This window comes from Adiantum capillus-veneris, chromosome 29 (genome assembly GCF_014529385.1).
Source record: "Adiantum capillus-veneris isolate H3 chromosome 29, ASM1452938v2, whole genome shotgun sequence".
In the NCBI taxonomy this organism is placed as follows: domain Eukaryota; kingdom Viridiplantae; phylum Streptophyta; class Polypodiopsida; order Polypodiales; family Pteridaceae; genus Adiantum; species Adiantum capillus-veneris.
In genome coordinates, this window is record NC_140959.1 from 40,027,033 (window position 1) to 40,099,121 (window position 72,089).

General features: G+C 42.5%; 1 protein-coding gene across 1 annotated transcript; it reads left to right on the forward strand.

Annotated features, from left to right (window-relative positions):
- The first annotated feature begins 17,248 nt into the window (after positions 1-17,248).
- On the forward strand, positions 17,249-26,350 carry LOC147419071 (homeobox-leucine zipper protein HDG2-like). The gene is made up of 11 exons (XM_086506102.1): positions 17,249-18,484; positions 18,987-19,183; positions 19,519-19,636; positions 19,733-19,921; positions 22,664-23,194; positions 23,368-23,469; positions 23,577-23,783; positions 23,873-24,047; positions 24,222-24,496; positions 24,629-24,724; positions 24,834-26,350. Exons 1-11 carry the CDS (start codon positions 18,287-18,289, stop codon positions 25,206-25,208), a joined length of 2,463 nt encoding a protein of 820 aa, XP_086362228.1. The 5' UTR covers positions 17,249-18,286; the 3' UTR covers positions 25,209-26,350.
- The last annotated feature ends 45,739 nt before the right edge of the window (positions 26,351-72,089 follow it).

Here is a 72,089-nt window from a genome sequence, read left to right on the forward strand (position 1 = left end):
AATATGCACCGTAGAGAGTCTTGCCTAGCTTGTGGAATACCTTACACTCAAACTCCATTAGGAACATCATTAATCTGATTAGTCTTTCCTAAATTATCACCTCATTAATAAGAATTAAGAGAGTCTGATGATCAACATACAAGTGAAACATCTCCCCTAGCAAGTAGTGTTTGAATATCATTGCGCTGAAAACCATTCCAAGTGCTTGACTTTTAGTCGTTGAGTATCCTTGTTCAGCTGAACTAAACTGGTAACTAGCGAAGTAGACTAGGTAGACCATCTTCCTATCAGACTGGGCCAATATTGCTTCCATCACACATGAAAAATTACCTCCTGTTGTGGTTAATGAAGGATTGTTATCCTGATGATAGCCTCCTTCAAGAACTAGAAGCTTGCCTCACACTCTTGGGTCCAAATGAACTTCGCTCCCTTCTGGGTTAGTTCATACAATGGGAGAGCCTTTGTTGCAAACATATGCACGAATCTATGATAAAAAAGTTGATATACCCAAGGAATGAACTAAGTTCAAACACATTCATTGGCACTCGGGATTGCTGGACACACATGACTTTGTCTTCCACCATTTCAATAAGATTCTATACACAATATGTCCTAAAAGTTTCATACAAATCCTTTTTTCCCTATATCTCTCAAAAGGCATTTCCAAAAATAGAAGACGCATTTTCTCCAAGAAAAGAGTATAAAGTCATCCACAAAAATACCTAGAAACTTGTGTAAAAACTCATCAAAAATCTCAATCATATAGCATTGAAATGTACTTGGAGCATTGCATAGCCCAAATGGTATTAGTAAGTACATGAATGCTCCCAATTCAGTGATGAAGGTTGTCTTTGCTTTGTCCTTTGGTTTGATTTGCAACTGATTAAAGCCACTATAGCCATCCATGAAGCTATACATTTCGTGATCCGCTATTTCATCTAACATCATATCTATGAATTTAAGTGGAAATGGATCCCTTGGTCGTCTAGGCATTTAGATTTCAATAGTTGACACACAATTTCAATTTCCCATTCTTCTATTGGGAATAGCTAGTCACTGCTTGCTACCTCTGTCATGAATCCCGCTTTCATAGGTTGTCAATCTCCTCCTTCACCTTCTTAGCATAGTTGGGATTCATTTTCTATCGTTGTAGCCTAGCTCGACTTGCATACAGATTGTTGTATCCTTTGCTAGCACACCCTTGGATCGATGCCTTTTAGATCTGTGTGCTCCCAAGCAAACACCTCTTTCTATTTCTGAAATTATTACTTAGCTTTTTCTTAATATTTGGTTTAGATGCTTGTTGATTTTGACCATTCTAGGGTTCTCCTCTAAATCGAGATTCTACTCTTTTATTTCTTGGTCGTCCGGCATAAACCAATTGGATCCACCTCCTTTTCTTTTTGCTAACGATTCTACCCATTTCACACTTTGATCATGGTTCTCTATGTTTGTTTGTCATTGACCCGCTTTTGATCTATAATCCTCCTTATCCTGAGCTGATTGATTTGGTCTTCTCCCATCCAGTGTTGCAGCCTCTCACCTAGATTGGACTCAATAAAATTGTTTGGGTATTATTGTCTTTGCCTCTTAGCTCAACCTCTATCCATTAGTACTGCATTTAGGTCAATCTTTGTGATGGAAAAGATACTCATAGATGTGAGCATACGCTCAATCTTCGTTGGCCCATATTTTCCTTGTTATGGCTTCTCACCTGGATTGGACTCAATAAAATTGTCACGGTATTGTTGTCTTTGCCTCTTAGCTCGATCCCTATCCATTAGTACTGCATTCAGGTCAATCTCTGTGATAAAAAAGATACTCATAGATGTGAGCATACGCTCGATCTTCTTTGTCCCATATTTTCTACAAAGTTCTTCTAGTCTCATGGCCTTTTTCCAACTCCTAGTGTTATCAGTCTTTACTTGGATCCTCTGATTGGGTCCTTGAATTGATTGTGTCTGACCTGTATAGTCATGAATGACTCCAACACTTTTGATCTAGGGTCTACCTAATAGTATACCATATGCACCTTTTACATCCATCACTAGAAAACTGGTTTAAAACTTTTCTCGTTTCACTATGATCTGCACTTTTTCTAACAAACTAATGGCCTAGACCACTTTTTGATCAGCCATTCATATCCTGAAAGGTGTTGGTTTCATGTCCTAAATATCGAACATGCTTCCCCGGGATGATCACTCTTGCCCCGCCATCCACTATCGCTCCTGATAAGAAATCCCATTGCTTTCTAATCTTATAATCAACTTGGATGACTGGCACCTCATCATCTTTGATGGCCGATAGATCCATGGCCATCACTTCCACTGCTTGCTTTGTCTTCTTTCTTATAAATTTCAAAACTTCTAGTGAAGTCCATATGCTATCATCTCATTCGATTGTGAGCTTCTGGATCCATTCGTTGACTTTGACATAAATTTCATCTTGCTCATTACCAAAAATGCTATCTGAAGAGGAAGACCTTCCTTCCAATTGACTATCCTCATAGTGCCACTTAGTTGGTCTCCTATGTCTGGTGGATGATTGATCCTTAGATGAGGATTCAGATTGCCCTTGAGCATTTTTTGTCCCAACCAAGTCTGTTTCGACTTATTGTTCTTCCTCAACTAGGTTTTCCATTGACGCTATTACCGACTCATCCAATCCTTACCAGCCTCTTTCATACCAAACACTCTTATAGGCTTATCTTTCAGAGCTACTAAAGACGTGGCGGCAATCTATGAATGGTTCTGGCCTTAGAGCAGTTAGGCTGCTCTAAAATCTTCTTAGCCAGATCCTCTGTAATCTTGGCTACCAAAGTCCTTTGCTCCTGCCATTCATCGATCACCTTTGGCTTGCCCTTTGCCTTCCAGGTAGGCCGATGTTGTTCCCATCTCCAAGCCTTTTCAGTCTGCTTTGTTTTTTTCTCAGGCTCATCTCATAGGTTCTTGATCACCACTCCCTTGCTTCTGGTAATGACTCAAATTGGTTTTGTTGGCTTTTGTTCAGCTCCTTCTGGGTTCACACTATCATGACACTAGGCTACAAAATGACCATATTTCTCACATGTGTAGCAATTGAATTTTCTCCGTCCAAAATCAACTCTATCTCGCCCTCATACATTAGCCTTCTAATATCTTCCTCTTCCAAGCCCAACGGTGGTAGTGGCCTCATTCTCTAGAACCAGATGCTCCATTTGTCTTTGCCACGTTCGGGTTTGTTAATGTAATCATAGACAGATCCTTCCCCTTCTTGAAATGATGCATCCTGATTTTTCAATTATTCCAAATATGCCCAAATGCCTTACAATATGTACATTGGGAGCGTTCAATAGACCTATGATCCTTGGATCTGCTGATAGCCGGCTTTCAAAGCCATACCCGTGAGAACCACACCCTAAGGAAGGGAGGGTTTGTTACCAAGAGAAAAAAAAAACAAAGAAAAGGCCTTTACCATTCACCTTCCCCCCCCCGCCCCCCCAAGGTTAACCACCAGTGGGGCGCCTCCAGATTGGCCACACCCCTCCAATATCACCACAAGACTCTCTCTCTCTCTCTCTCTCTCTCTCTCTCTCTCTCTCTCTCTCTCTCTCTCTCTCTCTCTCTCTCACTGCCCGGCCCCACCCATATTCTCTCTCTCCTACACACCCGCTACATCATTCGGCCCAATAGGCACCTTTGGTATCTCTGCCACCCCGGCGGGCCGCCATAGATAATATCCTCTCTCTCTCTTCCAAATATTCTCTCTCTCTCTCTACTTGTCCACACTCCAGCCACGGTGGGCCGCACCCCCACCTCCTCTCGTCCACACCCCCCCTTCGGCCTTAAGCACCCCCCCTCCCCCTTATCTACACCTAGCTCTCTCCCCCCCTCTCTCTTGGAAGTAGCCACGGCGGGCCTTAGGGCAAGTATCACCTCACCCTTCCTCCATCTCTCTCACCCTCTCTTCTCTCTCTCTCTCTCCTCTAACACCCCCCCACCATATCCTCCCTCTACCCCTATCTCCCAACCCCTCTCACTCTCTCTCCCTCTCCTCCCTTGGTGGGAACCACCCCCCTTACTTACTCCCTCTCCCTCTCTCGTTGACTAAAACCCCCCCCCCCTTCCTTGTCGCGCCCGTTGTCCACTACCCCCGCCCCCCCGGGCCTTGCGCTCATCCCCTCCTTGCCGCGCGCGTTTCCTGCCATACACCACACCCTCCCAACCCCTATCCCCTCTCCCCTCCCTCACCATCCCCCCCCCCCCCCCCCCCCACTCTCACTCTCTCTCGCACTCTGTCTCACCCGCTCACTGCCCGGCTCCACACCACCGCAAGCTCGCGCTCCCTGTACACTGCCACACCCGCACGCTATCCACACACACACACACACACACACACACACACACACACACACACACACACACACACCCCTTGTCACCATCCTCACCCCCCCCATCTTTGCATCGTCTGCACTGCCAAAAATCGGAAAAAAAATGATTCCACGACTACGACGACAACGAAAAGGAAGGAAGACCCAAAGCACGCGCCGCCAACAACAAAAAGGAGAAATGTGTTGAAGGCATGCCCCGGCCGACCTCGGAACGAAGTACATGCTACACCGACGCACCTGCATCACGCAACCATGACGCCATTTTCAGTAATTTATAGGTTATGTTCATCATTTCTTCAGTTTTCACCCAAGCCATTGTAAAATTCCCACTCTCTAGGTGATGGTCACAAAGGCCCACCTAGAGATTCTCATCTTTTAATAACTTCCCAAAACAAAGCAAGGGTCAACCACACCGGGCCCATCGCTTGCTTTGTCTCCCCGATTAGCTTACCCTAATCACACCGGGATTACCATAATCCAAGCAGCCAACACCTATAAATTGGCATTGAGAGGTCACTATCGGGGGGGGGGGGGGAAATAGTTCATGAGAGGTTAGCACTTGGTAGATTGTAGTGGGAGGAGTTGGCACTATTGGCATCATGGGGAAGGGGGCTTGTGTGATGGTTTGCCTTGGGATTTGCACCATGTAAAGGGAGCCACGTCCACCTCTCGACTCCAATGGTCGATGCACACACGTATACACGCTCTTGGTAGCAAGATTCACAATCATTGAGTCGTCTTAGAGAACGCACCAAATAGTTTGCACCATCTTTTCTCCCTACCTCTCTATCACCACGGTGTGCTGCCTCGCTGGAAGAAGGTCATTTGTAAATACTGCATGAATAATTCTTCTTCACACCCCCGAGGGTTTTCATCTCTCTCTCTCTCTCTCTCTCTCTCTCTCTCTCTCTCTCTCTCTCTCTCTCTCTCTCACTGTGTGTAAGTTTGCGGTGTTCATATCATCGTGGTCTGCGTCCTAGCCGCTCAAAGCTAGGTGGTGCCCCCTGTTCGCTTTACCGTGGACAGGTTCGAGGCGCGCCATTCGGTCCCAGGAGTTTTAGAGGCCGTCGGGGCTCGGGGTTCGCTTTGCTCCCGTCATTTTGGTGCCCCCACTGAGGAGGGCTTTCTAAGACACTTCAGTTTACAATGCTGAAAGTGATGCACGCCATCAATCATGGACGAATGGCTAAAGGAATTTTCTAACTGGAGGACGGAAGAAGAGGAGACGAAGGAGGCACTAGCGGCCTTCATTGAAGTACTACTGCCAGGCTGCAGTGTCGTCAGTATTCAAGAAGTAAATTCTCCATCTTGTGTTGCTCGTTCTAACCACAAATTGAGAGCATCAGGTGGGAGGTTGGTGAAGTGTCATCATTGTTGTCAACCAAGACACACTGTCAATGAGTGCCAGCAACAAAGGTAGCGAAAGGGCTAAAATCGTTTACATCGACATTCATCGCGAAGAAGTCATTCACATCAAAGAAGGAAAGAAAACGGTAATGAGGAGCTCAGCCAGTCCTAAAACACATGACCCCGAAGGAAGAAGCATCTGGCCAAGCAAGTGCTTCAAGCTCAAAAAGCCAGGTGGTACCCAGGTCGCCTATCGATTTGCACGACGCATGCGAGTGCTACCAATCCGCTTCGACAATCCTGAAGAAGAAGTGGTAAGGAGATTCCCATGTCCTAGGGAAGAGTGGTTCGGCTACTGCTCTCGCTGTTTTGGAAAACGGGTAGAAGATCTTCCTCCTCTCCCTGTACAACTTATCCTGAAGAAGCTTTCCACCACGATGAAACCTAGTGGGCTGGGGACGAATTGCAATTGAATGGAGTAGAATTCATGCAACACCTCGACTACGGAAATTACCTGCAATTGCTACTAGCCAAGAGGCTGGGAGCGGTCAGACGCGTCGCCATCACCCCGTACGTGCTGAGCGACGAAGGAAAGGTAGAGCCCATGAAAGGCGACGACCTCCTGTGGATGTGCCGACTCATCAACAATGGCACGGTAAGAGTATAAGTAAGTATTCCACCCTCTGTGCATAATGGAAAATGGGCCGACAGCATTCCCGTTCAGATTCCTACAGCATATGCATGTGAATATCTATGTAGATAGGAAAGTCTTCTACCAACAGAAGATCGTATACCTATTCGGTGCAGCGGTACTAGGAGAAATCCTCAATTTCCCAAACCCTATCATTCTCCCCATCTTGGATTACCATCATTCCTTTAATGTTTCTATCTTTATCCTGTTTTAACCTATCCACCCAACCCTGTAAAAAGCCGCTATGAGCCGCTATTGCTGTTAATGCAAAAAAAATAAAATAAATAAATAATAATAATAATATATATATATATATATATATATATATATGAGTCACTACCATGGCAAGTGTTTCTTTCTCCACGTTCAGTGGAAAGAAGGGAGAGGATCTCACCACTGACTTTTTGGATGATTTTGACATTGCTTGTGTCGTTTCCAACAAAAACGACGACGCTTCACGACTTGGAATTTTTTCTCTACTGATGAAAGTAGAGGCCAAGTCCTGGTATAATGCATTGTCCTAGGCTACCAAGAATGCATGGGATGTGTTAAGAGCTGCTTTTGTAAAAGAGGTTTGGTGGAGGCACAACCTCGGAGAAGCTATGGCAGCTACTGACAGAATTGAAGCAGGGAGGTCTGTTAGAGTATGCCACCTACGAGTCCAAATTTGTGGACTTATGGGAGAGATGGGTTTCCTAAAGAAGGACCATTTCATTGTTGGTCTATGGTCGCCGCTTAAAGAGAAGGCGAAGGGAAGGTTTCCTGCAACATATGAGTTGGCAGTCAAAGTAGCCCGCCTTAAAAGCAAGAAGCTGCGCATGCAAGCAAGAGTAAACGAGTAAGAGGAAACAAGCTCGGCCCGACCAACCCCAGTGGCTGCAATCCAATCATAGAACCCAACAGCAAGAGGCATCATAAGAGCAGCAAGACCTGCTGAGTTGCATCACCACCCCACTAGAGAGTTTATATGTGCATCGGGTGCAGCAAGGGCATGCACCTGTCAAGAATCCAGAACAAGGAAGAGGACAACGAAGGCAGAACCAGAGTACCACTATTACAACTGTGGGGAAGACGGCCATGGAATGTACTACTGCCCACACCCAAGGAGGCAGAATTTCAATAGAGGGGGGAGACAGAATCAGATCTCTCCGCCAAGAGCAAGACCACCACCACCTAGGCAACCAAGGCCGATCCCACCCGTCCAAATCCTTCGACCACCCGTACAACAACAACCACCACCCCAACCTCTCATTCCACCACTACCCCCACCACCTGCTGTGAACTAAGCGGTGAGTGTTATTAGCTTGGAGTCTAAAGGGAAGGCAAGGGTAGAAGAATCAGTTCGAGAGAAGCACAAAGGAAAAGCAAAGATAGAATAAGTGGATGCTATGGGAGTGAAGCGTGCCAGGCACAAGGAAGCCTCTCAGAGAGAAGAGAAAACGAAAGGGAAGGCCGCGTCTAGCAAGCAAGCATCTAAACCACGACGGAAGATAAACATCGTGGACTTCTCACTAGGTGAGTATGCAAAACCCTATGACTTAGTTCAGGATGTGTTAATGCAGGGCCCGAAGATAACTTGACCCCAATTACTCCACCTTGCACCAAGAATTAGGAGGCAATGGACAAAGATGGTAAGTACCAGGAAATCAAGACCCAGGATAGCTAAAGCTATCTCTGGAAGGGATCTCAACGACATCCTACCGACCATGGATGCTCACATCAAGGGGCAACGAATCTCAAACGTCTACATAGATGGTGGCACGCAAATATGCGTCATGAGTGAAAAGATGATGCACCATCTAGGTCTAGAGGTAAGTAGTCCGGCACCCTACCGAGCCAAGATGGCAAACAATGTAAGAGTAAAATGCGTAGGCATTGTGAATGCGGTCAAAGTAAAAGCATTCAATACAGAAGTGGAGGTAGACATCTTTGTCATGCCACACAAAGTGGAGGGCTACCCCATCATTCTTGGGAGGCCTTGGCTTATGGCTATGGAGGCTAAACAAGATTGGAGCATCGGAATGATCTAGATGAAATACGCTAAAGGGAAGTCCATATTCTACGACATGAAGACTGGGAAGAAGCGGAACATGATCTTGGAGGCTTCAGAAGATGAGTCCACTAGCGACTATTCGTCTACCTCAGGAGAAGAGACAACCACCACAGACGGAAGTGACAGTAGCATTGAAGTGATGGGGGTCATTCTTAAAGACCCAAAAAGATTGACACAATCTGAAACACCCCTGGCAAACCAAGAGGGATCATCAGGTACGCAGTCCTTGGAGGATGCACGTAAGTTACAAAAAATGCTCTCAAAGGAGTTAACATATGAAGAAAGGAAGGAATATGTCTCCATGCTAGGTAACTTCACTCCTTTGTTCATTGGTAGCTATGATAAGATCACAGGAATTACAGTAGTGCAACACCACATAAAACTCAAGGAAGGCAGTAAACCCGTGGTGCAGAAGCTCAGAAGACTTGGAGTAATCCAACAAGAGGCACTGCTTAAGGAAGTGAGAAGTTTGCTATAAGCAGGTTTCATCTACCCTGTCGAAGATTCAGAGTGGGTCTCCCAAGTAGTAGTCACAAAAAAAAAAAGGGTAAGTGGAGAGTCTGTGTGGACTATAAACCTCTCAATGCAGCCATGAAGAGGGATCACTTTCCCCTCCCATTCCAGGATGAAATACTCAATGAAGTGGCAGGTCACGAACGATACACAGTGTGTGACGGCTACTCATGATACTTCCAGATTAGCATTGCGGGAGAAGATCAAAAGAAGACAACCTTCATCACACCTTGGGGATGCTTTACCTACAGAGTTATGCCGTTTGGCCTCACTAACGCCCCGACCACATTTCAACGCTATGTGACCTTTGTTTTTCATCCCTACTTTGGAACATCAATCCGAGTATTCATAGATGATTTTTGCATCTATAGTTCACGAGCCCTTCATTTAAGCAAAGTCTATGATGGCTTAACCAGGCTGCAAACCTTGGGTGGCCAGCTCAACGTGGATAAGTGTCACATTGGTGAAAGCAAAGTCACTCTCCTTGGCCATGTAATTTCAGCAACAAAGATTGAGGCTGACCCTAGCAAGATCCAGGCCCTGGTATCTTTGTCGTCACCCACCACCGCTAAACAACTGGTTTCTTTCTTTCAGAAGGTAAGATACTTAAGCAGGTTCATTCACTTGCTATCCCAAGTGGTCCTTCCCCTACAACAACTCACCCAGAGGGATGTCTTATCATGGAGTGAAGAGAATGAGCAGCAATTTACTGAGGTACAACAAATCCTAGCTAAGCTTCCCACTATTTCACCTCCTAAGTGGGACGAGCCATTTTATGTGAACCCTAGTGTAGGAAGTGATACACTCGGAGCCGTGCTAATGCAAAAGGATCCCCAAACTTCTTTCATGCGTCCTATTTACTTCTCTAGTCGTGTCATGATCCTGTCAGAAAAGGGATTTACCGAAGTAGAACACATGGTTATGGCACTAATGTTTGCTACCACTAAGTTCCGCTCCTATCTCCTGCCTAGACCCTTCGTAATCCTGACAATGGAAGAGGTTCTCCCATATGTAATGCGACACATGGATATCTTATCCAGGATCTCAAAGTGGTTAATTAGATTACAAGAGTTTGACTACACCATGCAAGTAGAAAACTCCACCAGGACTAGTTTAGCGGGAATTCTCACTCATCGCCATTATGAGAAGAAGCTGAAGTTCAACACGGAAGGGAAGGAAGAAACACCAATGGTAGAGAGTCCAAGGCTAGAAAGATCTCACTCTCTTTTCTTTGACAGAGCATACAAGAGAACAATGGACCAGTCTGCAGGCTGGCGTAGTTATTTTTAATGAGCAACAAGAAAGAGTATTCTCCATCGGGCAGTTATTACACTCCCACTCCAACAATGAAGCAGAATATGCAGCCCTAATTCTTGGGTTGGAACAATGTATTTCACAAGGAATTCAACGCCTAAATGTGTTTGGCAATGCTTTGCTTTTGATAAGGCAGATAAATGGCACTTGGGTTTGTAAGAATCAGGTTTTACTTGGTCAACTATGCCAAGTTAAGGATCTTCTAAGGAAGTTTGAAGCAATGAGACTATTTCACGTCCCCATAGCAGAAAATCAGGAGGCAGATGCTCTAGCCAAGGAAAGAATACAAGACGTTTCCGTAGGAGCCATCAAATTGAAGCTACCCCTCTTCCAAGGTAGGGATGCTATGCCTGACATCATCAGCTTTCTAGATACAGGAGAATGTCTGGGAGAATACACCAAAGGCCAGAAACAGTGGCTGGTGAGGAAGGCTACCAGATACCGCCTTGTAAACAACCACTTGTACTGTAAGGGCAAGGATCAGATACTCAGGCGTGTGCCAGCCTCCAGTGAGATCACAGAGGTAATTTCAAGTTGCCATGATGGCGTCTGCGGTGGTCATTTTGCTCTAGATATCACCAGTAGGAAGATTCTATAGGCAGGATACTCTTGGCCTAGTTTGAACAGGGATGTACACCATTGGTGTAAAACATGTAAGGCTTGTCAAGTGGCCAGTGATCACATCTTAATCTACGAGCCACAAACTCCTATCATTTCATATGGTCCATTTGAGAAATGGGGAATAGATGCAATCGGTCCTTTACCAAGGGCCCAATCTGGTAAATTGTATATCATAGTAGGTGTAGACTACATGACTCGATGGGCAGAAGCAATAGCCACCACCCGCATTACAGCCCATGAGGTAGCAAAGTTCATTTTTGAGCACATCTGTTGCCATTTTGGCACTCCTCTTAAGATAATATCGGATAGAGGACCGGGATTCAAAGGTGATTTGGTGGGTGAACTGATGAAGAAGTTAGGCATCACACGCCGACATTCCACGCCATACTATCCACAATGCAATGGTCTGGTAGAAAAGGTAAATGGAATGATTTGTAAAATCATCACAAAGCAGGTGAACAATCACACAGGGGACTGGGATAAACATCTCATGGCAGCTCTTTGGGCCTACCGAACAACGTTCCGAACATCACTAGGTTTCACCCCTTTCCATCTAGTTTATGGGAAGGAGGCAATTCTACCCATCGAGGTACAGATAGCCAGCTTAAGAGTTTTGGCCAGCCAGATACAATGTCCAATTGTAAATCTCAGAAACCATATCCTCGATCTGGAGAGACTCCAACTAGATAGGGAAGAAGCAATCAGTCACATGCAACGCAGGCAGAACGACGCCGGCTCACTTTCAACCAAGGACTTAAAGAAAAGGGACTGGAAAAAGGTATGTTACTGCTAAGATATGACAACAGATTTGACACCAGAAAGACAAGAAATTTCAACCCAGATGGAAAGGACCATTCATCATCAAGAAACGCTATGACAACGGCAGCTATAACCTGATGGAAGCAGATGGGAGAATTCACAAGACTAGGGTCAATGGATGGAGACTGAAAATGTATTTTCTTAGGTTTGATCCAGAATTCACGCTAGACATCCCAGAAGAGGGAGAACCCTCTAAGTCCACAACTAAAGATGTAGAGGAAGGGCTAGAAGCATGAATGCCTCTAGCTAGAAGGGAGGGCTAATGATAGCCGGCTTTCGAAGCCATACCCGTGAGAACCACACCCTAAGGAAGGGAGGGTTTGTTACCAAGAGAAAAAAAAAACAAAGAAAAGGCCTTTACCATTCACCATACCCCCCGCCCCTCCCCAAGGTTAACCACCGATGGGGCGCCGCTAGATTGACCACACCCCTCCAATATCACCACAAGACGATCTCTCTCTCTCTCTCTCTCTCTCTCTCTCTCTCTCTCTCTCTCTCTCTCTCACTCACTCACTGTCCGGCCCCGCCCATATTCTCTCTCTCCTACACACCCGTTGCATCATCCGGCCCGGTAGGCACCTTTGGTATCTCTGCCACCCCGACGGGCCGCCATAGATAATATCCTCTCTCTCTCTTCCAAATATTCTTTCTCTCTCTCTCCTCTCTGCTTGTCCACACTCCAGCCACGGCGGGCCGCACCCCCACTTCCTCTCATCCACAGCCCCCCTTCGGCCTTAAGCACCCCCCCCCCCCCCCCCCCCCCCCCCCCCCCCCCCTTATCTACACCTAGCTCTCTCCCCACCCTCTCTCTTGGAAGTAGCCACGGCGGGCCTTAGGGCAAGTATCACCTCTCTCTTCTCTCTCTCCTCTAACACCCCCCCACCATATCCTCCCTCTACCCTATCTCCTCCCAACCCCTCTCACTCTCTCTCCCTCTCCTCCCTTGGTGGGAACCACCCCCCTTACTTCCTCTCCCTCTCTCGTTGACTAAAACACCCCCCCCCCTCCTTGTCGCGCCCGTTGTCCACTACCCCCGCCCCCCCGGGCCTTGCGCTCATCCCCTCCTTGCCGCGCGCATTTCCTACCATACACCACCCTCCCAACCCCTATCCCCTCTCCCCTCCCTCACCATCTCCCCCCCCACTCTCACTCTCTCTCGCGCTCTGTCTCGCCCGCTCACTGCCCGACTCCACACCACCGCAAGCTCGCGCTCCTTGTACACGGTCGCACCCGCACGCTATCCACTCACACACACACATACTCACCCGCTGCCCCCCCCCCCCCCCCCCCCCTTCCCTTGTCACCATCCTCACCCCCCCATCTCTGCGTCGTCTGCACTGCCAGAAACCGAAAAATAAATAAATATAGATATATATATATATATATATATATATATATATATATATATATATATATATATATATATATATTGCATACATTCCCCTGTTCCCACGAACGCTCGCGCACACACATTCGCTTACATATACACACACACACTCACGCTCGCATGCACATGTACAAATACCCGCACACACCCATACGTACACACACACACACACACACGCATATACACACCACAAATACAAAAAAAACCAAAGGATTCTACGACTACGACGACAACGAAAAGGAAGGAAGACCCAAAGCACGCGCCGCCAACAACAAAAAGGAGAAATGCATCGAAGGCATGCCCCGGCCGACCCTGGAACGAAGTACACGCTACACCGATGCACCGACAACACACCATTCGCCGACATCACGCAACCACGATGCCATTTTCAGTAATTTATAGGTTATGTTCATCATTTCTTCGGTTTTCACCCAAGTCATTGTAAAATTCCCACTTTTGTAAATTCCCTCTCTCTAGGTGATGGTCACAAAGGCCCACCTAGAGATTCTCATCTTTTAATAACTTCCCAAAACAAAGCAAGGGTCAACCACACCGGGCCCACCGCTTGCTTTGTCTCCCCGATTAGCTTACCCTAATCACACTAGGATTACCATAATCCAAGCAGCCAACACCTATAAATTGGCACTGAGAGGTCACTATCGGGGGGGGTTGGGGGGAATAGTTCATGAGAGGTTAGCACTTGGTAGAGTGTAGTGGGAGGAGTTGGCACTATTGGCATCACGGGGAGGGGGGCTTGTGTGATGGTTTGCCTTGGGATTTGCACCATGTAAAGGGAGCCACGTCCACCTCTCGACTCCAATGGTCGATGCACACACGTATACACGCTCTTGGTAGCAAGCTTCACAATCATTGAGTCGTCTTAGAGAACGCACCAAATAGTTTGCACCACCTTTTCTCCCTACCTCTCTATCACCACGGTGTGCCACCTCGCTGGAAGAAGGTCATTTGTAAATACTGTAGGAATAATTCTTCTTCACACCCCCGAGGGTTTTCATCATTTGTCATTCTGTGTGTGTGTGTGTGTGTGTAAGTTTGCGGTGTTCATATCATCGTGGTATGCGTCCTTGCCGCTCAAAGCTAGGTGGTGTCCCCTGTTGGCTTTATCGTTGACAGGTTCGAGGCGTGCCATTTGGTCCCCGGCGTTTTAGAGGCCGTCGGGGCTCGGGGTTCGCTTTGCTCCTGTCACTGCATTTGAAACACCATGTTTTGACCTTGCCGACCAAAGGTGTGGTCTTGGACATTTTTGCGATTTTCTTTGGCATTGCTACTATTTTTCTTGTCTAGGACCCTTTTTTCTTCCCTTTGACGTGATCATATGAGTCGCTATTAGATGAACTGGAATTGGGGCTAGACTTCAACTCCTAAGATCACATTTCACTGCTGTCACACAGAGTCTCATCTGCCCTTGTGACCCCTTTCTCTCCTTACCTGCTGCCCTAGCTTTAGTGCTCTTTGAATCAGATCGTTGATCTTCTTTGTTGGTGCTGGAACCTCCTATTCCCTAAGCTTTTCACTTTTAAAACCAAAGAGGAACCACACACGCATTTGTTTCTCTGAGGGAGGCTCATTCAACTGTCTAATTAGTTCCTTGATCTTCTCTACGTATCTCCTGATTGTAAGCTTCCCTTGCTTGATTTTATCCGGCTCACACAGGATGTCTTCATCACCTCTATTATCAGTATATTCCACACAAAAAGGTTTGATCAACTTGCTGTATGTTCTGAGCTTGCATGCTGGGTAGTGGTAATACCACTTCCTTACTGCATCCTTCAATGTTTGTGGGAAGTATTCTCCCCACTCATCTTCATCAATGTCTTTTAGTTAAGCATATTGCTCAAATGCCTAGATATAAACGTCAGGATCATCCTCCCCCCCCCCCCCTCTTGAAGATTGGAAAGGCGATCTTCAGATCAGTTAAACACTACAAGTGTCTGGTTTGGTAATGATGTGTGTCATGGTCCTCATCCCTAGATTTGTCCTTCGATGCTGACTTCCACTCTCTTGGCCAATGCTTGCTGTAATGGGGTCTATATCTGGATCCACTCATCCTTATCTTGTCAATTTTAGAAACTCTATCCGACTCATGCTTCCTTTTTGTTTTCTTGTGTGTTGATATGCGACTCTGTCTGCTCCCATCACTATCCTCAATCTAATCCCTACCTTAGCCCTTATTTGTCCTTTGAGATTCATGTGATCGAGAGTGTCTCTCTACTTGCTTTGAATGCCATCTCCTAGACTGAGCTGAATGCTGGGAACCCCCAAGTTCCTCATCTTCTTGGTGGTCAAGGTGCACAATCCATGTCATCTTTGGAATGAGGTATAGTGCGAGCCTTGCTCTGACTCTTCAACCATTGTGCTAACATGATCGTGCTCCTCCATGAACCTCGTGGTGGATCTCCTTCGATGTCCGATTTTTCTCGATGGAATTGTTGAACTAGCTCTAAACCCAAACTCCAACTAGGAGATAGGTCCTCTATCAAGAACTTTAGCTCACCACCATGATCGCCAAATCCTCGCCAAAAAGGAATGAGGTAGTCACTTCTGACAGCTATTCTAGGTTAGAGACTTTGAGTTAGTCAGATCATATTAGCTATGGAGACTTTGAGTTTATATTTCAGATAGCAGACAAACCAAACAAAGACTGAAATGGAAACATGAAGATAAGAGACTAGAATTGATATGCATTCAGATATTAGAAATTATGCAACTAGCACTAGACAGAGGCACAAAAGAGCTAATTGATGCTTAGAGCAAGTGCTCCGTAAGTACAAAATGGTAACTCTAGACTCCAGAATAAGTAGCCCATGAAATGAAGTAGTAAGTCCTATTTATAGGTACCAGAACTAAGCTTTGATTGACTGTACACTGTGCGGTTAATCTGGTAAATCTATCCGATAATTGCCAATTTCTAATGACTATATTGGTATCCGACTAGGGCCTGTTTCCACGGTCTATAATATTGCAAGGAATATTCTTTCAAATTTTTCCTCGCTCCTGGATTTGCTATGTGCCATCCACGATCACAAATAAAGACCTCATCAACGTGTAAGCTAGAATCCACCAAAAATATGTGCATTATTGGCTTCTCCTCATATGGGGGCCTTACAAATTGTGCAACATACATTATGGTGTACCAACACGAAGCAGACATAGGCAACATTATAGCAATAACACTAACACATCAAGCCCACATCAAGCAACAGGAGTTGGTGCAGTTGAAGCAAACAAATCAATTAAATAGCCATAACATTAACACGAAGCTCCAACCTCCCAAGGTAGGCAATAACAATTAGCTCGAACCTCCCAAGGCAAACACTAACAACAAAATAATCGCTAAAAAAAGTATACTTCAAGGCATACTCTTCTTCTTGCATCCAAGTGATAGAAAATGCAATGACAGTCAATCGACTCAAAAAAATATTTTAGCGTTGGATTTGGAACTCAATGATCATGACATAATTTAACACTCTAAATGACAAGGCAAGAATGAAGCAAGCTCCATCCTTTCATGCACAACAAAATAGTAGAAAGAAATATAAAGCAAAGGTAATCAAGACATGTCTTCAAGTACTCAAGTATGCACAAAATGAGGTAAAGATAAGCACGAGAACTCACCGTGATCCTTTTCTTGAACTCAAGAATTTTTAGGTTGCTGCAACGTTTTTAGCTTGCCTAGAGGTGGGAAGAAGGACAAAGTGGTGATGAGCGTAGAGGGAAAAAAGAAAGAAGCTCGCGAAGTCGAGAAACTTGCTGATAGTGTAGTTAACGCCAAGCCTTCTTTTTCGTCTTACCTGGATATGCGGCGTGTTGTTTTCTACGATTACCATTGCGCTCTACCCCCTAGGCCATGCGCGGGCTTGCAACCTGTTTGCAACAAGTGTGCAATATTTTTAAGAGCCGAGTCGCACCCAGGAAGAGCGAGGTGAGTGCCTTGCTTAAAATAAAAAAAGCCAGAAGCTCAGCCTTGAAAATCGGAAGAGGATTTTAGCACTGCTGGGACGCTAGCAAGATCTTCGTATGTTTGCGATGAGCTCTCATTACGAGTGAGCTTGGTGTTGAGTCTGAAATGTTTCCCCACGAGAACTACAAATGTGCGCAACCCATGACCCATGTGAACTTACTCTGAGTGCCTTTGGATTCTGTAGGGACATCTGGAAAATGGCAGCCACCTATTTAGGCGGGCCCACCCTCTTTGCTTAAAGTTAGGGGCTTCATTAGCAGGCCGCCGAAGGAGGGAAGGTTGGCTACACTCTGTGCCGTTGGATTACGTGGGGGCTGCATGGAATGATGGACGGTGAGGATGAGATCAAAGATGCTCTGAACGATGATGGGGAGCCCTCCACCCTTCCTTTATTACCCTTGTCTTCTCCAAGTCCCCGTGATCGCCATAACTCCTCTTCCTACCCTACTGTCTACCCCTCTCTTCTTTTCCTTGCATCTCTCTCTCCCTTCTCCCTCTTACACCCACACCCACACACGAACAGACCGACACACATCCATTCTCTCTTGGATCCCATTCTGCGAATCTGCTACTCGCTTCTGAGCGCGCGCTTGCATGTTTCCTCACATACGCACTCACCCCCAATACATCCGTCTCCTGCATCCACCTCACGGTCTGCAGTTTGAGAGAGACAGAACGAGAAAGAAGTGCTCAACTCCCCTGTGATTAATGCCTTCTTTCTCTTTCTTTCTTTCTCACAGAGGTCATCTCTGTGTGCGCATCTGTTCCTATCATTCTGCTTGCCCTAATTTCTGATTTTCTGCTCTCCTTAAACTTAGCTTGCACAGAAGAATTCAAATCTCTCTGCTCTATGTTACACGATGAGCTTCTGGTTGTTGTTTGCAGAGCTCTGCATGTTTCCTTCTTCATGGCAAGCAGTTGTAATGAGATAATATGTGGGCTGGTAATGGATGTTCTTGCAGGGTTTGCAGGTTTGAGGTCTCCATAGCTGTAACTGCTAGTCTTTGGCTTGTTGCAAAGCAGGGAGTTGTGGCTATGGAGTCTTCTTCCTCGTGTATATTGACCCTTAGCAGAGAGTGAAGACAGTGGGTGTTAGTTAGGAAGAAAAGAGTGTTAGAGAGAGAGAGAGAGAGAGAGAGAGAGGGTGAAGGGTTTCAAAGAGAGAATTAGAGAGGTAAAAGGGGGAAGGAATGAAGCTGGGAGGGGAGACTGTGACTTTACCAAGCAATTTTGGGGTGGGAGGAGCAGGTGGGGGTTATGGTGGCTATGGCAGCATGCTGGCAGGGGTGATGGCACCACAGAGAACTCTTATTCATCAGATTCCCATACCCGACATACAGCCCCCAAGCACCTTGTCTACCTCATGCCTCTCCCCTGGCCAGCTCGTTGTAAGTCATTGAACTTATTCCCTGCCACTAACATGGATCCTCTCTCTCTCTCTCTCTCTCGTGCAAACACAAAATAGACCCACCGTCTCCCTGCTGGCTGTCATTGTTTTGCCCATGTTAAGCGAAGCTGTTATTTTTATGTTCAAACAAAAAACATTTTTCATTTTTACCCACATACTCACATACACCCACTCACCACAGTCCACTAGTGACACTCACACACATTATTGAAGTTTTTCTTGCCATTACTTTCCTACCTTCAAAAAGGTCTTGCTACGAAAGTCACACTTTCCTACTGTGTTCTAATGTGGATTGAATGGGTCCTTCCCATCTACCAGATTATTATTTTTCTTATATTCAACCTGCTTTAGAGTACTGCCATTTTCATGTCAATTTTTAGCTAGAAGCCTGTCAATGATCTCTGAGCATTTAGACATGTAAGCAAGCTTTTACACATGAGAAACTATGTGTTTTTTCACTGATTTTCACCATACATTTTTAGGTCAAAGGTGATGAAATACCGAAAGATGCCATGAACATCACTGAGGTAGAGCAAGTGAAGTCCAAGGAAGATGAAACAGAGAGCAGTGAAAACTTGGAAGGTGCGTCCGGCGAGGATCATGAACCTGATGCTAATCCTAGGCCCAACAAGAAGCGATACCACCGCCACACTCTACATCAGATTTCTGAAATGGAGAGGTAATTCTTTTCAACCCCTGAAACTTTACAACCGGAGGCTAGGTTTGGGCTCATCACCACAGCTTAATTGTTGAAATGCAACGGTTCAAGGGTCTAGACGCTGTTGTTTTTAATCTTAAGGAGGTGTTATTTTTAGCGATTGCTCTAGGGTTGCAAGGCCATGGTTGTCGTCTACAGCAATAGCATTGCAGCAGTTTTAGGGAAGTGTAGGTGGCAACTACAAATGAAATTAGGGTTTGATACTGTAGTGTAGTAGCTCAATACAGCGTTGAGCTGAGCAGTTAGGGTTATTGTGCAAGTTTTAGGGTACGATGAAGGGTTTGTGTGCTGATTAGGGTTTTCAAGGAGTGTCCACATCCAGACGAGAAGCAGAGGCAAGAGCTGAGCAAGGAGCTCTTACTATCACCGCGTCAGATCAAGTTCTGGTTTCAGAACAAGAGGACCCAGATGAAGGTAAGTAAGGGCTACTAATTCAGTGTAGTCTACTATGTGTAGAGGTTCTGCCAAACGTAGAGAGTAATGCTCGTTTGTGTGTGTGTGTGTGTGCAGGCTCAGCATGAGCGGCAAGATAATAGTGTTCTGAGAGCGGAAAATGACAAGCTGAAGGCGGAGAACTACGCTCTGAGGGATGCAGTGAGGCACGTATCGTGCCCTAATTGTGGCGGTCCTGCTACTTTGGCGGAGATGTCGTTTGAAGAGCAGCAGCTGCGCATCGAGAACGTTAGGTTACGTGAGGAGGTAGACATCTAATTCGTATTTCCTGGCTTGCTTGCAAATTTTATTTTTATCGAAATAAAAGAAAGATATCTACAATTTAGCCGAGAAAATTTATGTTCTCTCATTTTAGGAATTTAGAAAAAAAAGATAACTGCCTTGATAGTACATCCTCGTGAGTCGTAGTGCCATGCAGACACAGGGCTGACGTCATGACCTCTCAACCTACCGCAGTAGCGTGGAACTGATTTATTTTCTGTGAATATTTAGAATGATTTTTATCTTAATGCTTATAACTGAAAGCACTTATTTTTGGTCTCTTGATTTCATCCTTGATTTCTTTTAATCTTTGAATAAATTATATGCAGAGGAGAGTGTCTAATTTACTGGATTAGACTATAATCAATGTTTAATACTGAAAAATCGCAGTGATTTTATTTAGAGACTATAGAATAATAATCTTGGTATTATAGAACCCTTAATTAACTAAGATAATGCTCCATTGGTCAGTTATAGATAATACATGCCAGTTTTCATTAATTTTCATTATTTTGAAAGCCTTGAGAGGGTACAACGTATAAGCCTGTTGCTCTTTTCGAGGAACTTTCGAAACATTTTTGGATAGAGAGCCCCCTCCCATAATTTCACGTAAGTTGTGGGCTTTCCCGTCAGTGGGGGGTTCATTTTTTAGAAGAGAGCGCCATTGCATGTGGGATTATTACTAGAAAGTTGACCTACCTACCCTCTTCCCTCATGGATACCCTACATTTGCAACCAAACAAAGAGGCATTCAGCCTCGTATCCCCATAGATTTGGTGCGCCTCTTTTTAGTAGTTCCATGCTAGTGTTGTGCCCACTTCTTCCCAACGACTAGTGTTTGAACTTTCTATTACCACCCTTGTTGTCAACGTTCCAAAAAAAACTCTTCTCGTTTCCTTCAATGGCTACATTAAGTCTTTCTATCCTCTCATCCCTATTATTGTTTAAGAAGCATTCGCCTTTTGCAATAAGCAAATTTACGTGAATGATGGTTTGTTTTATGTAGCTTTGTATACGAGCATTTTCTCGTCTTTCGATTCCATCGTTTTTGACATATATCTATATTTGAAATTAAAAGTACTCATAGCACTCGTCGCAAAGAAGAGCCTCTTTTGTTTGATTTTTCTTACATTCTTATGTTTGTCAGTTTTCTCTCTCATAACTTTCTTGCACTAGTTATCTTCCTCATCGCACAATCGATCAAATTACGCATTTTTTAAGGTTATTATATTTTCTTCCTCTCTATGAGTTTGGAAGTTTCAAGAGCATAATGGCACTTGATGGAGAGAATTACTAGGTTAGCAATACACCTTGTCTCCATACTAATTTGGGTGATCCTCTTTTCCTTAGTTGAGTTGATTACATGAAATTTCTTCCAAGCTAGGTAGACACGTGCAACTCCAAACTTTTGAGGTGCGGTGTATTGCATTTTGTTCAAGTGCATTGAACCATGATTAGCCATGGGAAAACTACCCTTTGGAAGAGCCCTTTGTTGATGTTCCTCGTAGACATGCGTTGTTGTGAGGTGGGATAAAAAGCAATTTAAAGGTAAGCTTTTGTCAGCTTGAGTGTGTGACATTGGAAAGAGGTTTGTATATACGCTACCTTGACTTGTAATTGAGTGGTAATTTTGTCCTCCAATTACATTGAAATAGATAGTTCCTCTTAGTGGAATCGATTCAATTTGAGGCCTTTATTGGTAGTTTATATTTGTTTTGTGGTTTACAATGTGAGTTGTAAGGAGTTGCATCTTATTTGTTCTCGAGTCTCTCTTTTACCAATAAAGTTCGTTCGAAATTGTATCAAGGGAGATAGTTTCTCTTAGTGCAATCTATTCTACGCTCTTGAGGCCCTCGTTTGCCAATTATGTTTGTTCAGAATATGGCACGCTAGTAGGTATGCTCGTTTGGGCTCGGAGTATAGCATGCTTGTATGTATGCTCGCTTGTCTTAGTTGTTTGATACCTAGTTCTACATCCACTATTTGGAATGAGGAGGCTAAAGGGATGGTGTAGGATTTATCCATTATTTTGCAAGACAAGAATGTGATATTGAATCAGAAGCGTGCTAAATGATGAATTTGGGTTTTTGGGCCAAGCATTTTATTGTGCTAGTATAGCAAAAGATGACACTTTATTTGGAGTTTGCTAATTTGTTAATGTTCGACTCCTATTCTATTTTGGGAAGAATAGCTTCGGAGAGCCATGGAAAAATTAGAAGCCGCTCCTTTCGTTTAGAAATACCCTCAACATTTGCAAGTGGTTATTTACATGGATCTTTGATGGAGTCACTTACATATGTTTGCTTTGGTGCTTGCTATAATTTATGTGGTATGTGAATTCTTATGAACATCGATGATAATTACACCTGTTTTGATATTTATAACTTCATAGAGGGCATCCAATGTTTTGGGATGTAAAGCGTGACAATACTTTGAACACCAATGCTTCTCCACCCTAGATTCGATGTATGGGCGAATAGTTATGTACAGTGTAGCTAACAAAAGTAAAAGGTAATTGGAAAGTAGTCAGAGGGAAAAAAAAAGCTTTAGATATAGTGAAGTGAGCTAGTTTTCAGATTCAAATCTTCCTTTGGTACTCTACTTGGTTTTATATGGAAACAATCTGTGCACAGGAAAATGAAGCAATTTTGTGCAAGAGCTTTATTTTAATTTAAATTTTAGCTCCTTTTTCCCTTGCTTAATGAATAAACTTGTGGTTGATTGCAGATAGAGAGGATAACCGCCATGGCCGCCAAGTACATAGGAAGGCACATTCCAAACATGGCAGCTAGCATTCCAGTAGCACCAGCAGCACCACCTCCAGCAAGCTCATCACCAACAGGCTCAAGCATTCTGGACAGCAACAACAACAGCACCGGAGCAGCAGGCGGCCTGATTGTTGCACCAAGCAATGAGCAATCAGACTTGTCCACTCGCGCCCCCGGCCCCACCGTCGCAGACATTGCATCTCGCCCCTTCTGCCTCACTGATGCCGAGAAGCCCCTTGTTGTTGAGCTTGCTGTTGTTGCTCTGGAAGAACTTTTACAAGTTGCCCAAGGTTCTGAACCCTTGTGGGTTCCTCATCCTTCCTATTCCACCACAGGTGCTCCTCTCGAATGTATTGATCATGATGTTTATGTCCAGCAGTTCCCCCGCGGCATTGGCCCTACGCCTCTGGGGCTACACTCCGAGAGTACCCGCCACACTGGCCTTGTCATCATGAATTCTACCTCCCTTGTTGAGACCCTTATGGATGTGGTAATGCTCCTTCTTGTCTTCTTACCCTTTCATGTCTGTAAAGAAATTGGGGCATCATGCTCTAGTAAACCACATCCTTCTGCCTTTGTGTTTAGGACGAGGAGAGCATCTTACTCTACAAAAAGTTTGTAGAGCTCGCTAAGCCCTCTTCTCGTGCTTGTAATCGTTTGCAGGGACGCTGGGCAGAAATGTTCCCTTCCATTATCTCTCGAGTTCACACTGTTGAGATCCTTTCTACGGGCATTGCTGGAACTTTTGATGGCGCCATTCAGCTGGTAAGCTGATATGAACAGAGCTGATATTAATAGACAAAAGTCTTTCTTCTCGCAATAAATTCTATTCTAAAATTGTATCTCATTTTGCTTATAAACCTGTTTTGTAGATGTACTCAGAGTTTCAGCTGCCTACCCCACTGGTTCCCACTCGGGAAAACTACTTCTTGAGATATTCGAAGCGCGTAGACCATCTATGGGTTGTTGTAGATGTCTCGATCGATAGTCTACGTGGGAACCCGCCCCCTTCATTGTTACGGTGCAGAAGGCGCCCTTCTGGCTGTGTTATTGAGGAGATGCCCAGTGGATATTCCAAGGTCTTATCCAGAACCTGTTTTACTTTCTTCAGCTTACATGTATCTTTGGCTCCCAGAAGTGTGTGGCTCAATATGTATGCATGCCTCAGGTCACTTGGGTGGAGCATGTAGAAGCTGATTCTAGAGGGGTTCACAGTTTATACCAATCGTTTGTTAACTGCGGTATGGGATTTGGTGCTCAACGGTGGCTATGCACATTGCAAAGGCAGTGTGAGAGAATTGCAAGTGTCTTAGCAAATAATGTACCAGCTGGAGATATGAATGGTAGTTCCACTCTCCCTTACATGACAGTCTAGTTATCTTGTGTGTTGCAATGGCAGAGTGGGTGGTTTGTGTTGGTGGTTAAGAGTTAATAATAAACCCTAAACCCTAAATATAATGATTGGGGAGATGTTGGTAAAGAGGCCCCTAAAGTTCTGAGCTAATATGCCTGTGCAGCTGTAGTACCTAGTACCGAGGGACGAAGAAGTATGCTTAAGCTTGCAGAGAGGATGACAAATAACTTCTGTGGTGGAGTGAGCGCATCCACTGCACACACTTGGGTAACCCTAGCTGGCAGTGGTGCAGATGACGTACGCGTGGTAATCCGCAAGAGTGTGGATGATCCTGGAAGGCCACCTGGCATAGTGCTTAGTGCTGCAACATCCCTTTGGCTTCCTGTCTCTCCTGCGAAAGTATTTCAATTCTTGCGAGATGAAAGATTTCGGACTGAGGTATATATTTTCCCTGTCTTTGGTTTTGAGCTTTCTATCGATTTGTTTTTTCTGAATCCCTTGCTAGCATATGTAGGTTGCCAGTGTTATTGATTAGCAGTGTTCATTTAATGTCTTTAATATTCGAAACAGTGGGATATTCTCTCTACTACTGGCGTCGTTGAGGAGATGTTCCATGTCGCTAAAGGACAGGACTCTGGCAATTGTGTATCTCTTCTTCGAGTCAACGTAAGAGAGACTTGCTTATTGCCATGCCATATAATGGGGTGTTGGAAGTCCTTTTTCTTATTGTAGCTCACTCTGTTATTGATTGGTGCATGGTGTGCATTATGTGCAGCCAAACAACTCAAATCAAAACAACATGCTCATTCTCCAAGAGTGTTGCACCGACGAGTCGTGCTCCCTGGTTGTATATGCGCCAGTTGATGTTGCCGAGATGAGTGCAGTCCTGAATGGAGGAGATCCTGATTGTGTGGCTCTGCTACCCTCCGGTTTTGCCATTCTTCCCAGCGGTCCTCAGAATAAGCAGCAGCCCAGCAATGGGCTGTCTGCAGGCGGGAACTCAGGCGGCTCTCTCGTCACAGTTGCTTTTCAAATACTAGTGGACCATGTTCCCACAGCTCGGTTGTCACTTGGCTCGGTAGCAACTGTCAACAAGCTCATATGCAACACAGTCATTCGCATAAAACGTGCTCTTGCATGTGATGCATAGCTCATGGCTTTGCACAATCCTTCTTCATGTCATGCTTAGGAGTGCTGTCAGCTTCTACCTTTAATCAAAATCAAACGACTACCAAAGTACACCGACACTTCCACCAAAGTACACCGCCACTTTCTAACCGAAGGCTAAATCCACATACCTGCATTCAAGGCCCTCTCTAACCAAGTTGGACACCCTTAGATCTGCATTGTAGTTTCCCTTTCAAGGTCCTCTTTAACCAAAAAAGCAGAACCCTCTGGTCTCTCAGTGTAGCTCCCCTAAAAGGTAGTCGTAGACTGAAGTCATTACCACACATCCTCATATCTGCATCACAAGCTCTCTCTCCCCCCCTCCATGCATGAGTGGGGTATCAACACTCCAAGGAACCCGCTGGTCGAGATGGTGTTGATGTCTTCCTCATCTTGCCTAACACACAGAGAGAGCTTTGGTTCAACTATGATGCCACCTGCAGAGTAAATACAAGGAGTCTTAATATATATGGCGGCTGTGTTTGAGAGTTTAACCCTTAACATGCTTATCACTTGATCATGCTAAGGGTAAAGCTATCATCACAGCAGACATATATATATATAAATATATATATAAAGTATAGTATAGCTAGAGACCATCTTTTTCCGTATCAACCCCCAGTATATGCTATTTCTACCAGTTGATCTCAGAAAGAAAGAAAACAAAACATTGGAATGGAATGGGAGTAGAGTCAAGAACGCACCACAGCTTCGTCCCTCTGCAGTATGGTACAATGGTGATATCGACTGAAAAGTGAGCTTCCTCAGTACAGATGATGTTGGAGATAAGGTGTATACAAGGGTTCATGTCCTTGTGTATGTATTGAGCAGAAAAGATGTTGAAGAGAAGTCTTGCGGCCACAAATATATACAAAGGCTCATTTCCTCTTGTGGGTATGCCGACCATATGTGAGGGAAGTGGTTCGGGTATTGACTCTATTCCAGTCTCATCTGTTAGCTTCCATTTCCCTCCTGTTTGTATCCTCATCTTCAGTGAAAGTTTTGTTGGGTCTGGTAAGATCAGCTCTGGAGGGATAACCAGCCTGTATGCATCTCATGTGAAGATGGATGTACTTATGTAGAGAACTCTTTTCTACAGGGAAATATGCAGCAGGAGTTACTCGAGTTTGGTATGTCTTGTCACTGCGTTGTCTCATTTTGTGTGTTTGTGGTCGGTCTCTCATCAATGCCCCGCTTTTACGTTAAAATGTCTGGAGTATATTATTGTAATGGTTGGTTGGGTCGTAGTCTTTCTCTTTGGTGGCAACGCACCCCAGCTTCCACACCATTCCCTGGCCGCGTTTTGACCACAACAATTTGCGTGCTCATGGGATATTGTTGACCGTCGTACGTATGACAACAACCAAGGCCACTGGCATTAGGTTCACACGATTACATTGGATACATGTTGGTGCCTCTTTTCTGATGACTTCACCTTTTGTCGTATGCAAACCTCGTCCATAAGTGTCACGGGCGCAACTCGAGGGATCAGCGGCTGAGAATCAATCGGCCGTTGATCGCCCACCCATTAAAATAAAAAATTGAGGGTTCCAGCCGTCGCGAGCACCTTTTGAACCCACAACCTCCCTCTCACGAGCCTGGAGCTCTATCCGCCTGCGCTGCTGCGCGTTGATGTAAAGCATGTGATTTCGTGCAATCAAATACTAGCCCTCTCCTGTTGCGTCGATTCGACGGTTCAGATCACGCGCATCGCCGCTCGCTTGCCCCTGCTGTCGATCCCTCGAACGGGACCCCGTGTTATTTATAAACGAGGGTATGCAAAGGTAACAACTCGTCCAAGTTCGTCGTTACTTATTGGTCATGTGATGAGCAGTTATGACTTACTTTAAAAACTTCTGTGCCTTGCAAGTAGACGTTGTCTCACGCACAGTTGATGAGGGTAAATCATTCAAGAATATGGCCAATTTGATTACTCCTACAATTTATGGATTTTATTTTAAGAACTAAGCCCTCCTTCCCCACTCCCTAATTTGAAGTGTGTAGATTATGAAGTCACTTCATCCCGACTTATGAAGTGAATATATGTCGTTCTATCCTCTTTTGCTAAGATTATACCTTGTAAACTTTGCAAATTGTCGTCTCTAGAAAAATGGTAGTCTCTAGAAACAAATTCAACTTGGGAGAAGCGCTTATGTGACTAGTGTTCATATTGGCCCCTTTTATCACATGATGACCGAGTCTGATTTGATTTTGTCAAGGAAAAGAAAAAATGTATTTCGTTGGTTGTGTAAGTGTTGCATACTCGTTAAATAGCCTTACAATCATTTCGACCTTTTGAAGATGGGAGGCACAAAAGGTGAAGACATGAAAGCTTACATAAGATTCTGCAATTGCGTTGTAGAATCGAGAGATAGTTGCATGCCTTGGGATGTGAGTGCTTTGCATAGGCGGATGGACAGATAATGCCTTACTTTCTAAGTTTAATTTTATACCCATCCTTTGGTAGAAAATACGTTATTCTTCGAAGTGACGACAAATAAGTAATTGTTTATCTCAAGTCATTGGTACATGTGGAGAAAGGATGAGTACAAGGGTACATGACAAAGGAGACCACTTAAAACAATCTTAAGAGTCTAAAAATGGAAAGTAATTGAATTAAGTTCAGACATTAAAATAGCTCTTTAAATTCTAAGTATGAAGTTTAAGAAGCCATATAGTAAATTTTTAACTTACCACAGCAGATGTTGGTGGTACTTCTAAAGCATTGTGCTAAGGTTTTGTATAAGTGGTGAAGTTTTAAAGCGAAAGGGTGACTTTTATTTTTACCAAAGCTTATATAAAATATAGGTCTTAAATTAGGAGGTAAGACTATAGCTCATAGCTGTTGGTGGTACTTCTAAAGCATTGTGCTAAGGTTTTGTATAGGTGGTGAAGTTTTAAAGCGAAAGGGTGACTTTTATTTTTACCAAAGCTTATATAAAATATAGGTCTTAAATTAGGAGGTAAGACTATAGCTCATAGCTGGAGTCAACTTCATAAAACCTCTAAAAAACTTCATAAAACCTCTAAAGTTTGTGCAAAGGTTTTGTACTTAAGCTAATTAATTAAAGGATAAGTTTATGGTTTTTAACACTACTTTGTTATAAAAAAAAATACTTTAGTGTTTATTTTTCATGAATTTAGATAAAACGGAACATAAAATTTAGCAAACATATCAAGGAATGCTTTTGCAAAATAATAAAATGTTATTCAAAGTACTCGTAGAAATCATAATACATCACTTTTGTACACAATTGCAATAGTAACTACACTTATGAAAAGAATCTATGCAAAACAATAGTCAATGTTTCACTAAAACTCGTACTTTAGTTGAAGAAAAAATGAACAGGGTGTATGCAGTAATCCATGGTAATTATTTTTAAGTATGCTTGATATTTTTGTAATTATCATGTGAATGTTTTTCCTTTGTGATTAAAATTAAATATAGAAAGTTATATGGATAAAAAATGTAAAGTTTATGTATTCAATTAATGACCACATAAAACATTTAATTCATCTAAATTTGCAATGTCTTATGATGCATATATACTAGATCAAGGACTCCATTACTTAAGGTGATACTATTTGATGGTTATGCAAATTTGATGCTCTTTTGTTTGGAATTTGCACATTCGATCAATACTTCTTGTCTTGTGAGTTCTATAAATAACATTTCTGAAAGTGGGAATCAGCTTGTCACAAGTTAGCCTTATGCTAACTTGATCGTATGTCTTCAGTTTGTTGACATGAACATTTGTCTTAATATTTTGTTTGTGCTAATTATCTTGGGTAACATCTTGTACGTCCTTCTCTTAAGCATTGGTTATAGTAGCAAAACGTGTGTTGAACTACTTAAAACACAATAAAGATTTTGATTTGTTTTATTGACGACAAGTGATATTGGACTCTATGTAATTCCTCTCTCTTTTGGGTTACACAGATGCAGATTGGGCGAGCTCACATATATTTATGCGATTAAGTGATTTGTGAAATATCCCAAAAACTACACATGTAATTCTTAGTTTTTAGTTATTAAAGATTAATCTTCTTAAAATAAAGTCCACTTTTGGATTTTTTCATTTATGTCACTTATTTGTATACAAATATCTTTTATAGACACAATTGGGGAATTTATATACACACTTTCATTAGTTTTTCATAGCAATATCTTTTTTGTAAGAGACTGTATACTATAATTTTTTCCTTAAATGATCTCAAATTACAATATGCTTATGAACTCTAAACTTTGAAAAATGCTTAGTTAATGGGTATTAGCCTATAGATACATTATTAACCTTAAGTTGTGCGGCATAACCTCATCATGTTGAGGAAAGAGACCTTAAAAGACCAATGTTTTTCTCTTCGTCAATGTTTTCAAGATTTGAAAATTTTTATTATAACAAAAATCTTGTCTCATAACTAGGTTATCAAGCTCAATTTTTTGCTATAATAAGTTTTTTCTTATCCATATACCTTGGAATCCATGCAAAAAATTTATTTTGATGAGAAGTAATATTCAATTTATGAAAATTTTATTAAAATTGCACTAATTATTTTTTTATAATTTTTCATCTTAAAACTTATCACCATAATCTTAATTTGGTATCAATTTTTAACAAAATTAAAACTTTGTGTATCTTTTTCACCTCATTACTGATCTAAGGTACGAACATTACCTATATTTTTTTTTCTAGCTTCACCAAAGAATTATGACAATTGTGTATGTTTTTCACCTCATTACTGATCTAAGGTACGAACATTACCTATATTTTTTTTTCTAGCTTCACCAAAGAATTATGACAAGTTACTGGGAAAACATGAACATTTAGTGTCTCAGCGCACTTGAGTGTCCGGTTTACAGAACTAGTATTAATATGTGAAAAAAAGGATAAAGTTGAAGGTTAGGTCAAACCTTCCGTAGGTCCTTTCATTTGATTGGCCCATGCACTAGGCACCCAATTTTGGGTTTTTGGCAAATGGAGGAAGGGATAAAAGAGACTAGATCTTGGGAAATTGTGTTCTTTGCTCTCTCTTTCAAGTGTCAAAATTGGCAAAGCAAGCTCTCTCTCTCTCTCTCTCTCTCTCTCTCTCTCTCTCTCATTGAGACCTCACATAGTCTAGGGGAAACTAGTGAGGCAAAATCGTCTACCCTAAGAGTGTGGGTGCAATTGAAGTCTCTGTCGTCTCTTTCCCTTTTGTTTAATTTGTATAAATATTTTTTGTTTTGTTTTGGGGAGATGTTAGAGGGTACCCATTCAAGAAAAATAGCTACAAATGCTTCGTAAATTTTTCACTTGTTTTGTGTATGATCCTTTGAGGAAGAAAAAGGATTTGTTAGATTTGCATCGAGGGTGTGCACACATGAGCTCTCTCTCTCTCTCTCTCTCTCTCTCTCTCTCTCTCTCTCTCTGCGCACAACCTTACGTTGACTAGGGCTAACTTCTCCACATGGTTATGTGGATACTAGTCTTGAATAAGAAATTTCTCCTTGTTGAATGAATTAGCATGCCACATTACCTTGATGGGTAGGTGAAAAAGTACCAATATGAATGTTCCTATGTCGATAGCCATGTTTGTTAACCAATTTTGGCTTTAGATATGTGGTTTAAACCTAGCTTAATTTAAAGAGTGCTACATAGAAATGGGTTGGATCCTTGTGTATGCATACCACAAACAAATAGTAATAGGCTTTGATGGTATCCACATGTTGCTAGTCTATTCTTGCCTATCCAAAGGGCTATAGCATTGCTTAACCGTTTCAACTTAACCAAAATTCCACAATTCAATTTACCATCTCTAAAGCTCTACTTTTAGTAAGTAAACAGAGCTATGATGGATATTGTTCCACAAATGAATTGTGGAGAAAAGATGTTTTTAGATGACTTATGCCAAAGATGAGATTCTTGTGATTTATTACTTGTGGATACTCTCTACTCTTGTACCGGTATCAACTTTTATTATGGATAGGCCTTTTTATTTTAGTTTGCGCTTAGTTTTAATTTCAAATTTTCCTTGAGTTTAGTAGTCTTCCAAGTTTGCATTGCAAAGATACTACACTAAACATTAAGGGAATTCACTATAGCCTATACAAGACTTACTCTTAAAATAGCTTTATAGCTTCAGGTTAAGCTACAAAATACTCTTCATTATGGAAGTTTACATTCTATTTAGACAGTTGAATTTTTCATTGGTTTTGTTTAAGTGCATTTCATCATTGGCATGCCTCATGATTTTTTCACGACTTGTTCTTAAGTGTTGAAGTTGTAATGAGTATAGTGCACCACAATGTTTGGATTTGAAGGGCTCCATATTCTTTGAGCAGATAGCACTCAGAATTACCACCCTTCCTTGTGGGAAGTGTTATTTTCATTTGACAATATGATAGAAATTAAGAGTCATTTTCATAACTTACCGACATGGTTGGTTACAAACATAAGCAGGATTTGTGCTTGGTGAACAATATAATAAGAATTTCTATTTGCAAACGTTAGGGTCGCTCAAAATATTCTCCACTACTATTTTGAAAATCTATGAAGACTAGAAGAAGAGGCTCCTATTCGACATACAATTTTACCCTTTTTAGTCCTGTATCATGCTTGTGTTGTCTAAATTAGATGGTATCTTAATGTATTCCCCGTTCATTAGCAGATAGCTCATCATATATTCCCCTTCCCTATAGATCGATGCTTTTTAGAGAAGCCGTTCGAATGCTAGACTCATTAAAATTTTGACTTTCATATAACAAAAAAATTTCCTTAAGGTAGATAGACGAGCATCAAATCCTATTGGACCACCTTCAATGTATATAAACAGACAAAGGTGCCTCCCACACAGGAGCGGGTAATTGGTAAGAAGTGAGTGATGGGACATTTGAGATGACTGTAGCTCACGCTCACGCGATATAAGAAGGGGGGTATCTTTTGAAAATCCAACTCTTTGAGGTGCATTTAGTGGAGGGGGTAACTCAAAAAAGTCATGGCTCACTTTATTAGCCCCTAAAATCTTCACAAACTCACAAGGGTTTCTTGAAAAAATTGGAAAGGTTTGCTGGCTTTTGTTTTATAAGAACCGGTAAATGATGGAAATTGTTTCAAATTTTCTCTTAGACCATGATTTTTTTTCAAGTGCCCATTTTTTGAATTGGTTCTATGAAAAATATGATTGATGATTGAGGTTGTTGCTAGAATAGAAAACCTAGGCTTGATGTATGAGGAGATTGAAAAGCGGTAGTCATAATTCCCATTCCTTTCGGAGGAGGAATTGATTTTCTGTACCACTTTATCCCCAATCTGTGGAGATGGAGTGAAGTTTCATTTGTAGGGAGCAAACTACAAATTTTGAGTGACTTCTAAAAATTCATTTTGAAGGGGAGAAAGCCTAAAAAATTAGAGAAATTTGATCTAAAACCTTTTGAATATAGTCAATGTACGTGTAAAATCCTCAAAAATAATTACATCTCCTAATGGCTAAAGAAAATAAAATTAAGTAGACATAATGCAAGGAACTCTAAAGAGCAAAAACTGCTCAAGCCTCAAGGAAAAGGTAACTAGTCTTGCTTGGTGGGCGTTCCTATAGAATATCTATAGAACATATTAGGACATACGCAAATTGACATCAATTATCTAGGACTAAAGCAAACAAGTACAAAGTGCATTGGCAAGTTTTTAAAAAAGAATTGCATTTATGATGATTGATTACCTCTATAATTGTCTATAAAATGGTCCAATTTCGCGGCTTTCTCTATAAATGTCTGAGTAGTGAGACCAAGGCATTGCTGCTCTTTACCGTGATTATTTTGATAGATTTTGGAGTGCATTTGGTTACTTATTTAGTTGGTTGTGATTGCTCTCACCTTGGCTTGTATTGTGGAACACGAGTGGATGAGTAGAACCAATTGACAGGCAACAAAAATAGCTCAACTTGGGACTTGATGAGCATTGGGAGAAAGAAAGTTGTGTCCCATAGGGTTCACTATACAACATAGGGCTACTAAAGGGGGTCTAGATACGATGATCAAAATTGAGCATGTAGTAATAGTGAGGAAAACATGTGGCTAAACTAAACTTAATGAAGCATTGACAAACTCAAAAAATATGAAAAGCATCAATAGACTATAAAAATTAAACTGCACTACCGACCTGGTTATCGTGTATGAGTGTCATCCAATTGTGCGAGCCAATGTTTCAATCAAGCTACATAAACAAAATGTGAATAGTTAAACATTTTATTTTGCAATGAGACGTCACATAGTAAAATTGCTAAATATACAGTGCACGTCATGCAGAAGTGCCATACAAAAGTATGATGGAGAGTTGGCATTGTGGTCTCTCTAGAAATTATAAGAAACGGAAGTCATGCTCTGCCCCGTAGAATTTATGGGTTGGGCCAAGCAAACTCATAAGCAGAATATATTGGATGCAGATAACTGACCTTGCAGTGTTGTCGAGATGGATTCGTAGCTTTGTAGTTGAAACGTTCAATTTTGTGAATATATGTGCTTCTAGGATAGAAAAAACAAGAGTTAATACAAATACAAACGATAGAGGACACCTCCAAAACGTGACACAAAGTACCCTAATAAAGCTATTAGTCCATCATTTTCCTTTTGCGTGTCAAAAACGCAATGCAGGAGAGCTTTTGATGAAGCCAGAAGCAAATGTAGGGAATGAGACAAGAGCTTTCATGTCGTCCACAATGAACGCATGTGATGAGTTACATTGCTTTTCTATAGTTCTATTGCTTGCTTTTCTATTGCTTTTCTTGAATAGCAAGCAGAGAACACAATCAAGATATATAAAAGCAATGTAAATAGTTACACATTTTGTGTTGCTACAAAGAGCCACATATTGAAAATGCTAAGTATACAATGCACGTCATGCAAAAGTGCCATAGAAAAGTATGGTGGAGAGTTGACACTGTGGTCTCTCCAGAAATAATAAGAAACGGGAGCTGTGCCCTTCCCCGTAGGATTTATGTGTTGCGCCAAGCAAACATATAGGCATATGGAATTGGATGCAAATAACGGACCTTGCAATGTTATTGAGCTGGAGTCGTGCTTGTGCAGTCGAAACATCCACTATTGTGAATATTTGTCCTCTCTATTAGACACAAAATATGAGTAAAGACAAATACAAAAGATACAAAATATTGGTTGAGCTTAAAGCGAAGCATATCTAACTTTATGTTCTATGTCCAGGGTCCACTACATAAAGAGTTATGGCTGCTTTTCTACAAGCGTCTTGCAAACCATACTTGTTGTATTTTCTAAGAAGCTTCAATGTTAAAGGTCTCGAGGCTTCTATTTCATAGCCCACTCTCTTTTTAGTGTTTCTTTTATAGTTTCTCTCCATCCCACGAACACCCATAGTGCGTTGTGGTTCGCATAAGCTTATACGCAGCAGGGCTGAGCTTTGCAAGGTTTTTGCGGGCTGTTTTTGGTAGATCTATACACCAACTAGGTGTCGTGCAAGCCCCCTCAACGGGCTTGTGGTTGCTAAGTCGCCTATGAGCCAAAGTGTGCTGATTCCTTTGTGTCTTGAGACTACTATTGGTTACTTTGTGGGTCGTCGAACCTCTCGTACGTATGCTAGTTGTGGTTTTTTTGGTATGAGCTAGGAAGCTCTTGTTTTCATTCCTTTTTGGTTGTAGAGCCTTATGTTGGCTATACTAGTTGAGGTGCATAAACCCTCTCTCTTTTCTACCCTATTGTATCAAATTATCAGGTGAGCCGACCACTATAGACCCGGCCTTTGTGTTGTTTCAGGGCTCGAGAGGAGTCCCCCCATCTGTCAATACATGCAACCACTCTTTCGCACCAACCACTTTCTTCTAGTATGTAAGCAAAACCATCCTACGGTCAAGGTTGAACGTGCACCTCTATGTTGCTTTTCAAGCTCAACAATTTGGTTACCCTGTGGATTTCTCATCGAAGCCTATATAATAGAATATACCACTTGTTCTACACCTTACTCGCATCGCCATCTGTATTCTTATGTTCTTGCGCTTGATGCAAATTGAACAGCCAGGAGTGCGCATTATCGACAGTAAAGAGGCAAAGATTAATGTTCCATAATTTCAACCAATAATTATTGGTGAACAACTGTAGTCAACCAGTGCGTTGAATTTTTCGTCGTTATAAAATACTGGCTGCCTTCTTGTGCTCATAAACCACCACGTAAGAAGGCATCCATCTGTACATGATTAGTGGGTTGCCTTCTTGCCTCATCCACCACCTCATCAGGAGGCATACATCTTGGGGAGCAACTTCAAGAGGGTGATGATCTTGCAAGGGAATTGCTTCAAGTAAGACGGCCAACAGTGCGCATCATCGACACTAAAGATGCAAATAATAGCTCCCTCATCTTGTACTCATGACCCAACGCATTAGGAGACATCCATCTTTGTATGATTAGTGGGTTGCCTTTCTTGCGCTCATCCACCACCTCATCAAGAGGCATCCAGTTTGGGGAGCAAGTTCAAGAGGGTGATAATCTTGCAAGGGAACGCCTTCGAGGCACCTGTAGTTGCATCTCTTACTGCAAGCTAAACTTTTAAGGGAGCAACACCTTTCCCAACAGTTTTGTGGCCACTGGTTGATAACAGAAGCAAGGTTCGCTACACAGGATTTCAACCGAGTTATTAGAAGGATACATACATAGAAACTCAAGCTTTAGGCCTGTAAGTGGTCCCGCGAGAAATACATGTGTTTGATGGAGAGACTGACTGCAGAAATGTTTACATAGGTCTTTTGAACGTAGATGTCTTCCTTCAGACCCTTTATATTGCTCGTACGAGCTTTTCATGGCGCTGCTTTTAAAACAACTCCTTTTTGTGGCATTGTCTTTTTGGCCAAGAAGGCCATAGGGAAGTGGTAGAGAAAAACGTGCAATTCTTTCACCATCAAATGGTCACCCCTACATTAACTTTTCTAGGTGACTTTTCAAGTCATTTCATGCCTTACTATATTCATTTGAATATTTTCATTATGAAAATGAGCATGTGTGTGTGTCTCTCTCTCTCTCTCTCTCTCTCTCTCTCTCTCTCTCTCTCTCTCTCTCTCTCTCTCTCTCTCTCATCTCTCTCCATTAAAGTGTTCAAGAAATATAATTTTTGGCTTGCAGAGGCCATAAGGACCTGGTGGAGAAAACGGGCAATTTTTTTGCCGTCGGCTTGAGGGTGGAGATGCATGGCACGTGGCCAGGTGCCTTTAATGCATTGTCTTTTCGGCAGCTCTGCATCGCGTGGAAACGTATACTGCAGCGCATGCGCCTAGACCTGCAACGCTCGGAAGAGGGGACGCCGTGCAACGCCTGGAAGAGGGGACGCCTACAGCCCATATGCAACGCGTGTCAAAATGGAGGGCCATTGCAGCAGCCTGCGCAACGATGCGACACTGCCCACATGTACTGCAGTGATTATTTTAGGGCGTGCATGTGCTGGCCAGTGCGGTCACCAGCTTATTTGTACATATCTTGGATTGGTCATAGGAGCTCAGCTTTTGCTTTCCTTGGAGCGATCATCTCTTCTTCTTCTTCTTCTTCAGCTTGATACTTACATAACGTTTCTGTAGGAAAATCTCAATCCTAGTGATATGATGAAGATGATGATGCTCACTGTATTGTAAGTCCAAAGCTCATCTTTTGCTTAATTACTTCATGCCATCATCTCTTCTTCCTCCTCTAATTCATCTTGTTATATATTGTTTTATGCACAAAAATTATGATGCTCAATATTGTTATATATTGGGTTCCAAAGCTCATCTTCTTCTTCTTGACATCGATCTTCTGCAAGCTATACTTATTTAAAAGCTGCTCTAATTCCTCCCCCACCATGAAGAATACTCATGTCAAGTGTGCTATCAGATACCTCAATGAGAACTTCCTTGAGATTGTATCCCATATGTTCAACGACCTCTTTGCTAACTTGGTGAACCTTCAGCTCGTCAGCACGTGGTTGATCTAGACATCTGTATTTTCTGCTCTTTAGCATTTCCCCCAATAGACACATCCACACATTGGATAAGATGCAGAAAAGAAAGCACACATAGAGAGATGCATATCCACTCCATTAGCACCAATATGCCTGCATGGACAGCATACTCAAATTTAGAATGGCACATTTTATCTGCACGCATGTCAGATGTATCCGTTGCGGGTGTGCTGAGATTGGCATCTCTTTTAATGTTCCCACCTGCATGACAAAATGATCTCATAGTGTAAATAAAGATGTAGATCCACTCCATTTGCACTGATGCATACGCATGGACGGCATGCTCAGATTTTGCATGGCAGTGTCTGAAACTTGTAGTGGCCTATGTCCTAAGCATGCATCATGTGATTGTAGCTGAGGTCCCATCTAGTTATTTGCATTGACAACATGATCTCATTGAGAATGCACATGTCTTCACATTATTGTTGGCATGTGCCTATGAGGGAGCTCTTTTGTGAGGTGCAGACACAAGTACGGGAAAGGTGAGCGCACTGTCGAAGCTCAGGTTGTGGGGAAGGAAGGATGCGGGTCCTCTTTGCTTATCAAACTGGGCGAGGAGTTTGGGAAGCCTGCCGCTATCCTGCTCGAGAGCTTCTACTCTAGCGAGTTTTATACCAATTCCTGCATCACCTTGACTTTCCAGGACAACTCTACAATTTATTTTTTGTGCCACACATGGATTAATCACGTGCTTCTACTTTGGCAAGTCTCGAACTGTGTTATTTTGTAACCAGGTTTGAATATATGCTAGATCTTAGGATTCTATTTCTCATTGTTTCTTTCTAAATTATGATGAAGCAATTGATATTGTAAGTATCACAATGTTGTGCTAGTAAGGTTTCGTTGTTTCAAGCTGCCATGGCTATGGATTAACTTGGTGTCAGAAGTTCAAGATTTAATACAAGCTAATGCTCATAAATCTACACTTTTGTGACAGTTTGTACACTGATGCTTGATTTATGGTTAACTGGATATACTTTATTTATGCTTTGGAATATATTGTAATTTGATTAGTTCATTGTTACACTTCTTTTCAAATTACATAATATTTTATTGTGATACCACATGTTTTAAAATACTATTGTCGCTTTCTATTTTTTTCTCTCACAAAGAAGCCTATTATTATGGAATACCCCTCAATAGCCTTACATAGACCATAGTTAATTTTACCTTGTTTTTTGTGGGGTGAAGTTTAGAGATGATGGCTTGAGCAGCTTGAGCCCACCACCTCCATTTGAGAGATCATTGCTCTACCATCGTATTACGCATTAGGTGGGTCTTGTTCAGAGAGATTTCACACACAATTCACACTTAAGTCTACAAACGCCACGTAGTTGACACATTATGTCTTACAATACACACATGGTTAAGCAAATTAAGAAAAAGTGTGTTCACACATACTTCAAACCACATTCACAAAATCAATCACACAACAAATATCATACGCACATCAATTTGTTGAGGAGTAGGGTGCCATCTATAATAGGGTTAGTCTCGTGTGACGTGAGACAAGACCACTACATGGTGGGCCGGGGACGAGTGCTTGCATATCCGCATTTGTAGATTAAACTTTTTGATTGAAAGTGAAAAATCATGATGATAATCTCATTGGAATTTGCTTTCATGTTCAACATTCGGCTTGTGTAGTTAATAAGGTGAAACCTAACTTAGGAATTCTAGAAAAGATACATATAGTCATTTAACTAATGAAGGATCCATTTCCTTAACAAATGCAGATCATCAACATTGAGAAACGTGTTCGTGAACATTTTAAACTTTTTGTCTTTCTAGTATATAATATGTCTGTGTCAATGCTAATCTCATAAAAAAAAATAAAAAAATAGTAAAGGTACTTTATGCATTTTATAACAATAAAACAAATTGTTAAGGTAGTTCATTTAACGAAGGATCCATTCACTAACTAAACAAATGCACGATGGGGAGCATTTGTCTGGGAACATTTGAAAGTTTTTAGCTTTTCAATATGTACTAGTATGTGACCCACGCGTTGCTGTGGCTAAAGAAACATTGCATCTATTTTTGTAGGGTTATCTTCTTTTCCAAGTGGAATACTATGAATACTCTCTTCCTATTATTGCATTTTTAAAAATGATGCATGACACAACCTCTTGATAGATTCTAACAAACATAAACATATGTAAGATGCAACAAACATAAATATATGTAAGATACCGCAAAGAATTCTTTGATACTAAACTTGGAAGCTTCTCATAGACATTATTTTTCATGAGGTGATAGCTCTTGTTCAAAAAACTTAGGAGTACTCTACTTCTATTGGGGTAGAGAGAGAGAGAAAGAGAGAGAGAGAGAGAGAGAGTCTTGCTTTTGGTCTAGCAATGCTACCAAGCTTGATTATATAGATTAGATATCTTAGCATGGTGCGAAGAGATGAAAGCTAAGAGAAGTCAATGTAATAATAAAGCTTTTTTAGCCTGCAAAAAGCCATAGGGGAAGGTTGAGAAAATGTGAATCTTTTGAACCATTGATTTAGAGGTTTTTGATGGTGGATAAATGTCCTCTTTGATTGAAAAGAAATATTATCTTCCTTTTATAATGTAAATGTTCTTTTACAACTCTCATCTACTTTTGCATTACATTTCCTTAGCAGGCCACCGTGATTCTTCACCTTGTTTTCAGACATATAAAACTTATTTTCTTGAATTTGTTAAGAGGAATTTTTAACATTTTGATTTATTTTTCAAGGTTTATATTATTTTCCTCTATTTTGGGGCAAAAATTCTCCTTTTCCCTTTCCTCTCAATTGACATTTTTGAAATTGAAAACGGTATAATATTAAGATGAGATACATTTTTCATGAACACAAGGTCCATTAACATGTCAAATGTGTTCTAATAATCATTTATTAGAGGAAAAAATGATGCCTTCTTGAGGCCATCGTGAAGTCTTCAGCTTGTTTTTAAAACATGTTGTGGATGTGCTACGTGGTCGTTTGCGAACTCAAAGGTCACTTGTGAACTCAAAGAGGTGAAAAAGGGCCTTTTGGCTCACCAATTAAAGAAAAGGAAAACTAAAATACACAACACGCAGGGCCTCTTCGTAGGCCTATATAGCCATACAAAGTCTTTCGACTTTCTCATTTCCTAAACTTAGGCGATAAGCACTTCACTTATACATTTGAGACTCTTTGAAGGGATTCACATTGTGGAGACCTAGCCTACCTGTAAAATTTTGAATTTCCTAATTTTTTGGAAAATAGTTTTATTTCGAGCACTGGTGAGCCTCCATGGAAAGTGATTTGCGAATGAAGTGTAAGACTCGGCGGGCGGCCGTGGTAAGTTGGATGGAGGCAAGCGACACGAGGCGCAGGCAGAGCACGGCGCTTGTCCGGGACCCGAAGGCCGAAGCCCCAGCTGTCCAGGCTCCAGGGCCAAGTCCGACCTTTGCTGCTGAAGGCCTTTCAAAGGTACAGGAGCATTTAATGAGAATACAGCTGGCAGCCGTTCATTCGCAAAAGGTACTGGAAAAAGAACTTTTTGTTTATGGCCAAAGGCAGGCGGTGCGCACCGTCACCCGTGCATCGTAAAATTTGCTGGAGCCTTGTTGGAGTGAACCTGCAGCACAGGCGGCGGGTCCCGCTCTCGTCACTTTGCAGGAGCTGGGTTGAGTTGATGGACTGTAGCCTGTGCCCTGTGGGCTGTGGCTCTAGAGAGAGAGAGAGAGGGAGAGAGAGAGAGAGAGAAACCGAAAGGAGGTGACCAGACAATGAGAGACGGGAGTGTAGTACGATAATGGGAGAGAGTGGGAACTCTCTATCATGGTCTAGGTTTTATCTCTGATCTTTCACATCCTCTTACTTCTCTCTCTCTCTCTCTCTCTCTCTCTACTCTCACTCGTCGAATTTAATGCTTCCCCCACCTACTCTTCTCTGACAACGCGCAATCTAACATTCTCACGCCTCTTTTTGTACAAGCCTCGCTCCACACGTCCCAGCCCAGCACAGAGCTTTTCCCAAAGGAAGGACAGGCTCACACGGACGGGGATTAAAAGAAACCGCAGCCTGATGCTACCCCTTGGGGACACAACCATTGCCCGCAGGCTCGCAGCCCGACATAAACTTTTGTCTGAAAACTTGGAAAGCCTGCACATGGAAACTAGAATTCCACTCTAGGAGGTAAATTGTCTATGTTTCCACATTTTTACACTAAATTTCTCTAAGGTTTGTAGGGTTTCTCACCTTCGAATTTATATTGTAAAGGTAAATTCAAACTTTGAAGGTGGGATTATACTTTGAGCGCTGCCGCAGTCATGACACAATATCCTCTAAATCTTAGGTAGTAGGTAGGTTTTTTTTCTTTTAGAATAAATTTTTTGAATAAAAGAGGAAGATATGAATTACTGAAAAAGAACGCCAATACAAAAGAGTCTGAGCCTTCGGGTAGCCTCAAAAATAAAAAATGACTACAACAAAGACATAGAGTCTTTCATTGTAAGGCTATGGTCACTGGCGAGGCTTAGTCTCCATAGACAACGGCCGACCAAGCTTGACAGCGTGTAGCTTTCCACCGGCATAGTGTTGTGAGAATTTGTGACTATGCCTTTTTTGGTGTAGTTTTCAAACTAAGCGCTGTCAGGAGTTTTTTGGAGCAAGGGATTCCGCATATGTACATACACATGCATGGTGCATCAAATAAAGGATTGCCCATTTTCCAGAGCCAGGTGGTTACGTGGGGCCCACATGTGTATAGGCAGAACAGTGTATATATAGTGCATCGATTTTCACTATTACCAGTACCAATGTGTTTTATCTATAATAATGAGGAGTTGGTAGCGCGTAAAACTTCTCGAGGAAGCTATCCGCGGGCCGACGACATGAGCTCAGCAGGTGCGTCAGATGGCATCTAGTGGCGTCAGGACGTCGAATGGGTCAATACTTGCACGTGGAGAAGTACGGGCACAACGTGGATGTTTTCTTGTGATAATTATGCAGAAACGTCATCATGAGGACCATATTTTGGGGCCACTTCACGTGGTGGCGGGATGCATTATTGAAAAAAGTCGAGTACCAGGTGTGCGTATGGATGCAGCAGGATGACAACTATGCATTGCGAGGTCAGTTTTTGGCATGTTCGGGGTCCGTTTGAGGTCATCTAGAAGGCCAAGGGTGCCCAAGGTGAAAAAGCTAAGTGTGGGAACTGAAAAAACAGAGAGAAGACCAGAAAAAACGTGGAGAAGAGAGGAGGAACAATCGCAACTGTGTTTTTGGGGTTTTTGGAGCCTGTTTTGGCCGTAAACTGCTCATCCGAGGTCGGATTTGAGCACTTTGACATTGTATACTGGGGTTTTGGGCCGTTCCGGACGCGATGGCGTTGTCCATTTTGCCAAATTCCTCACTCTTTTTTTGCTATTTTAGCTGTGTAAGTTTCTCCTATTAGCGAAGCTTCTGCTCCAATTTGTGATTGTATCTGGCAAGTTTTATCATATTGTGTGAGCTATTTGCCCCATTGGTGTTGGCCCAAGATCTGTTGTATCTAAACATCAGAAATTATCCTCTTTTGAGCTGAGTTTTTTGGGTGTGTGTGTGTGTGTGTCTCTGTGTGGAGTGGGCAAGTGGATAGTCTCTCTCCTCTCACTCCATCGGTGTGTTCCCTGCCTTGGCCAGGTGGATTGTGTGAGCCGAGTGGTGCCCCATAGTGTGTGTGTGTATCTTCCCAAGAGTGTGTGTCGGGTCCTTATAGAGGCGTTCTGTGTGTTTCCATCCCACTCACATTCTTTCGGCGCCCCCCCGGAGGATCTTCTTCGAGTACCTTCTGCTTCGAGCTTCAAGCTTCGAGATTCGGGATTATAGGTTGCAGGTTGTAGATTACAGGTTACAAGTTACAGGTACATGTACAGGTGATTCACACAAGTACATGTAGCTGGAGTACAGCGATATACTAGCAGTGATGTCACTTGCAGTTGTTGTGGGTATGCATCACTTGGCGCCTGTTTGAGCACATTGTCTGTTGGATTGTACGTTACTTGTGGAAACTGCCATTGTACGCATTTGTGGAGCCATACTTGGGTTTTATTTGGCAGTCCCAGCCATTTCTGAGACTTGGTCTGGAAGATAGTTATTTCTGAGACTTGACTATACGCGATTTGCATTAGCCTTTGTGTGAGGGTCAATAGCGTGAGGTTTTATTGAGCTGGGGGATTCTCAAATGTGGAGATCCTTTCGGTGATACAAGTAGCTGGAGCACCCTTTTCGTGACCTCGCCATAGGCTATGTACTAGTGAGTCCTACTTGATGCTCGGGTTCTATTGTTGACAGTTTATGCATACATATACAGTCTATATTTTGGGTTCCTACTGCTCTACTTCTAGGGAAACTCTGTCAAAAATTTTCCAAGTTATTTTGGCTGGTTTTTTGGTCTTTTGAGCCATTTATGAAGTTATGCTGCTGAAATTTTGGCAAAATCAAAGGATAAGTCAGGTGTGCCTTCTTGAAGCTTCATTGTTGACTTTAATGGATGATCAAAATGACCCTCAATTCACTCCTTTTCATTTAACTCAGAGAATCCAGATAAACGTTCATGTGTCCAGGAAGATTTTTTTTCAGCAGCACATAGTCTTTATGTTCGGGCCAAGAAGATTACGAGAGATCCTGGAATGTCCTTTGCCTGTTGTAATTTCGATGATTAACTATGAAAACTCGTTTGATATGCATATATTTGTCCTTATCTAAAGTTGAGCTCCATTGAAGTTTCTCGGAATTGAGTCAGTCAAAAGTTTTGGGTTCTTGCACGTGTGTTCGAAGGGATTCTCAAAGCATCGTAATTTGGGTAGCCATGGCTTTTTCTTATCCGGAGTTTCATGGAAGAAGTGATGAAGATGCGGAAGAATTTTTGGAAAAGATGGAGGTTGCCTGCATTAGCAACCAGATTCATGACCCTGCGCAGATGTTACGCCTTCTCCAAATTTGTTTGAAGAGTGATGCACGAGTTTGGTCCAAAGCATTTGAAGAGGAGTTGCGTGTGGCTGATCCACCTGTAAGATTGAGTTGGGACAATCAACGACATGGATTGGAAGTGGAGTTTGTGAAGATAGAAGATCCTGACAAAGTGTGGCAAGAAGTACAGGCTTTTAGTGCAAAAGGAAGGTGAGCCGGTAGATGCGTACATACGAAAGTTTTCATTGGCATGGGAGCGGATGTGCAAGGCCTTAGCACCACAGGTAACCCCGCCTGACATGATGAAGAAGGAAAGGTTCTTGGCTGGTCTTTGGGAGAATATACGTTGGAGAGTGGAGCTAAAGAAGCCTATGACATATGAAGATGCACTAGAGGTAGCAAGGAACAAAGAGTGGAAGCTGAGGAAAATGAGCGAGTTAGGGGTGGAGTCTTTGCCCATAAGGTCTGAATTTCAGTCTATAGACTCTTTGCAAGGTCGCAAGCCAGGGGTTCATCATGAACCAGTGGTTTCTGTTACTCCTCAGGTGATGCCAGCAGTGGTCACTACATCTGTGCAAGATGATGGGCTTAGGCAAGACATGAGGCAAGTGGTAGATTTAATGAAGAATCTCAGCCTAAACATGCTAGGTGAAGTGGGAAATAATCGAGGTCGAGGGAGGTATGCAAATCAGCCAGGAGGTGAAGAAAGACCTAGGAATGGTGCTGGACAAAGTAATGGTAGGTTCTGGAGGCAGATGCCCACATGTTATAATTGTGGAGAGTTGGGCCACTTCAGCCTGCAATGTGATAAGCAACCAAGGATGGGGAGAGACATGTATCCATTGCCAAGACAGGTGCTAACTAGGTCAAATGATTATGGCATCGAAATTAAGGGAGAAGAAGGAACCAGTGGATTAACCCAAGAGGAAAAGGGAAAGACAAAAGTGATAAGTGTAGTCACCTTGTAGTCACCTTGGAAAAGGCATCAAAGCTAGAGGATACATTAGTGATGCCTATTGGGAAGAGGACTACAGAAGACAAGGAAGGAAGAAGTGCCCCAGGTCCTAGTAAGAAGAAAGGAAAGAGCCATGAAGGCGAGGATGTCAAGGTCAAGAGAAAAAGGAGAGCTCGTCGCAAGTTTCATGTTTCAGATTTTCCACTAGGGGATGGGCAATTAAGCTATGACTTGAAGGAGGATCTGACGAGCAGGAAAGCCGATGTTACCTTTTGGAAGCTTATAGAGATGGTGCCTAAGCTAAAGCGACAGTGGAAGAGGATGGTTAACCCAATGGAGAAAGAACCTGAGAGAGGTTCAGTGAAGGTGTTGGCAATGGATGAGTTACCAGACATTTGTCCAATAGTAGATGTGTGACACAAAATAAAAAATATGGGACAAGGTTATGTGGATGGTGGAGCCCAAATATGTGTGATAACACACTCATGCGTTGAGAAGATGGGTCTTACAGTGACTGGGGTGTCAGGCTTTCGGATCAGATTGGCAAACCATCAAAAAGTAAAATGTTTGGGTGTTGTAAAGAGCTTAGAAGTGGAGGCATATGATGCAAAGGCAGTGGTTGATTTTCATGTGATGCCAGTAGGGTTGGGAGCATATCCTATCATATTGGGTAGACCATGGTTGAAGGAGTACGAGCGGAAGTGCGACGCGAGAGAGAGTGCGAGAAGAAGAGCACGACGATATGGTGAACTCGCTCTACTGTAATGTGTAGAGCATAGTGAGTTCTTATTAGGTTTTTACAAAAGAATATGTGTACATACCTGGCGGTCCGCCCACTTACCTGGGCGACCACATTGGGCTTTATACCCCAACAACCTCCCACTTAAAGTCCAATGTGGTACTTTAAGTGTGAGAGAAGCTACTATACAAGCTAATATACAAGAGATGTAGAGAAGTGATGTACTACCCTACACCTAACTGCTTGCGAAAATGCGCAAAGCTCTCTGAGGGAAGTCCTTTTGTAAGTAGATCAGCAGGATTTTCTGTGGTGTGAACTTTGACAAGCTGAAGTTGCTTATCCTCGAGCATTTCCCTGATGAAATGATACTTCACATCCACATGCTTTGTCTTTGAGTGATAAGCTGGATTGCGAGCGAATTGTATAGCACTTTGACTATCACAATATAACACAGGCATCTCTTCTTTGATTCCCAAATCTGTTACTAGTCGATTAAGCCAAATTGATTCTTTGCATGCCTCTGATGCTGCAACATATTCAGCCTCTGTAGTAGACCGAGTAACACAATCTTGTAATCTAGAACGCCATGATACTGCTCCACCAGCTAATGTAGAGACATACCCTAACGTAGACCTTCGGTTGTCTAAGTCACCTGCATAATCTGAGTCTGTAAAACCCTTTACACTTAGCTCCTACCTCCCATAGCATATACGCATACTCTTTGTAGCTTTCAGGTATCTCAATATTCCTTTCACTGCCTCCCAATGTTTCTTGCCTGGGTTTGACATGTATCGACTTACTACTCCCACTGCAAATGCAATGTCTGGGCGAGTAGCAATCATTGCATACATCAAAATACCCACTGCAGACGCATATGGAATCTTATCCATTTCAGCATGTTCTTCCTCAGACACAAGACAATCTTGTTTGCTAAGTTTCACATATGGTGGCAATGGAACACTCAGTGCCTTTCCCTTCTCCATATTGAAACGTTGCAAAACCTTGCCAATATACTCTGTTTGAGATAACCAAATCAACTTCTTTGATCTGTCTCTCTCAATGCGCATACCAAGTATATGACTTGCCTCACCCATGTCTTTCATGTCAAACGATTTTTCCATCTTTGACTTCAAAGCTGAAATTTCTTCCAAGTGCTTGCCAGCAATCAACATGTCATCCACATACAAAATAAGGATCAGCCAACTGCCATCCTTAGCCTTCTTTGTATATAGACAGTGATCGAACTCACTACGTTTGTAGCCTTGAGAAAGCATAAACTTGTGGAATTTATGGTACCATGCCCTCGGTGATTGTTTTAAGCCATAAAGACTCTTTAACAATTGGCATACCCAATCTTCCTTGCCTTTCTCAACAAACCCTTCTGGCTGCTGCATGTAAATTTCCACATCTAAATCACCATGCAAGAACGTTGTCTTGACATCCATTTGGTGCAACACCAAATCTAATATGGCAACCAATGCAAGAAAGCATCTCAATGTAGTCATCTTGACCACCGGAGAGAAGACTTCATCAAAGTCAATGCCTTGTTCTTGCTTAAAGCCCTTGGCAACAAGCCTTGCTTTGTACTTTGGCTGACTATCATGAGCGGTGATCTTATACCTGTAAACCCATTTACAGGGTAGAGCCTTTTTGCCCCGTGGTAATTTAATTAGCTTCCATGTCTGGTTTTTATGCAGAGCTGTCATCTCTGACTGCATGGCCAATTGCCAATTCCCAGAGTCCTTCATTTGCACTGCTTCCTTGTAACATGAAGGCTCATTGCAATCAGTCAACATGACATAGTTCATAGATGGAACAAACCTATCAGGAGGTCGCGTGACACGTCCAGATCTACGCACAATAGGTGGCTCAGGCTCAACCACAACCTGTGGTTCCACTCTATCCTGTCCTTGCTCCTCTTGAGCCCTGACATTTTGTCTTGCACGTGCAGGTCCATCTTCTTGGAAGACAACTCTTCTAATCTCCTCAACCCTCTCTGGTTTAGAATGATATTTGGATTCATTAAAGTGAACATCATTGCTGCGGACAACCTTTCTGGATTCGGGATCCCAAAGTCTGTACCCCATCTCACCAGAATTACCATAGCCTAGAAAGATGCACTTTCTACTCTTTGGCTCAAGTTTGTTCCTAAACTCCTTTGGAACGTGAGTATATGCCTCACAGCCAAAGACTCTGAGATGCTTGTATGAGGGCATTTTGCCTGACCATACCATCTCTGGCACTGAATCCTCCTGCAAAACCTTGCTAGGATATCTATTTACAAGATGAACAGCTGTTGATACAGCTTTAGCCCAAAACCCATTTGGCAGCTGTGCATTAGACAACATACTTCTGACCTTCTCTTGTATGGTCCTATTCATCCTCTCAGCAACACCATTTTGAGGAGGATTGTAAGGAGCAGTAAGTTCACGTTTTATACCTTTTGACTCACAAAAGTCCTGAAAGGCCTTTGAAACATACTCTCCACCATTGTCAGTGCGTAAGCATTTAAGCTTCTTGCCACTCTGATTCTCCACAAGTGTCACAAACGTTTTGAAAACACTTAACGCTTCATCCTTGTGATTGAGAAAGTAAACCCATACTTTCCTCGAGGAATCATCTATAAATGTCATAAAGTAAGAAGCTCCCCCTAGAGATAGGTTATGCATAGGTCCACACAAATCACTATGAACAAGTGCCAACTGTGTATCTCTTCTATTGCTTCTATGCTTATGTGGCTGCTGTGTTTGCTTACCAAACAGACAATGTTCACAGAATTCAAAATCATTAAATGAAAAGCCAGGCAAATAACCAGAACGAGACAAGATTTCCATTCCCTTATTGGACATATGTCCTAACCGGCTGCTCGGTTACATTGATTACATTTTTAGAGACATTTGATACATAAATCATGTAAAGTCCTCCAGACTTTACTCCATGTGCTACTGTCATAGAACCCTTGGATATCTTCCACATATTCTGTCCAAAAATGGTGACGTAGCCAGCATCATCAAGTAAACCTGTGTTGATCAAGTTCTTTGTAATTGCGGGAACATGTCTCACATTCTTCAGTGTGAAAGAAGAGCCATTCTGAAACTTCAATTGAACATCTCCAACACCTAAGATCTCACATGTCTGCCCATTGCCTAGCCGAACATGATCTTTAGTGGTCACATAAGAGGTAAACCATTCCTTGTTTGGAGACACATGAAGTGATGCCCCTGAGTCTATAATCCAGTCACTCAGTGCATTTCCATCAGATGCTGTAAGAAGAGCTGAGTCCATTGTATTCTTCAAGAAGTAGATGTCTCCTGACACTAGACTGTCATCCTCTGCAACAGTGTTTGTCACATTTATTTCTTGAATCTTCACTGAGGACTTGTTCTTCTCACCATGGTCTTCAGCTTTCTCTTTGCCTTTTTCTGCTTTCCATTCCCTGCAGTCTCTTTTCATGTGACCCTTCTTGCCACAATGGTAGCATTCTATGTCACTCTTGCCTTTAGCATTGCGGGACTTGCTACAAGACTGATTCCTCTTTCCACCTTTGTACTTTTCTTTGGTCCTTCCCCTGACAACTAAGGCTGTTCCTTTGCCTTTGTCCATTGTCTTTCTATTGGTTTCTTCAGTAAGCAGAATTCCTTCTACACCTGCTATGTTCAAACCATCTGGAGGTGCAGAATTACTCAAAGCTGTGCGAAAAGTGTCCCAACTTTTCGGCAATGTGATCAATAGGAACATAGCTCTAACAGGTTCATCAAACTTGACACCTTGAGCTGACAACTGACTATAGATTGTGTTGAATTCATTCAGATGATTGGACATAGGTGTCCCTTCTTTCATCTTCAAGTCAACAAGCTTCTTAAGCCAGTATACCTGTGAAGTTGCACTCTGCTTCTCATAAAGATCACTCAGCTTTAACCATGCTTGACAAGCCGACATCTCGTCTGCTACATTGAAGTAAACGCTTTCTGCCAAAGTCAGCATAATGGTAGAAAGTGCCAATTCATCCATTTCGCTCCATTCATCTTCGTCCATATCTTTTGGTTTTATCCCCTTGAGCTCTATAGGTTTTATCTGCTTCTTTTGTACCAACACGTGCCAAATCTGCTTCTTCCACAATGGGAAATTGGTTCCATCCATCTTCTTGATATTGTAAAGAGAAGTGTCCTGTGATCCAGCCATAGCTACGCTTCACAGTAGTTTACTTTTCTGGGAAAAATTCGGCAGAGTTTCCCCTGTAAACTGACCTCTGAACCAATATCAACCTGTCAAATGAACCAAGAAAGCTTCAGATTCTGCATAAATTTCGGCAAAGTCTCCTTTGTAAAATGGCTATGGTGTACTCAAAAACAGACCAAAAAACAGCTCAAAAACACTGTCTCTCTGACACTGTAAGCTGTGGGTAAACCTGTCCTGCACCTGTACTGTCTCTGACTGTCCTGTAAGCATAGACTGCGACAATGCCTCAACGGCAGTAAAGCAAAGATGCAATCCCAACTGTCTAACTCACAGTCAATACATCCTAGCTGCCTATCTAAGGGTGCTCGAGGGATCGCTCCAAGACCTGTATCACCGAAAGGATCTCAACATTCGAGAATCCCCAGCTCAATAAAACCTCACGCGATCCTCAACAAAGGCTGCAGTAAATCTGACAGTACATTGACTTCCCACAAAGTCATACATCCACAAATTTCCCACTGTATGCTGTAACCGCTGCGGTGGTTGTTTGCTGCGTGACTCACAGCCAGCAAACCCTCAACAGACATACATCATCTCTGACAATACATCCCATGTGGAAGTACCTGCAATGTCAAGATGAAATCTGGAATATCAAGCAGCAAACACAAGCTACTTGATGAACTAGTGGATGTCGCCTACAGTCTGTGTGTAGATGCGCCCGTGTCGTATGTGACACGCCTCCAAGAATTGTGAGCCGTCCTTCGATGTGTAGACAACCACAAATCAACACTCTGGGAGTGTCGATATCCTCAGCACCTGCAGTCGTAGGCCGAAAACCACAAATTTGCAGAGTCGGATCTGCACCCGCCGAGACCACGTAGTTGAAAATGTCCTGCGCAGACCTTTGTCGAAGCCGAACGGTGGCCGAGATGACCTCAGAATGAAATTCTGAGAACACCAAGCCCTTCGAGCTTTCCCACAGGATTTGGGGCCGTGTCTTCGCCTGTCGAATTTCACTCCAATCTGAGCTGGTGACTCTAGCCTCCTGCAGTGCTGTCCCGAGCCTCGATCTGAGCTCTGATACCAGTTGAAGGAGTACGAGCGGAAGTGCGACGCGAGAGAGAGTGCGAGAAGAAGAGCACGACGATATGGTGAACTCGCTCTACTGTAATGTGTAGAGCATAGTGAGTTCTTATTAGGTTTTTACAAAAGAATATGTGTACATACCTGGCGGCCCGTCCACTTACCTGGGCGACCACATTGGGCTTTATACCCCAACAATGGTTATGTGCAGTGGGAGCTGTTCAAGATTGGAGACGTGGTGCAATTAGCCTCTATGGAAAGACAAGTTCCAAGAAGCTATACAATATGGACACAAGGAAACGATTAGAGGAGCTTTATGAAGATGAGGATGAGTCTAGTGATGAAGACTCTTCCACGGTGACAGATGAGGATAGTGATAGCACTACCAACAGCGATGAGGATGCTGATGTTGCATTTCTTTTGATGGATAAAGAAATCCAGGAGTCTGGTTTAGTTGCATTTGCGAATGAAGTTGAAGATGAAAGTGAAGGGCCTTATGAAGTGATTGAAGGGCTGATGCAAACCAAGGTTGAGTTGTCAAAGAAGCAAGAATTGATAAAAAAAATGATCAGTGGAGACCTCTCAACTATGGAGAAGGAGATATATTTGCACATGCTGGCTAGTCTTCCTGATTTGTTCATTACTTCATATGAAGAGATCAGAGGGTTCAAAGGAGAAGAGATGCATATAGAGATGAAAGAAGGTGCTAAGCCAGTGCGGCAAAGGCTAAGAAGGATGGGTGAAGAGCAGATGGAAGCCTTGCGGGAAGAGGTGGACAAGCTATTGAAGGCAAGATTCATAGTCCCAATGGAGACCACGGTATGGGTGAGCCCAGTAGTAGTCAGCCCAAAGAAGGATGGAAAGTGGAGGATTTGTGTAGATTTTAAGCCCTTAAATGCAGCCACTAAGAAGAACCCATATCCTCTTCCATTCATCGATCAGATCTTGGATTCAGTGGTAGGATATGAGAGGTATAGTGTGTGTGATCGTTTTTCAGGCTATTTTCAATTGAAGATTGCTCTTAAAGACCGCACAAAGACAACTTTTATTACGCCATGGGGCTGCTATTGCTACACAGTATTGCCGTTTGGGTTGTCAAATGGACTATCTTTCTATCAAGAGAGAGCAAATTGGGTATTGAAACCATTCATTGGTAGTTGTGTTAAAGCTTTTATGGACGACTTTTGTGTCTATAGCAGTAGGGCTGAACATCATGAGAAGTTGCAAATGGTATTGGCTCGATATGATGAATGTGAAAGGACAACTAAATCCCAAGAAATGTCATCTAGCACAGCCAAGGGTGAAGTTATTGGGCCATATGGTGTCAGAAAATGGCATTGAGGCTGATCCAGACAAGGTTAAGTCTATTATTCTTCTTCCATCACCTACGAGTACGAAGCAATTGGCAACCTTTGTACACAAAGTGAAGTACATTGCGTGGTTTATTCCATTATCTTCTCAGCTTCTTTATCCATTACAACAAGTGACAAAGCATGATCCATTGCAATGGGATGACAAGTGTGAAGAAGTGTTTCAAGAGGTGAAAGAGGTGTTAGGGGGGTTGTCAGCCATGCAGGCTCCTGATTGGGAGAAAGTGTTTTATGTAAATCCATCAGTAGGGGATGATGCCATTGGAGCCATGCTATTGCAAAAGGGGAAGGGAAGCCATTATATAAGGCCATTGGAGCCATGCTATTGCAAAAGGGGAAGGGAAGCCATTATATAAGGCCAGTGTATTGTGCAAGCCGAGTGAAGTTGGTAGCGGAGAGAAAGTTCTCGGAAGTAGAGCTAGTGATGGCCAGTGTAATATTTGCTTGTCGACGATTTCGTCATTACTTGCTACCACGACCTTTTGTTTTCTTGACGAGTTATGCATTTTTGCCACAGTTAATTAATGATACTAACATGTCAAATGTGGTGAAGAAATGGGTAATTGAGCTGCAAGAGTTTGAGTTCTCTTTTCTAGTGGAAGACAGTACAAGGGCTACCCTAGCTGATTTGTTGACCTACAAGGAGAATCCCCTTATTGTTAAGGAAGAGGTGGTGAGAAAGGTAGTTGAAGAAGTGCCACAGATAAGCAATGCACATGTGTTTTTCTTTGACGGCTCATACAGAAAAAGCCATGATGCCGCTTCAGGGGGTATAGCACTTTATGATCCAGAGGGGAAGCTAGTATGTATGAGAGGGTTTAAATTGGATGCACATAGTAACAATGAGGCTGAATATGCTACATTGGAAGCTGGATTACACATTTGTTTGAAGCATGGGGTTAGAAGGTTGAGCATAAAAGGTGATGCCTTGTTGGTTGTGAAGCAAGTGCTGGGTGTGTGGAAGAGTAAGAACACCTCATTCAAGGAAATGTGTTTTAGAATTAAAGGCATGTTAGAAAAGTTTGAAGCATGGAGCATCAGACATATTGAACGTGCTCTAAATGGAGAGGCACATGAAGCAGCTTAAAGCATGATTGGGGAGCTATTTGTGTTGAGGACCAATTTACCTCTTTATCATGGCCGAGAAAGTTTGGCTCAAGAAGAGGAGTTTTTGCTAACAGGAATCATTCTGAAAGACATTCAGAAGTCTAAGATGTATAGCTTTGTGCGTAGAGCATACACGTACAAATTGATTGGTGATGTCTTATACATGAAAGGGGCTGATCTCGTGTTGAGACGTGTACCTTGGCGGGAGGAGCTTTATAGAGTGTTGGAAGAGAATCATGAAGGTGCATGTGGCGGACGTTTTGCTTTAAAGATCACCTTGCATAAGATCTTGCAAGAAGGGTATGTATGGCCTAGTTTGCACAAGGATGTTCACCATTGGTGTAGGTCTTGCAATAGGTGTCAAGCATTTGGGAAGAGAGTGTTGAAGCCAGAGCTACGAAAAACCATTATGGTGTTTGATGTGTTTGAAAAGTGGGGGATCGATGCAATAGGTCCGTTACCTATCACAAGCAGGGGCAAAAGCTATATTTTGACTGCAGTGGACTATCTCTCTAGATGGGCAGAGGCTATAGCAGTAAAACAGATCACTGCAAAGGATGTGGCAAAATTTGTGTATGATGAAATATGTTGCAAGTTTGGGGTGCCACTGGAGCCACTTTCAGATAAGGGGACTGGCTTTAGAGCTAAACTGCTAGATTTTTTATGCGCAAAGATGAAGATTAGGCACCAGCATACCACTCCTTATTATCCGCAGTGTGATGGCTTGAATGAAAGATTCAATGGTGAGTTGGTACAAATTCTTTCAAAAGCGACAGAGCACCAAGGAAAGAATTGGGATTTGGAATTGCCTAGTGCACTATGGGCTTACCGTACGTCGGTGAAGACAGGTACAGGGTTTACTCCATATCATTTGCTGTATGGAAAGGAAGCACTATTGCCTGTGGAAGTAGAGTTTCCTACAATCAAGATGCTAGAGAAGTTGCTTGGGCCGCCTAGTGATGCATTCAAAGAGAGGCTCTTACAACTACAAGCGGTTCAACTGGATAGGATGAGCGCATTGGAACATTATGGGCAGATGTAGGATAGGGCTTTGGCAAAGATAAATGAAAAGGTCACGAGTAAGGGTATCAAGAAGCATGACTTGGTTTTGCGCTACAACAGTAAGCTGGACAACACCTTCCAAAAGAAGTTTCAAATTAAGTGGGAAGGCCCTTTCAAGGTAGTGGAGTGTTTCTTGAATGGTACATATCAGTTGGCTAACCTGGATGGAATCTTGCATAAGTCAAGGGTAAATGGATTGCGTCTTATATTGTATCATGCTAGGTTAATGATGGTCGAGCAAGATGAGCTATCTGTGGATCAAGCAGTGTTTGTGAGGGATGAGGAGACCTGTACGCAGTGAGTCCCATATATCTCTTTACTGCAGCTGATCATGAATGATCTAGCAGGCTAGGGGATGGGCAAATTATGTCAGGAGTTTTTTGGAGCAAGGGATTCCGCATATGTACATACACATGCATGGTGCATCAAATAAAGGATTGCCCATTTTCCAGAGCCAGGTGGTTACTTGGGGCCCACATGTGTACAGGTAGGACAGGGTGTACATAGTGCATCGATTTTCACTATTACCAGTACCAGTGTGTTTTATCTATAATAATGAGGAGTTGGTAGCACGTAAAAATTCCCAAGGAAGCTATCCGCGGGCCGACGACATGAGGTAAGCAGGTGCGTCAGATGGCATCTAGTGGCATCAGGACGTCGAATGGGGTCAATACTTGCACGTGGAGAAGTACGGGCACAACGTGGATGTTTTCTTGTGATAATTATGCAGAAAGGTCATCATGAGGACCATATTTTGGGGCCAATTCACATGGTGGCGGGATGCATTATTGAAAAAAGTCGAGTGCCAGGTGTGCGTATGGATGCAGCAGGGTGACAACTATGCACTGCGAGGTCAGTTTTTGGCCTGTTCGGGGTCCGTTTGAGGTCATCTAAAAGGCCAAGGGTGCCCAAGTAAAAAAGCTAAGTGTGGGAACTGAAAAAACAGAGAGAAGACCAGAAAAAACGTGGAGAAGATAGGAGGAACAACCGCAACTATGTTTTTGGGGTTTTTGGAGCCTGTTTTGGCCGTAAACTGCTCATCCGAGGTCAGATTTGAGTACTTTGACATTGTGAATTGGGGTTTCGGGCCGTTCCGAACGCGATGGCGCTGTCCATTTTGCCAAATTCTTCACTCTTTTTCTGCTATTTTGGCTGTGTAAGTTTCTCCTATGAGCGAAGCTTCTGCTCCAATTTGTGATTGTATCTGGCAAGTTTTATCTATATTGTGTGAGCTATTTGTCCCATTGGTGTTGGCCCAAGCTCTATTGTATCTAAACATCAGAAATTATCCTCTTTTGAGCTGAGTTTTTTGGGTGTGTGTGTGTGTGTGTGTCTCTGTGTGGAGTGGGCAAGTGGATAGTCTCTCTCCTCTCACTCCATCGGTGTGTTCCCTGCCTCGGCCAGGTGGATTGTGTAAGCCGAGTGGTGCCCCATAGTGTGTGTTTATCTTCCCAAGAGTGTGTCGGGTCCTTATAGAGGCGTTCTGTGTGTTTCCATCCCGCTCACAGCGCGTTGCGTGCCGGTGAGTTCTCCTTTTCTCTCTCTTGTCTGCGTCTCACACTCCCTCTCACTAAAGGCTGCTCCCCGTCACCCCTTGAGCTGCTGTGTGGTCAGATTCTGTCAAGAATTACTGAAAACTAAGCCTCGCAAGACCATGCCCTAAGCCTAATAGTTGAGTTGAACTTTGGAATCCTAGATCTCCATTGTTGCCACCTCATTGTCCTTTGTCCTTTGAAGATCAGTTACAAGAGTTGAGGGGTCCACAACCTCTGTGATCTCTTTGCATAGTATATCTGATGCTTTCCTAAGATCATGATGCAGGACATTGGGGTGCCAAGGGGGAGAGTTGTGAAGAGAAGCATTCCTGTTAATCCAAATAAACCATAGTATGACCCCTCTCCAAATGTTCTCGAGAGGATATTTAGGCCTTTACAATTCCCCAATAAAAGTTCTTTAGCATCTATAGGGTTATTTTTGCACATTACTCCACATTTTGTAATATGTCGAGGGATTTTTTGCTCTCCCGACAACTGAAAAAGAGATGAGGGATGTCCTCTATATAGAGACTGTACCTAGAACATTTTCCATCACTAACTCTAATCCTGAGTACGTTGTGTCCACTCCATATACCTTGATGCATTATCAACCAAATACGAGTACTCTGTTTGTTTGCTATGGGATAGTAGGCCCAAAGGCACTTAAACTTTCAGAGCCTTTGGTAGGCTTAGGGAGGTCAAGGCTTTAAACTACTCATGCATGTCAAGGGGTCTCCTATAGGTAGGAGGGCCAAGAGACTATAAAAGGTGTATGGCTGGGTGGAGATGAGCATGCAGTAGGACCCTAGGTCTTTCATTCCAATCAAGTCCACTCTTTAACCAAGTTGGTTGTTAACAATCTGTATCGATTATGTAGACTACCCCACAATTTTGTGAGTAATAGTGAACCCATGTTTACCAATCATTTTTGGAGGACTGTCTGTAAACACCTGGGAACACAACTCAATATCAATTAAATGCTTATGAATAGTTTTCAACTTCTATCACTACTTATGGTGGGGTTGGATAATGATGAGGCATGTTAGCAAATCAAGGACTTCGTCCATGACCATATGGATGTGCTAAATGTAATTCGTTGATAAGATAGATACAAGAACTATGTTGATGAGAGATGTCGGCAACTTGTAGGGATTTAATAATCACGTCATCACGTAAAATTTAAAGTGATTACAATGTGTTATTATCATATTCACACGATTACACTTTGCATGATCACATGTAAGTCGATGAATGGTGACATGATAACCCACCAAAAGCCCGTCGAGCTCCAGGGAAACCCAAAAGCCCGACGGGCCCGTAATAATATAAAAAACGGAGTCCAAGCAATATAAAAAGGGGCTGTGGGTGGGCCCGAAGTGTTGTATTGTGGAACGTGCATAGCGTGAAACTAAAATATCTACCTCACTCTTAATGGTTTTGCTATGTGAGACTAAATGCTACAATGTACATAGAGTCATTTACGTGAGAACGGTTACCGCGATTACAGTCATGTATATACTTGCTGGGTAGGTGAGGCCCTGGATGTGGCATTGTTGCTTATTTTCACATATAAGCATACCCAATTTGTTTTAGAAACGTACATATGTCAAGTTTGTCAGTATGGCACACTCCTAGAAAGTTCAATGCAAATGATCTCGGTAAAAAATAACATGTTTCGTATGCAGCTGTAAACAATGCATCTAAAGTGCTTTCCAAGTGAAAAAAATAAGGTTCTATATGTAATTTAAGAACAAGGGGATTTTTTCACAAATTTAGGGAATTTTCCCAGCTCGTTTGGGCTTTTCATGAGCAAAAAAGGGTAATTTTGGTTTTAAAATGGCATAAAAAATAACCCAAACAATGGCAAAAAATAGCTCAAAATTCCATATTAACAACGGTGGACATGACTATTAGAAATTGAAAAGAGTTTGTGAAGGGGAAAATCAGCTCATGAAGCCTCTCTGTGAAGGGATACACAAGCTGCTTCTATAGTGTGCTTGGTGCAATCCTAAATTGTTCCTACCTTGTATTCGAGTGTGTGGGTGATCCAATTAGGGTTTTTTATCATCAAAAACATGTGTGGGATTGTCTATGGAAGTGCTGAAGCTTCCATGAAATGGCTTCAATGAAGAGTTGAAGGAGGAAGAAAGGGTTTTTGATAGGTCAAACAAGCACTGTACTTGTGCAATTTGGAGCAAGGCTACACCAAATCATCACACACGTAAGAGTTTTGAGTTGATCTTGGTTCTTTTTAAGATGAAAGCTTTCATAGTTGGAGTTTTTTTCATTTTAAGTGTGTCTTTTGCTTCACATCTTCTGTGACTCGCTTGATTTTGCTGCGCACTCTCACAGTGAGAGGCCCAACACTTTCCTAGCCGCATTGCGCACTTCTTGACACATCTTTGGTGAACCTGATGGAAAGTGGGTGCAAAGTAGGCTAGGATGAGGGTTCAAAATCTTCTTTGAAGGCCTCAAATAAAAGTTTCAAAGCTATGGAGCAACAAGAGCAACATGGGATGCGGTTTGATCTAGTCACAATGCAATTGTTTCAAGCGTTTGCTGTGTTTATGCAACAGAAACAAGCTTCTGAAAGAATGGAGCTTTTTCCAAACAAATCTTTTCAATCAGTGGTGAAGAAAATGGGCCAATTTGATTGTAAAGATGTAACAAAGTATCTTTGTAGTTATGTAAAGGAGATGGAGCAGCATTGAGTATCTGAAGAAGAGATGGCTCAAAGTTTTGTGCTGGCTGAGGTTCTTGAGATCAGAGAGCATGTAAGTGGAATTAGAAACAAATGTGGGGGAATTTGGGAAGCATTCAAATTAGTCTTGAAGGAAGAGTATTTCATGGAGGACTGAAAGAGTGACAAAGAGAACTTTTTTTAGAATGGGTAGTTCGGCCAAAAGAGAAACTTTCACCTATGAAACTTTAATGGAATTTGAATGGCGCTATGATCAATTGTCAAGGCCTGAAAAGGCTACCCTAAACTCAAAGAAGATAGAGCTTGTTTTGTAGGTTGTAGGGAAATAGATTCAAGAAAATTTAGAATTACTACTTGAGGACAAGGACTCTAGTGAACATGGTTTAAAGACTGATTGGAAGAGGTTGAAGATGTAGTTTCACTGGTAGCTAAGCGACAACAATGGAGGAACAAGATGATAGTCAACCCTACTCAAGCCCTGAGCATTCCTGAGAGTTCCATAAAGCTTGTTATTGTGGTTCCAAAGAGTGAAAAATCCATCTTAGATGATATTGTGAAAGGAATGCAAGAGCTGTAGTTAAAGCTTGCAAGGCTAAAAGAAAAGGGGAAACAATCAAGCCAACCCACAAGGCAAAAACCTCAAAATAGAGAAGGCTTTGTAAAGAGATGCATATGATGTGACAATACTAATCATGAAAGGAGGAATTGTAAAAGTTTTAAACATGCTTTGATGAAGGAGCTAGTTTTCTTTAAAATTGGCAGGATTCACTTAAGTGAAACAGGTAAGCCCTTGGGGATAAATTTGGCAAAGGAGGGATGAACAAGCTAGTTGAGGACATGGCTACTAGCCATGACATCTCAATGGTTGATGCAACCTGCTATAGGCTAAAGGTAGAGCCTATTATCCAGAAGGGAGTCAAGGCTCGAGAAGAAATATGTAATGATATTGGAGAATTGTGGCTGTGCGCAATAGGATCTGCTATGAAGGGTAAAATGACTAAAGAGGTTTTGCATGAAGCTAGAGATTGCATTGTTGGGTTTCCAAGCCCTAGTGGTGTCAGTCCGTTGTCCGGGGATATGTGTTCGAAACGTGAGTCGGGAAGGCACCGGGCCTCTGGCTGTGCGAGAGAATAAGAACAACAGATGAAAAAAAAAGGCTATGGCAATCACCGTAAACTTAAATTAATCAAGTCAAGATTTGAATACATTCTGATCAATAGCCAAGGTGGGCTGTTAGCAGCACCGACACTTGGATTCACCGAAATCTAGGAGTATAGGCTCCGTTTATAGTTACCCGGGTCGTTAACGACACCAAGACTTAACATAAAAATTAATCAATCTTCAAGCTGATGCCAGTGAGAGGGTTTTCCTCCATGTACCTCTTCCTGTTTCAATTTTCCTTATGAGATCTGCGAATTAACTCTCTGTAGAATTCTCTCATCTCCTCTGTTGTCCGTCTCATGCTTGATTGAGAGAAATATTGAGAGAAATCTGCAAATGTCCCCCGTCTTCCTCGTTCTTCACCTCCTTCAGAGATGCTCACTTTTACTCCTTAACTTTCCCTTAAGGGATCTGCCAAACTTGCCAATATCTTAGGGTTTTATGGTCGTCCAAGCTCTCCCTTGCTTAGCTTCCAGAACGAGATCAAAAGAGAGAGAGAGAGAGAGAGAGAGAGAGAGAGAGAGAGAGAGAGAGAGAGAGAGAGAGAGAGAGAGAGAGAGAGAGAGAGAGAGAGAGAGAGAGAGAGAGAGAGAGAGAGAGAGAGAGAGAGAGAGAGAGAGAGAGAGAGAGGCTTTAGTTTCCTTGCGTTATGCTTCACCGGCTTCAAACCTTGAGCTTAATCTTTACAGTCGAGAGAGAGATAGCGCCTTTAGCTTTCTCGCTTATGTCCGAGAGGAAGAGAGAGTGCCCCTTCCTTGCCGACTCCTTGCTCCCCTCTTCTCTATCTTATGCATGAGAGAAAGAGAGAGTGCCTCCTTTGCTTTTCTTCTCAAGCACGCGAGAGAGACTCCCTTTGCTAGCTAAGGACGAGAGAGAAAGAGCTTCCATTTGCTTGCTTTGCTAGCCAAGGATGAGAGAGAGAGAGGATGAGAGAGAGAGAGAGAGAGAGAGAGAGAGAGAGAGAGAGAGAGAGAGAGAGAGAGAGAGAGAGAGAGAGAGAGAGAGAGAGAGAGAGAGAGAGAGAAAGCTTTGCTTCCTTCCTTCCGAACTCCCCGATCTTCCCTCCTTGCTCGAATTCCCCTTTGTTCCCTCCTCACGCTCCCCTCCTTGTCTGGACTGCCATGTCTTGCCCTTAACCCTCCTTGCTCTCTCGTAACCCTTGCACGCCCCTTTCGTTCATTCTCCTCGCTTCTATGCAACTCATTGATAATCCTTAAAATAGCCGCTATCACTTTTATGCGCACCGTCATTGTGGGAACGACTCGGTGACGTGGCAAGGCGGATTTCAGACCTGCACCAAATTTGACGCAATCAGTCTCAAATGCGGCGCATTGACGAGATCGTCGATTCCTGTCTCCTGCTCGCTGTCTCCCAAGCATCACTACGGCCTGCGTGAGCCTCGCTTCTCTCTCCTGCGCTCTGCCTGCTGCTTGCTTGCGCCATCTCTTCTATTTTCCTTGGTTCACACCCCTTTTAGAATAGGGTGGCCCCCTTTAAAATGGGCGGCCTTGGCTTCTTTTGGGCAGGCGGCCCTCAACTTCTTATATTGGGCCATTTCCCTCAATGGGAACCACAATTGGCACACATCTCGGCCAACCAAGCCCTGAACACTGCTCATTAATCAGATAAGCTTCAAATAAGCTAGATGTGCATTTTTCTAGCATCTTTCTTAGCATGGGAGCAAAGCTGCACGACATCCACCCCCTTTGAACTTGCACAGCCTCCGGTCTATGCCAACTGCACTTCAATCTGCTTCTATTATGGGTACCTTAAGCTCTTTGCCATCATTAGACTCACGTAACTAGTAAACATATGAAAAATAAAATAAGGCTTATACCCTATCATCAATGTTCTAACTTAATCATTAGGTAGCTGCCCATAGAAAATCTTTGAACCGTATCTGTCGTATCTCCAAAGCACTCAATGGAAGCTAGCCATGTAATCTTATTGAACGCCTAACCAAAACTCTTCTGACTTAGCATAAATCTAGAAAAAAAAACCTGTATCATGCAACTTGCTACGACAGATAACTGGTACTCTTCAAATCTGCAACTGGCACTTAGTAGCCCCCGGGATCAAATGGGATAATAAGGAATTGCCCACACACTATAGCATCATAATATCCACATGAGCATACATTTCTTGTATCAATCAACATCAAGCATTTTTGGTGCAAATATGCTACCCCTGGTTCAAATAGCACGCAATTACTATGCATACTTAACATTATCCATCCATATTGAATCTGCTTGTGAATATCCTTAGAATCTCTTGGATCAAACACCATTGAGATCACATAGCATTGATGGGCTCCGCAATATACTACTTCTCTTGAAGCATAATGCAACACCCACATACCGTAAACTATTGGCAACTTAAGCTCGTTACCAGAAAGCATTAGAGAAATCTGACTCCCTTTCATCATCACCCACTCTAGCTTCATAGCCATCACAAAAAACCTTGGGACTCTCTGGACCTGTATCATCAGAGGAATTTTTACCTGTTGCGATTTGAGCTTGATCATGAAAAATAGCTTTATCCTATAAATCTTCATCCATAGCATCCTCGAGAAAATCACCCTTGGAAGTCTCAACATTCACCAAAATTGTAGGAGTTATCTCCTCATGCAACCCATGTACAAGCATAGATGTAGAATCCCTGTCGATAACTTGTTCACAATCAGCATGATCTAGGCAGTCTTCATACTCATCAATATCATCCTCTGCTTCCTCATCTGCATCCATGTTACTTAACAATCCATCATAGCACTGTAAAGGCTCATCTGGCACCCCGTCTAAAGAGGTACACATATCAGAAAGCTCTTCTATACTGTCATAATAATCTCCTTCAGTCTAGACAAGAAATCATCGATTATGGCATCTTCTTCCATGATAATAACACCTGGAAACATATGGTTAGTAGAAATCATAGGTTCATTGACATCCTCAGGCTCATCCAGTGCTGGGTCCACAGTCTTGGTCACTTTATCAGCTACTGTGTATATAATAGCTTTGTTATGCACTCATTTGCAGCAAACATGTTGTCCTCCTCGGCTATAGCGCTGATAGTTTTAATAATATCATGTAGAGGCTCATCTGCTTGATAAACTCCTTCAGAATAACCCATGTCAAGGTCAGCAACTCGTGAACCACTCGTTGTACAATTTATGTCTTCACTAGAACCATTATTGTAGGTATCGTCCATGCGAGCAATCTTTGAAAAAAATTCATATAATTTTGTTTCAGCATTAAATTTATTGTTTACCTTTTCTTCGTTGCTCAAAATATGCTCCTCTGAAACTGAATCTACTACTTCGAAATCCGCATTTTCTTTGGCTTTGCTTCTTGCAGAAATATGCTCCCAGAATTGATCATAATTAAGGAAGTGCATCTGATCCCTTCACCTTTACTGAAGACAACCTGGCTTTGTTCAGTAATTTCTTTTATTTCCATATCTAGAATCCTTGAGCTTTCACAAATAAAGTCCATATCTAGAATCCTTCACCTTTCACAAATAAAGTGCATCTGATCCCTTCACCTTTACTGAAGACAACCTGGCTTTGTTCAATAATTTCTTTTATTGCCATATCTAGAATCCTTGAGCTTTCACAAATAAAGTCCTATCCAAAATAGTCCCACCGTGTCGAATATGCTTCTGCCAGTTCTTGAACCTGATTTTTAAAATCTGAGCTTACAACCTCTTCAAAAGCTGCAATCATCCGATTTTTTGGAACATTTCGGCTCTTCATCTCAACTTCATAACATGCAATAAAACCTTCTGGATCATATCCCTGAAAATTATGATACTGCTCCCATACAACATCAAGTGCTAGCTCTACAACATCATCAATCTGCGTTTTTATCTGCATAGCCTTCGCTTTTTGCAGACATCCCTGAACTAGTTCCATCATTTTTGGCAAATTTGCAACTGCTAGATTTTTATCAAATCCATTAGAATTGAAATCGTCAATAAACTGCTTTAATTGTTCTTGCATCTCCATCTTTACCTCCCACCCCGGCTCGTTTCGCGTCGGGTTCACCAAAGATATCGGGGGATATGTGTTCGAAACGTGAGCCGGGAAGGTGCCTGGCCTCTGGCTGTGAGAGATGTGAGAGAGAATAAGAACAACAGATGAAAAAAAAGGCTATGGCAATCACCATAAACTTAAATTAATCAAGTCAAGATCTGAATACATTCTGATCAATAGCCAAGGTGGGAGGTTAGCAGCACCGACACTTGGATTCACTGAAATCTAGGAGTTAAGGCTCCCTTTACAGTTACCTGGGTCGTTAACGACACCAGGACTTAACAGAATAATTAATCAATCTTCAAGCTGATGACGGTGATAGGGTTTTCCTCTATGTACCTCTTCCTGTTTCAATTTTCCTTATGAGATCTGCAAATTAACTCTCTGTAGAATTCTCTGATCGCCTCTGTTGTCCGTCTCATGCTTAATTGAGATAAATATTGAGAGAAATCTGCAAAAATCCCCCATCTTCCTCATTCTTCACCTCCTTTAGAAATGCTCACTTTTACTCCTTCACTTTCCCTTAGGGGATCTGCCAAACTCGCCGATATCTTAGGGTTTTATGGTCGTCCAAGCTCTCTCTTGCTTAGCTTCGAGAACGAGATCGAAAGAGAGCGAGAGAGAGGCTTTAGTTTCCTTGCGTTATGATTCACCGGCTTCAAGCCTTGAGCTTAATCTTTACGGTCGAGAGAGAGAGAGAGATCGCCTTTAGCTTTCTTGATTATGTATGAGAGCAAGAGAGAGTGCCCCTTCCTTGCCGACTCCTTACTCCCCTCTTCTCTATCTTATGCACGAGAGAAAGAGAGAGTGCCTCCTTTGCTTTGCTTCTCAAGCATGAGAGAGAGACTCCCTTTGCTAGCGGAGGACGAGAGAGAAAGAGCTTCCCTTTGCTTGCTTTGCTAGCTGAGGATGAGAGAGAGAGAGAGAGAGAGAGAGAGAGAGAGAGAGAGAGAGAGAGAGAGAGAGAGAGAGAGAGAGAGAGAGAGAGAGAGAGAGAGAGAGAGAGAGAGAGAGAGAGAGAGAGAGAGAGAGAGAGAGAGAGAGAGAGAGAGAGCTTTGCTTCCTTCCGTCCGAACTCCCCGATCTTCCCTCCTTGCTCGAATTCCCCTTTGTTACCTCCTCACGCTCCCCTCCTTGTCTTGCCCGTCATGCCTTGCCCCTAATCCTCCTTGCTCTCTTGTAACCCTTGCATGCCCCTTTCGTTCATTCTCCTCACTTCTATGCAACTCGTAGATAATCCTTAAAATAGTCGCTATTACGTTTATGCAACGACGGTGCCGTCATTGTGGGAACGGCGCCGGCGGTGACGTGGCAAGGCAAATTTTGGACTTGCACCAAATCTGACGCAGTCGGTCTCAGCTGCGGCGCATTGGCAAGCTCGCAATTCCCGTCTACTACTCGCTGTCTCCCAAGCATCACTGTAGCCCAGTGTTCGGGAAAATTCATTTTCACAAACATACAAAAATCCCTCCAAGACAAACTTGAACTGGAAATTTTACCGTACTAGCGAGTATTTTTGAAAAATTACACTATTTTCATGTATTTTAAGTGGAATTTTCTCCTTCTTGCCCTTCCCTCAACCGGCTACTTTGATTTTGCAACCGGCTCAAGGCTAAGCTGAGGCACACTTTTCCTGAACACTGCTGCAGCTTTCACGAGCGTCGCTTCTCCCTCCTGTGCTCTCCCCGCTGCCTGCTTGCGCCATCTCTTCTACTTTCCTTGGTTCACACCCCTTTTAAAATAGGGTGGCCCCCTTTAAAATGGGCGGCCTTGGCTTCTTTTGGGCGGTCGGCCCTTAACTTCTTATATTGGGCCATTGCCCTCAATGGGCACCACAATTGGCACTCATTTTGGCCAAGGCAATGCCTGGCACTCCCTGTGGCCGCTAGGCATATCCCATAATCAATACGCTCCATGAGCCGACATTTCGGATAAAGAGCTCATCAAGAACTTTTTGTGCTTTCGTAAATAACCACATTTGGCATAGATGCCGGGCAAATCCTCGTCAAGGATCTCATTAGCCCTAAACTAACAATATCATCATGATTTCGTTTTCCCCATCAGTGTCTCCTGCCCTCGAGATACAAGTGATTGGCATTCCCTTCGTATTTGGTTAGATTCCCTAGAGTTTCCTTTCCGCAACTAGGCTGGGTATATCTTACAATCATTGTTTTGCATAAGATGACATTCTGAAACTTGGTCAAAGTTAAAAATTCCCAGATGGCACTCCGGCCGAGCGGACCGGACTGGTACTGAACCGCCCCCCTGTGAATCTTTAACGCCAATATCTTGGCAATCGTAAATCTGATCATTGATCTGAAAAGACCGACGCGCTCCACAAATTGAGCAATTCAGGCCCATGCATTTACTTCATCTCTCTCTCCTCGGCTGTAGTTGTTCAATCCGGTATGGATGTGCGATTGACTCAAACTTCAAACTGACATAACTTCCTCACTGTAGCTCCAATCGACGAGCTGTAAAGATAGGTTGGTAGAGCACTTCAAACACTGGAATTCTACATCATAAACTCCCATCTGTGCTCACTTCAAGCATACTCTTTGTTAGCATCATTAAGGCATCTGTTGGCTCTTTAAAGCTGCATCCGACATATATTAACCATAAAAATAGCTTGTTACCAAGCCCTGAACACTGATCATTAATCAGATAAACTTCAAATAAGCTGGATGTGCATTTTTATGGCATCTTTCTTAGCATGGGAGCGGAGCTGTACGACACCGTGGAAACATGCTCTTATGAAGCATGTAGGCAGGATCAGTAAGAAGTAGAGTTTTTTGCATGAAAACCTTTTTTGCTTTATATATTGTAAGGCTTTTTACAAAGAAAACACAATACAATACAAGGCATTATTATTAGTGTCCGGACTGCTCTCATCTCTCTCGTTCCTTCTTCAACTTTGCACCTGCACATCTTCCCAAGCCGCCATGGCTTCTCCTCGGCACCATCCACCCTAGCCCCAACACATACAAGTGGTATTAGAGCCCATGCGGGCAAGCATTTTGATAGCCAAAAATGTGAGGGCCCTAGGCGTTACAAAGGCGTTTTGAGCGTTATAAAATTCCATCTGAAGCTAAGCTTCAAGAAGCCGTTGGTAGGTGGCGCTTAAGGCATGCAGAGCCACATGGCATTCTAAAACATTGTCTCTTCAGTGGTTCTTAGGCAGTGCAATAGCCGGTGGATCGGTGAGGTGTTAAGAACATTTCAAAACGCCTTTAAGAATTGGAACATAGCCTAATAGTGGGTCTACGCCATCCTCTCAAAACACTAGCGGAGCTTGTTCATGAATTTCTATTGCATATTGAAACACCTAAGCATCTCCTACTTGTGGGTAAATTGCAAATTCTTATAGCCTTTCAAAACGGTTTGCACGGGCAATTACACACAGTGAGCAACCAAGGTTGACAACCATTGACGGTGCTTTGCCAAGCGTATCAAACCGCTCTCTAAGGCAATTGATATACTTGCCCAACATTACTGACAGCTTCTCAACATACAAACACAAAGGCAAAGACAAACACACTCTTCAAGACAGTGCAATAACCAATAGCAGTCCTCATTAGCAAGCTTTTCAAGGACTTCAATATGGCATCAAATTCAACGGGTCTGGGTTTTGACACTTGGCAAATAAAGGTAAAAGGCTATCTTATGCGGAAGAAATTATGGAGTGTCGTGAAGCCACTATCAATCGATGAAGCAGGTACATTGACTATAGTTACCAGGGCATTATCCAACAGAGCAATAACGCAAGGATGAGCAAGCATTAGGTATTATTCTCACATCTCTAGAAGATGACTTTATTCATTATTTGGATGATATCAATTCTTCTATAGAGCTAGAGAAGCTTTTGGGGCTAAAGCTAAATATTCAATGATGAGTCTAAAGATGGGGTTGTACTCTCTTGCTATGAGTGCCAACAAAAACATAACATCTTTAGCTAACAGACTTAAGAGTATTAAAACTCAACTTGTCTATGTCGAAGCCGTAGTGCCAAAAGAAGATCTCATAGCCGTTTTGTTAAAAAGTTTTCCTGATGAATTCCATCAAATTATTACTGTTTTAAAAGAGAAAGATCTACTGCCCTCCTTGGATGGTATCATCAATTCATTGTAGAAAGAAGAAAAAAGAGTATCTCATACCAATTCTCCCATTATTCCTAGTGCATATGCTATATCCCCTACCGGTTCTTTTGATACTTCGAGTGCCTATGCAATCAGTAATTGTGTTTCTAACTTAGCTTCATCTTGACCATCCATTGGTACCATATCTTGTGCCATTTGTGGGTGCAAAAATCACCAAACAAAGGACTGCTTCAAGAAGAATGCTTGTATTCACTATGGTAAGACAAATCATCCTTCAAATAAGTGCTTTGAAAAGGGTAAAAATGAGATTCATGTGGTTGATAGGGATACAAAATCCCAAATACTTTTGTTGACAGTGATGTTCTTTAGATCAAATCCTTTTATGTTTTTCCTAGTAAAAAATAAACATGTACAGTCTTATTTTGTACCACTTCTCATGAGGTTATTGGATACACCTTAAAGCCAAGGTTTGGAAGTCAACCGAAAACTCTATTTGTTGGTAGCTAATTTTGACCTACACCCTATCTGTTCAAGGAGGGGGGGGGGGGGGGGGGGGGGGGTTACTAACATAGCACCAGGTTATGGGTACACTAAAACCCTTGTTGTGAGAGAACCTAAAATTCACAGTTGATAAGTACACCAAAAACTCGAGATATCATGAGAGTGGTGTATCTAGTTTGGGCTTGAGGTGGGATTGTTGGGTTTCCAAGCCCTACTGGTGTCAGCCCGTGGAAACATGCTCGTATGAAGCATGCAGGCATGCTTAGTTAGAAGTAGATTTTTTTGCATGAAAACCTTTTTTGCTTATATACTGTGAGGCTTTTTACAAAGAAAACACAATACAATACAAGGCATTATGATTGGTGTCAAGTCTTCCTCTCATCTCTCTCGTTCCTTCTTCAACTCTACACCTGCACATCTTCCAAGCCGACATGGCTTCTCCTTAGCACCATCCACCCTAGCCCCGACACCTATATGAATTCGGCTAGAAACAAGGAGGGATGACTCCGTAGACTCTTTGTTAGTGCATGCATACATTGCAAAATGTCAAGCCAATGAGGCCATTTTTGAAGAGAAATGCAGACGTGATAAAGGGAATGAAGGACCTTTAAAAAGGGCCACGAGAAGTGGAGGAAGAAATAACACAATGCCTCCTGGATCAACTTCTCCACAAGAGATGTCTATCCTTAAAGTGCCTATGTAGGAAGCTTCTAAAGAAAAAAGAAGGAAGCAACAAAAGCTAAAGCAAAGGGTCCGGCCTAAAAGCTCCAATCCAATATAGAAGCAATTATAGATCTCAAAAAAGGTTTTAGAAGAGAGGATTTTGAACAGCAAGTTTGAATTTACCTTGGATGAGGTCTTTGTCCCTCAAGAGAATTCAATATGAAACATGTTTTATCAGTGATATCAATCGTTATAAGACTCCAGTGAGAGCTGTGGCAAGACCACTGGACATTGTCAAAAGCTTCCAAGATGAAAATCTTAAAATGACATAGGGCTGCAGTAGAACATACCTCTCATGGTAGGCACAAAGAAGGAGTTCACAAGTTTCAAAATCTATACTGGCTAGCCACTTCCTTATGTCAGAATCAGTTCTCAAATAGTGAAAGATGGTTGGGTCAACCATGCCCACATCTAACTTAAAGTCATGCATCAATAATCTACAAATAAATTCGAGAACACTTATTAATTATGAACAATCTACAAAAAAATTCAAAGAATCCTTATTAACTATGAAAAATCTACAAAGAATGTTGATGGTTAGGCAAACCTCAAGGATGCAATAATAATACGGTCATTGATCTCTCTTTGCCACCCTTTGAGAATGTCAACACACTCAACATCCAAGGTAATATAATATGTTCTTTGAAGAAGTTCATCCTCTAAGAAAACAGCCACCATGAAGCTGTGGGATTGACACCTCTCAAGAGTGAAGGGAGTTGAGATTCAATCTCCCCAAGTTCCTTTGTTTCCAGGTCCTCCCTGTCAACTTTAGGCTCCTACCCTTCTTCCTGAACATCCTCCTTCTTTGTGATGTCCTGAATCACCACTTTAGGCTCTTTTGCTTTTCTTGATGGGGTTCGTTATTAAGGATGTTGAAGTTTTTCTCATCTTGAATAGGTATTGATTCAAGAATTTTGTTAAATTTGTACCTTAATCTCCTCAAGATAAACATATCTTTGTCCATAAGTGTGACCCTGTGATAGTGGATTGTACATATGTATGCATCTTGGAAGAGCTCAATTAAAAATTCTTCAACAACTTCCTGCATACATGCCAAGGAACCTCTTGTCCATCTCATATCAATCTTAAACTACTCTGCTATTTGGCTGTAGATCCTTTGAAAAGGAAGCCTTGGAATTGCAATTGTGAGAGCCTTCTACGATTTCCTTATCTCCCTCAAGCATCTCCCTTTCTAAGAGAATCTCCTTTTCTTTACAAGTAGGAGCAGTGATATACACTCTGACTCACTGGAGGCATTACTTGGAAAAGATTTCACAGTGTTTACTGATCATCAAAGTTTGAGATATTTCTTGTCCCAGAAACACCTTTTATAAGCCGATGAGATGGGCAAACATTTCATCCCAATTCCATTTCTAGATGATTTCAAGTTATGGGAAAAAAGACTTTGGTAATAGATACGTTGTCTTGCAAGCCACAACTATAGGCCATCATGGTGGTACATTAGCACAACTTTGAGGAAATGCTTGATTGGTATGCTACAAATCCCAACTTTGCAAACATACCTAGATGAATCCAAGATAAGCCCAAATTCACCCTTAAAGGAAAGTGCAAGGTATAGACCCATGGTAGTCACCAAGTACTCGTAGTACCTCATTATCTCTAGCGTTCTGGCATCAAATCAACCTACAACACTCCATCAACAGCAGCGTTTTCAATTTTAGCCATAACCTTGCCATACCATCGTAGATCCAACCATCAGTACCATCGTTTCTAGTTTTCAACCCAAGACACAAATCAGCTAGTGTTTTCAAATTTCAGCCCTAGCTTCATTGTCAGACGCAACCCCAAGCTAGATTAGCCCTAGGATTTTTAGTTTTCAGCCTTTAGCCTCACATATCCAAGCACCTACATCAAGATTCCATTAACATCTCAACATCTAAAACCATGTATCAGCATTTGTGTAATCTAAACGAAATACTTGTCTAGTGATAGGGAGGGGGCCCTTGGAGGGGGGTTTAGAACCCCATTTGGTCTAGTCTTCTCTCTCTCTCTCTCTCACACACACACACACACACACACACACACACACACACACACACACACACACACACACACACACACACACACACACACACACACACACAGAAACTTCACTCAGGGTATCATTCTCTCTTCTCTCTCTAGTCTTTGCACATCTCTCTTGAAGTAAAAGGTACTCTCTCATTCTGTAAAAGGAACCTTGAGTATCCCAGTGAGCACTCATCCTACATAATTACCATAAATTACTTCAATTGCACATTACAATGGTGATGCTTGTGATAGCAGTGCGGTCTTAATGCAGGAGGGTCATGCCACAACTTAGATGCGGCTCCCTTGTCTCCCTTTGAGCTCTCACATTTGTCCCCCTTTGAGCTCTCACCTTTATCTTGTGGTTTGAAATCTTTTGGTGTTTCCTTGACATCTCCTGATTTGACATTTTCTCTAGGAACCTTCCTTGTAGTTTGTTTGGTCCTTGCCATCTAGAGATTAGACCTAAGAAGAGGAAAATATGAAGCTATAGAGTCACCTTAGTTTTTATTTATCAAGCTATCTTAAAACTACTCTTCATTAACTTCAAAACGACACAAACTCAAAAAGTTGCATCAACAATGAAAGTTGTGTACTCTCTATGCAAAAATTTTGTAGTCGGACGCATGTCCGACTACACTATAAGGACATCATCAAGGAAAGTTATACAAAAGCCCTTGTGTCACCCCTATGCAAAA

Bases quoted from the DNA above. Each gene is read 5' to 3' on its own strand.
- LOC147419071 (XM_086506102.1), top strand. From the start codon at position 18,287: ATGAAGCTGGGAGGGGAGACTGTGACTTTACCAAGCAATTTTGGGGTG. The intron at 23,470-23,576 runs GTAAGCTGATAT...CCTGTTTTGTAG, and splicing joins TTGATGGCGCCATTCAGCTG to ATGTACTCAGAGTTTCAGCT. The intron at 23,784-23,872 runs GTCTTATCCAGA...TGCATGCCTCAG, and splicing joins TGCCCAGTGGATATTCCAAG to GTCACTTGGGTGGAGCATGT.